Here is a 72,089-nt window from a genome sequence, read left to right as displayed (position 1 = left end):
GGCAACGTAATTGTTCTACCCAACAGATTTCCAAACTTCAGTTTGTAAATCTGTTACCCCAAGATCCTCAACGGCAGGCGGCCATCAATCTACATTGTAGGTCACTCGTCGGCCAAATAGTAAGCCATCAAGGTAATTTCCTCTTTGGGCGCACGATAGTTACCGCGTAGTGGTTGTGGCTCCCAGGCCGTTGAGGATAGCCAACTAGAGGACCATCGTTGTGTGCATGGTAGATAGGCCAGCATGAGCCCACAATAATTTCACGAATAAATGACAGTCGCCCGTTAGACGGGCCACCATAGGCCGATTCATTTCCTCTGCCTGTCTTATTTCGACCTGAATAAATTGGCCTTGGGCCTTTAGTCAGCCAATCTAGCCCAAGGACACCACGACGCGTAGCTGACAGGTGGAACACCTAGTGAATCCAGTAGGTCCCACGGCTACATGTGGGCCCAACGGGGTTGGGACCAGGGACCCACCAAGCTCTAACATACACGCCCCACAAGTTCTGACATATTGGGTCCACACTCTAGCATGTTGGGCCCACCAAGCTCGGGCATGCTGGGACTCTGGCGAGCCGGACCCACTAAAAGTGTCATACGTGGGTCCCACCTGGCTCTGACATGCGGCCCCCACAGATCTCTGGCATGCCGGACCCATCAAAACACCTTAGAGAGGGATCCCACCAGGCTCTGACATGCGGCCCCCACAGATCTCTGGCATGCCGTACCCACCAAAACTCTCGGAGAAGGGTCCCAGCAGGCTCTGAAATGCGGCCCCACAGATCTCTAGCATGCCGGACCCACCAAAACTCTCAAAGAAGGGTCCTAGCAAGCTCTAACTTGCGGGGCCATGCGTCCAGAATTGACGGCATGCAAACACTTGTGCTGGCACGTGCGCAATTTTTTTTTGGCATGGCAACTGACATGTGGAACCCATGTTGGTGGTACTGACAGTTCTGGTCCACTTCGCATGCTGGGAGGCTGTCGGAACAGGCGGCCCCACGCAGGTGGGTCGTGTCGGCACCGGACATGCGGGCCCGAGTGGTGCAGGCCAGGTACATGTGTGCAGACAGTGGTTGTCTCCCCTTACAAATATGGGTCCCAGTGTTGTAGGCCTTGGACTGTTGTGCGGGCAGATAGAAAAGTACATGGACAGAAGCGTGCAGAGTGTGGGTCAGGTGTGTCCACCGGCCCGAAGCCCAGTTGTTGTGACGCCCCCTGCTGACTCAGTAGTTCGGGCCACCAACAACCCGCGACGCTCATTTCTGCACAATCGCTGACGTTTAAATCTCGCCCGTCACTATTTTTTCGGGCCGAGCGGCCCAAATTGCCATCTGTGACGCGAAAACGCCCTATCGTCATAGAAAAGTCAATCACTGACGGATTTCTCAATCATCGGTATCATACCGTCATTGAAGACCCATATGTTACTAGTGTAAGCGATCGGCCCACTACTGCCCAACCAGTCCCGCCATCCGTCGGTTTTCTACCGGCCAATCGGTCAGCAGATGGCCGACTGAGTACAAAATTGAAAAAAACTTAAAAACGCGTCATAATCCTGGAAATAAATAAATAATTTGTATTATTAAAAATAATCCATCCTATTTTCTCTATTGTTTTCCATGCATGCAGACATGCAAGGCCAATGAATACGCAGCCGTTAAAGGCTCCTTTCCTGATTTCATGTTACTATCCACGCATCGCCCCATGCACGACCAATGGCACAACCTTAATTACCGCCGCTCTCAAGATTTTGTTGATCGATGCACGCGATTAGGATGGGCAGTTTTGGAAGAAACAAGGTAAACCATACCCCGCGCCTTAAGCTTTGGCGAAATTTTGAAAAACGTTATCCGCTCTGTTCAATGAAACGGTGAGAGAATAGGAGTAAGCCAAAGTTGAGCACCTTTTTCTTGAGATGGAGGGAGTAATATATATTACTATTACTCTCTCTATACCAGATTAATGGGCAAATATGCACTTTGGGAAATAAGTTTAACTACTAATTTGGTCAATAAAATATAAGATATATATTACAAAAATGTTTCCAATGGTATAATTTTTGTGACATATATCTCATATTTTGTTGACTAAATTTGTAGTCAAACTTGTTTCTTGAAGTGTGTAATTACCCACTAATCCGATATGGAGGGAGTACCATCTTTGAACGGATATGATTGTTTCAATTACTAAGGGTGTTTTCGGTTCTAGAATTGTGTGGAATGGAATGAAATGGTTCCGTTCGAGAGAAATGAAATAGTTCCATTCTCATGTTCGGTTTGGACAAAAAGAAAGAACGGAATGGTACTGTTTTTTTTTTGTTTGGTTGGGGGAATTGTAGAGTAGAACAGAATGAGGTTAAACTAATCTTTTGTCTCAAAATCATATAATGGCAAATGACCCTTTCAATCCCTAAATCATAATTAGCAACGCCTAATGGCTTTTTAATATTAAAATCATAATTAACAACATTTTTGTTCGTTGGGGGAATTCGAGATCAGAACGAAATGAGGTTAAACTTTAATCTTTTATCTCAAAACCGCAATTAACACACTACAACATAAAAGACATGTAGAGACGTTAAATTTAAGTCCTTAAAACGCTTTAAAGCATCATTACGTGCTTGTAGAGCCACACCGTCTCAAGATTTATAAAGACGCATTAGAAGCGTGTTTATATGGCATGAGACGTCCGAAAAGCGTCTCTATCCCTTAGAGACGTTGTGTTGATTTCCCCCACAAATCGTCTCTATCACTTTAGAGACGTTGTGTTGATTTCCCCCCACAAATCGTCTTTACATTACGTTTTTGCATCCTAAATAATCGTAATACACTTTTTACTTTTACTTAAATAATTATTTATACTTCACGGATTAGGGTACTATAATATATATGCTATCAGACACGGTAACACAAAATACAGTGCATTCTTTGAGGAAAAACTTTATTTATCAGGAACAACAGTACATTACAAGCGATCTGTACATATTCATGAAACAATGACAAACTCAACCAGGAAAAATCCTCTAAATCTCATACACTGTCGTCTACAGTAGTTGGAATATCTCTACAAGCTTCCCCCATGGAGCAATGGTACATCAGCTCTGGATCGCCACTACTCCTGGTTGTCTTGCAATACTCTGTGTTGCTTAAAAACCGTCACAAACCCTTTCAGTGTAGACAAAGTGAATCGAAACGTAAATAAATTATCTTGCAATAAATTTCAATAGCAAGTTCTACTTTTCACATGCACAAATGGAGCACGCGCCGTGGCTGTTTTACCATCAGAGCGGTATATCTGCAAAATGCAGCACCATCTTCACATTGGCTGCTGCAAGAAAAAGAATTACCAAATACTAAACAGCCATACAGAAAAATATAATGCTTACTTGTGTAGAAAACAAAACATAAGTGAAGACTAATTCTGTAGCGACTCGAGGATCGCCGCCTGCTCTGGGTGGGCGGGTGATAAGGGATTAACTTATCAATACCTACGTGTTGTAGACTAGGGTTTAGTTGGAAGTAGAGGGCAAGTAGATCTCGAAGGTTTCAGCCGGAAAAGTACTCGACTGCTATGAAAACTAAGGTTGCGTGAAACAATGAATCGATCCTTTCTTTGTCCCTCGGCTCCCCCTTATATAGGAGGCGGAGCCGAGGGTTTCGTGATGCACAAGTTACAGAGTCCGGGAGGATTTCTGAACCGTCCCGTAACAATTACAAGTTGATATTCCTAATACAATTCTATCTTTCCAAACTATGTAAAACGTCGGGTCGTGGGCCTCCAGTAAACCCCGGGTATCTTCTTCGGTAGGCCCATTGGGGATGCCTATGTCAGTAGCCCCCGAGATTTTGGTTGAATCGAAGAATCAGAGAAAATCTCCATCTTTACAATATGCACATGATTTCTTCAATTCGACAAAAAATATTTATAAGGAATAATATATTGTACAGGGATAACGGTAATTGGGGCTGGTTCATCTGACGGATCAGGTACCAGTTAACTGCTCTCGTAGCAATCCGCAAAAACCTACTTCAACATCACGTCCCTGGACATGATCTCGGGATACTGGCGTAATTTGACATGTGCCGCTTAAGGTCTTACCAGATGCCGAATTCCAATCATGTTTTATCGGGTACCTAACGCGTCCGTTAGGATTTTTCTTCGTATCTGTTGATACGGAAAAAGTAGCAAAGCGCCGTTAGAGGCGGTGCCAAGCCGCACAGGACGGATCCCGGGGACTTACCTTCGCAGAATTTTGCGGCATTCAGAGATTACTTTGCGACTGAGGCGCTCTGAGAATATATTGTCGAGTGCTTTTTCCGGCTGCTGGAGTAGCACATTTATTCGAGTCAATGGATGACTTATATTGTTTTTAACTTATCCTCCCGATGGGAGTATATGAAGAGTTATTTTGATAACTCGGAATATGCTCACCAGGACTTATTTAAATTTCATCGGGCACGCGAACATCGTTTCCGATGGGAGTAGCCCCGAGGCTACAGCCAAGCTTGTACTTGGCTGTAGGCTCATCTTTTTAGCATCTTTGCCACTATATTGTCATGTTTCATGCTTCCTTTCATATTTATCGGGTGCGCGAATAGCGCTCCCGATGGGAGTAGCCCCCGAGGCTACAGTCGAGTATTTATACTTGACTGTAGGCTCCACTTTGTCTTTGTCGCAATTTTCTTCTGAATCATCTCCTCCCAAAACTTCTTTATAAAGTAGCCCCCGAGTATTTGAACAAAAACTTGTATTTGCTCAAATGCTCCCGAGGTTATCAATATTCCTTCACTGTCGCCAATTTTCATAACACCACAACCGAGATTCTTCCATTGGTAAGGTGACATCAGTGCTGACGATAGCGACGACCACTATATCAGAAGACGCGAGTTCTATCCTTTCACTGACCTGTGGGCCCAAAGTCTGCGACATATTGACACGTTACGCAAGTGGGGGACACACGTCCTCCGCTTTTTCTGGCACGCGCGCTGTAGCGCCTGTCCAGTTCCATCATGGTAAAAATACCGTTTTACCCCTTGAACCACGTGTAAATCATCAGGTCCATTCTTATACCATCCAACGGTGCGACGTTCTGGATGAACCTGCTATAAATACCCGTCGTCGTCTTCGTCAATCCCCTTCGCCGCACCATTGCTCATATCTCCTCTGCTTCAATCCCCATTGCAACCACAAAAAGCTCCAGCGCTCACACCGTGCCCTACTCTCTCAACGTTAGTCGTTGATGCCATCGCGGCCAAGACTCACGAGGCACAACACTCCCGAAGCAACGATGGCGGCGCGAGATCTAGGAATCACGGAGTGGGAGAGATCCAAGATCTCCGCGCAGGACATCAACCTGCTGAAGAAGCTTGGCCTGAGCAAGAAGAAGGACGCTCTGCGCTTCCCCAGCGAGGAGAGCTACCCGACGCCTCCCATTGGATATCGGGTTAGCTTTGTTGACCACCTCATCCGCGGCCTTTCTGCGCCCATCCACGATTTTCTTCGTGGATTGCTGTTCGTGTATGGGCTACAGCTTCATCACCTTACCCCCAATTCCATCCTTCATGTCTCTATTTTTATTACCCTTTGCAAGTGCTTCCTTGGAGTCCATCCCAATTGGACTCTGTGGAAGCGCATCTTTATCCTCCGCCGCAATGGCTTCCACAACGTTGCCTACAATATAGGCGGTGTTGTTATTTGCGTCCGCCCTGATGTCGAGTATTTTGACGTCAAATTCCCCGACTCCGTTCAAGGGTGGCGCAAAAAATGGTTGTATATCCACGAGGAAAGCACCGACTCGCTGGAACACAACATTCCCCCTTTTAACGGCAACGACAAAAACCTTCGCCGCCGCTCCTGGGATGCAGAGGCTACCGACGAAGAAAAGTCGGCGACAGAGGCGCTGATGACACGCATCCACGAGCTCCAGAATACCCGTGGCCAAGAGTTGTCTGGTATCTAGATTACAACATATTTCCTTAGGATTAGGGTGCAGCCTCTGCAGGCTCGCAAAAACCCCCTCTGGATGTATGCCGGCGACAAAGATGTGGATCGCCTGTCGATAGATTTATCGGTCAAGGACTTAGAAAAACTTGTCCGAAAAATCTCTTCGCTCAACAAGAAAGACGTCGTCCCGACATCTTGCCGCGTGGTACTGATGTCTACGCACGCTTCTATTCCTGTAGACAGTGTTGGGCCTCCAAGAGCAGAGGTTTGTAGAACAGCAGCAAGTTTCCCTTAAGTGAATCACCCAAGGTTTATCGAACTCAGGGAGGAAGAGGTCAAAGATATCCCTCTCAAGCAACCCTGCAATCACGATACAAGAAGTCTCTTGTGTCCCCAACACACCTAATACAGTTGTCAGATGTATAGGTGCACTAGTTCGGCGAAGAGATAGTGAAATACAAGTAATATGGATGAATATGAGTGGTAATAGCAATCTGAAATAAAGATGGCAGCGAGTAAACATGCAACAGAACAGTAAATAAACGGAGTTTCAGTGCTTGGAAACAAGGCCTAGGGATCATACTTTCACTAGTGGACACTCTCAACATTGATCACATAACTGAATAAACAAATACTACTTTCTCTACACTCTCTTGTTGGATGACAAACACCATTCATTGTGTAGGGCTACAAGACCACCTAAATGCCGGAGTTAACAAGCTCCACAACATTCGATGTTCATATTTAAATAACCTTAGAGTGCATGATAGACCAACGCAATTATACCGAGTACTAACATAGCATGCACCTGTCAACATCAGCTATGAAAGGGGGAATAGATCACATCAATACTATCATAGTAATAGTTAACTTCATAATCTACAAGAGATCACAATCATAACTTACGCCAAGTACTACATGATGCACACATTGTCCACATTACATCATGAAGGAGGAATAGACTACTTTAATAACATCACTAGAGTAGCACATAGATGATATTCAACTAGATCACATGGGAGAGAGAGATGAACCACATAGCTACAGTAGAGCCCTCAGCCCCGGGGGAGAATTACTCCCTCCTCATCATGGAGACAGCGATGGCGGTGAAGATGGCGGTGGAGATGCCTTCTGGGGGCACTTCCCCGTCCCGGCAGGGTGCCGGAACAGAGACTTCTGTCCCCCGAATCTTGGCTTCGCGATGGCGGCGGCTCTGGAAGGTTTTCTGGTGTTTCGTCAATCCGTGTCGAAGATTTAGGTCAGGACGGCTTAAATAGGCGAAGAGGCGGAGTCGGAGGGGCCACGGGGGTCCCACACACTAGGGGGGCGCCCCCCTGGGCCGCGCCGCCACCACGTGTGGGGCCCCCAGGGCTCCCCTCTAGTCCCTCTCTGGCTCTCTGGAAGCTTCCGGGAAAAATAAGGTTATGGGCGTTGATTTCGTCCGATTCCGAGAATATTTCCTTTGTAGGATTTCTGAAACCAAAAACAGCAGAAAATAGCAACTGGCACTTCGGCATCTCGTTAATAGGTTAGTTCCGGAAAATGCATCAAAACGATATAAAGTATGGATAAAACACGTAGATATTGTCATAAAACTAGCATGGAACATAAGAAATTATAGATACGTTGGAAACGTATCAGGTAGCGTATAGCGGCACCAACGCCCTGCCCCAGGTAATCTATCTTTATCGTCTGCTTTGTTTGTTGTCAACTTCTTTTGACTGCTATTTCTTTGACTGCTGTTAATTGATACAATTTCTTGTCGGAACATTTCTATCTTGTATAGAACCACAAAATTGCGTCGTCTCTTCCTCCCCTTCCCGAAGGTGGAGACGTCGAAGAATGCGCAGTCATTACCGAGGACACCCAGGTTCCTTCTCATCCTGAGAGCAAAGTCGCGGTTTCTCACAAACCCACGGCTTCCTCTGAGAAAGAAGTTGAATTTGAAGCTTCGGAGTCCACGCAGTCCATCCCTTCCGTTGTTTCCCCGAAGAAACGGAAAAGTGGTGACGCAGAAGGCTCTGGCACCTCCAAGCTGAGTAGCTCTCCTGTCGAAGAAACTGCTCCCTTCAACGCCTATGAAGCTGCTCTTGTCAGCTCGTAAGTTGCCTTGTCGATCTTTTTAGTTATGACATGTCGAATAACCTTATTCTATATCAAACAATCTCATTCTATTTTTGTGCTCAGTGGCGACGAAGAAGAAGAAGAAGAACCCGCCGCCAATGTGACTGCTCCTATGAGCATGTCTCATACTTTAGCTTTGTCGGATACACACCGCACGGCGGAAGAAACCTCGACTCTTCATCCATATCTTCAGAGGTCGACTCCTGCCGCTAGCCCCCGAGCATCTTCGCCAAAAAGAGCGAGGATTGAGCTAGGCGAAGAATTCAACCTTGCCGGAGGTTCAGCGACTTCACCTTTGGACGATGTAAGTCTACTGTTTTTGTTTTTCTATATGCCGAGTTTTTCACTACTCTGAACCTTTCTTTTCCTTTCTTTTTCTGCAGCCTCTGATGAAGCCCTTCATCAACCTTGGCGCCCAATTTATTGGATACCGCAACACTGTTGATGGGTTGAAAGGTATATTGTCGGATGATCTATCTTTTCTATTCCTCAAAAACATCCTTTGTCCTTGTGCAATTTTAACTTCTGTCCGATGTTTTTTTAACAGTGGCTCTCCTTGCGGCGGACAAACGGGCTGAAGACCTTGCCAACAAACTCAGGGCAAGCGAAGAAGCTCGCGAGAAATCTGAAAAGGATGCCTCTTGCATTGCAGATCTTCGAAAGAGGCTTCACGAAGCAGAGACTGCTCTAAGTGACAAAATCACTCATCATGTCGCTCGTGAAGGAAACATCGCTTCCCGCCTTGAATCATTGAGTCGGCGTTTTGTCAGTAAGTTCGCTAATCCTGTCTTCGTTCTTTTCATTGGTTTTCCGCCCCTTCTTCTTTTTGAAAACCTGAACTTTTGTTTCAGCAGGTAAAATGAACCAGGATTTTGTGCTGGAAAAGCCTGAAAACGACCGTCTTCTCGACGCGTTGTCTCTTCTTGAGATTCATGCGGACCTGGTGCGTTGTAGCATCTTTGACGCCAAAGCTACGTTTTCGCGCTTGTTCCGTTATTTCTTCCCGAAGAAAAAGGAACCCGACACCTTTGCTGCCCTTGCCAAAAGCTTCGTCCCCCAAGAATATCTTGGGCTTGCTCTTCGCCAAGAAAACTTGAAGATTGGCGTGGAAGGCACTATAGCACTGGTTGCCGAGAGCCAGCAAAACGTTGACTGGAAAAAAGTTGGCGAAGCCACAAAGCTGAAGCAGGATAAATGGCCCTCTCTAATCAGGGTTGCAAAGCCCCACTCGAAGAGGATCCTGGCCTTCCTCGGGTACAAGCCAACGCCTTACTCCAGTTCCGCCAAACCGGATGTCAAGTAGATCGCCCTGCCTATCTTTTGTCTCTTTTTTCTTTCTTTTGACGCCTGTCGCCATAGATGTAGCTTGCGACAGCGTATGATTGGTTCACTAGGATCCAACCTTTTGTAAGAACCATGTAAATATATTGAAAATCAATGGAAGACTATTTTGCGTGATGATTGATGTCGAAATTTTCTTTCCAGTTGGTATTTGACAACTATACTCCAACTCCTCGTCCCTCCGATACTTTGTCTACTTCCTCTTACTCGAAGAAAATGTCAGTTGATGACGAATTTATTGAGGACTCTTCGGGTATGGATCCAGCACATGATTTGGAAGAACTTCGCCAACAACTTCAATCGATGAAGAAACAGGCACTCGTAATAATGGAGCAATCTCGAAGATCATCTGAGAGTGAGAAAATTGCACAACAGCAAGCTCAGGAAGCTATAGCTTCAAAAGAGGCTGCAGTCGCTGAAGCTACTCAGGCTACTTCCCGAGAGAATTTTATGCTTGAATTGATGACTGAGGCAAGCCTGGAAATGGCAGGTATACTTTTCAAGCTTAAACTTCCTCTGTTGTTTGTTTGTTTTCTGTCTCTAACTGGTGTGTTGTCATCAAAGAGGTCCCTTTTTGGATGTCGCTGCCGAAGATCAATGGGTTGACATAAGATCAAATTTCCTTGTTAACCTGGCACTGGACCATGGCTCACTTTTTTGGGCTACACCTGAGCGTACCCGACAAATCGTCAGGTTTCAAGATCGCGCGTGTCAAGTTCGTGAGTTCCTTGAATTTTGCACCAAAACATTGTCCATGGTCTACAACTCCATGTTTCCTCGGAATGTTCAGCCTAAGACCCTTCCTGAGCTGATGACCAAGTTTAAGGACTCGCACCAAATCCATGGTTTTGTAAGAGCTCAACTAGTAGCTGGTGCCAGATTTGCCCTTATTATGCTTTAGATCTGCCACTCAAAACTGGATATGACCAAGGTGGTTGAAACTGTCCATACCAAGTTGAGGCGACGGTGGAGGGGTGTCGACAAAATCGATGCGGTAGTTACACCAGTGGCTGAAGAAATAATTGATGACCTTCTTCGAATGGATGCCGACTTTTTTGCAGATGGCCATTATGCCGATTTTATGGGTGCCTCTGGCGAAGAAGACAGAATAAACATTGATGATATGTTAGGTCGCGACTAAATCTACTTCTTCAGTAGATAGCTTATCTTGCCGAAAGAATATGTAACTTGCTATATATATATATATATATATATATTGTAAGACAAATATATGTATTTTTCTTTTCCCTAGCCCCCGAGTGTCTCGGTGGCTAGTGTCTTTATTTTTATTGTGTTTGCGAGGTATTTTAAACCAAGACAAAGATCTTTGTAAATTTATATGTTGTATAAGTTGTTCTTGTGCAGAACGAAACTTTGTCGGGTAAGAAAATTCCGAGCCTATCGAATAAAAAGACGTATATCACCAATATCTTTATTATATTACAGCACCGCGAGCCCGCCTCATTAAAAACCTTCCAGCCCCACTCGGTGCCCTGAAAGGAAAAGAGTGCGTCTGAAAACTCGCGGGCTTTTCAGTACATTGTATGTTTACATATATATCTTGACTTAAGCGTAGAAACGCCTAAGTTGCGCCACGTTCCAGGGATTTGGCTCGGCAACCCCTATCTTCTTGTCCTTTATCCTGTATGTTCCTCCCTCGATTACTTCGGTGACGATGTAAGGGCCTAGCCATGGTGATTCGAGCTTTTCATGGCTGTTTTGCGTGAGCCGAAGAACTAAGTCACCAACCTGGAAAGATCTTGGCCGCAATCGTCGACTGTGGTAATTTTTCATATCTTGCTGATATTTGGCGACTCTTGACAATACTTCGTCTCGAGCTTCATCGAGTGCGTCCATATCATCTTCTAGTGCCTTTCTTGAGGTTTCTTCGTCAAATTCTGCCACTCTCGGAGAATTGTGTTCTATTTCTATCGGCAGCACCGCCTCAGCTCCATGAACTAGAAAAAACGGGGTTTCCTGTGTTGCTGTGTTGGGTGTTGTTCTTATGCTCCATAGCACGCTGGGTAACTCCTCTGGCCAAGTATGCCGAGCTTATTCCAATGGTCCTAACATGCGCTTCTTGATGCCGTTGCAGATGACGCCGTTTGCTTTCTCGACTTGACCATTGGTTTGCGGGTGCGCAACCGATGCAAAATGTAGTTTGATACCTACTTCTGCACAATAAGCCTTGAATTCCTTTGACGTGAAATTGCTACCATTGTCTGTGACGATGCTATGAGGAACTCCAAACCGGAAAACGATGCTCTTGATGAACTTGACCGTTGATGCTGCATCTGGCGAATTTATTGGTTTTGCTTCGACCCACTTGGTGAATTTGTCGACAGCCACAAGCATATACTCGTATCCTCCTGGCCACGCCGTGTGCAATTTGCCCACCATATCAAAACCCCACTGGGCAAAGGGCCACGACAAAGGTATTGGCATCAGTTCTTCTGCCGGAGAATGAGGTTTTGCGGCAAACCTTTGACACGCATCACAGGTACGCACTATGTCCTTTGCATCCTCAATGGCTGTTAGCCAATAAAACCCTGCTCTGAAACCTTGGCCGCAATAACTCGGCTGCTTGCATGGTGTCCGCATACTCCCTCGTGCACATCCTTTAAAAGCACCCGACCTTCCTCAGCTGTAACGCATCGCTGCAAGACTCCCGATATACTTTTCTTGTATAGTTCGCCCTTAACCACAGTAAAGGCTTTGGATCGTCGAATAACTAGCCTTACTTCCACTGGATCTTCGGGTATTTGCTGCCTTGAAATATATGCAATATAAGCTTGCATCCATGGTACTTGTACTACCATTACCTCGTGCGATTCTTTCTCATCTCCAGATGCGCTTGCCTCGAGGGCTGCTGAAGCCCCCGAGCCTTTCTCGACCGTTTCTCTTCTTTGGCTGTTTTCTTGCCTTGGTCGATCTTTCACTTATCTCTTCCCAAAATACTCCGGGTGGTATTGCTAGACATTGCGACCTGATATTTGCCAGGATGTCGGCTTCGTCATTACTGAGCCTGCTAACATGATTTACCTTGCACCCTTCGAAAAGCTTCTCGAGTTCATTGTATAACTCTTTATATGCTATCATGCTATCATTGACTGCGTCGCATTGATTCATCACTTGTTGAGCCACCAGCTGGGAGTCGCCGTATATTTTTAGTCGGCTCGCGCCACAGGCCTTCGCCATCTTCATCCCATGTATCAGCGCTTCGTACTCTGCCTCATTGTTAGATGCGTTGGAAAACGTCATTCGTAACACATACTTTAACTTGTCTCCTTGAGGTGAAACCAGTATCACGTCTTCTCCCGCTCCTTCTAATCTCTTGGACCCGTCGAAGTTCATGGTCCAGGTTCTCGATAAATCAGGAGGTCCCGTGTTTTGCAGCTCCATCCACTCTGCGACGAAGTCTGGTAAGACCTGCGACTTTATCGCTTTTCTTTTTTCATAAGTGATGTCCCGAGGGAAAAGCTCTATTCCCCAAAGGGAGACACGGCCCGTAGCTTCCGGGTTATTTAGTATATTTGACAATGGTGCCTCGTTGACCACTATTATCGGATGTGCCGAAAAATAGTGTCGTAACTTTCTTGCTGTTGTAAACACTCCGTATGCTAACTTCTGATAATGCGGGTACCTCTGTTTTGAAGGCGATAAAACTTCGCTAATGAAATATACCAGCCTTTGTACTCCATGTAGTTTCCCTTCTTCCTCTCGCTCAACCACAAGTGTCGGGCTGACCACCTGAGGTGTGGCCGCAATGTATAACAGGAGAGGTTCCTTTTCCTTGGGTGCCACTAGTATCGGTGGTGTTGAGATTGTGCGCTTGAGATCCTCGAAGGCTCTGTCCGCTTCTTCGTTCCACTCGAACTTTTCTCCTTGCTTGATCAAGGCGTAAAATGGCAACGCCCTTTCTCCCAGCCTGGCGACAAATCTGCTCAAAGTTGCGACTCGACCAGTTAGCTGTTGTATCTCCTTTAACTTTGTTGGTTTCCGCATTGTTACGATAGCCTGTATTTTCTCCGAGTTAGCCTTGATCCCTCTTGCTGACACAAGGAACCCGAGAAGTTCTCCTGTCGGGACGCCGAAAGAGCACTTTGTCGGGTTTAGCTTGAGATGAAACTTGTCGAGGTTGTCGAAAGTTTCTCTGAGATCATCGATCAATGTTGATCCTTCCTTTGTTGTTATGACGACATCGTTAATATATACTTGGACATTTTTTCCAATCTGCGTGGCTAAGCACTTCTGCATCATCCGCTGATATGTTGCTCCCGCATTTTTCAACCCGAAAGGCATTGTTCTATAGCAAAACACGCCATAAGGGGTGATAAAAGCTGTTTTGACTTCATCCTCTTCCTTCAGCCGAATTTGGTTGTAACCAGAATATGCGTCCAGGAAGGAAAGACGTTCACAACCTGCCGTGGAATCGATGATTTGATCGATCCTCGGGAGGGGAAAGTGATCCTTTGGACAATGTTTATTTAGACACGTGAAGTCGACGCACATGCGAAGGACCTCTGTGTTTTTCTTCGGGACCAGCACTGGATTTTCTACCCAGGTGGCTTCTGTGTGTATCTCTTTAATGAACCCAGCTTCTCTGAGTCGATTGATTTCTGACAGCATAGCTTTGCGGTTTGGTTTCGAAAAACGCCGCAAGAGTTGTCTGATTGGCCTAGCCAATGGATCCAAGTTTAAGGGGTGCTCGGTAAGTTCCCTGGGTACTCCTGGCATGTCAGCTGGACACCATGCGAAGATTTCCCAGCGCTCACGGAGGAACTCGACGAGCGCGCTTTCCTATGCGAGGTCCATGTTGGTGGAAATAGCTATCGTCTTCTTGGGATCTATCGGGTGTATATGCACTTCCTTCAAGTTCTTGGTAGTATCAAAGGTTGTTTCCTTAAGCGGCCTCCCGACGTCTGGCAGCACGTCGTAGTCTGTTGTCAGCTTTGATGCCATATACTCTGCTTGCATCCCGAAAGTTTCCGACAGACGATGGAAATCCTTGTCGCACTTATCTGCTAGCGCAAAACTACCTTTCACCGTAATTGGTCCCTTGGATCCAGGGAGCCTCCACAACAAGTACATGTAGTGGGGTACTGCCATGAATCTGGCATACGCGGGTCATCCCAACAAGGCATGGTACTGTGATGGGAAATCCACGACCTCGAACTCCAGCCTCTCGATTCTATAATTCTCTCGGGTTCCAAACTGAACGTCGAGATTAATCTTCCCCAATGGATAACTTAGCTTGTCTGGTGTGATACTATGGAAACGCGTATCCGTTGGTTTTAAGTGCGCCAAGGATATATTCATCTTCCTCAATGTATCTACGTACATAAGGTTTAGACTGCTGCCTCCATCTATGAATACTCGCGACACGTCGAATCCTGCAATTACCGCTGGTAAGATTAAAGCTGATTGCCCTGGTCGAGGAACTTTCTGCGGGTGATCCGCTATGGTGAAGCCAATGTCCTGTCCCGACCAATTTAGATAATCTATTGTTGGTGGAGGCATCTTCTCTGCCATAAAAAATTGTCGCGAAATCACTTTCTGAGCTCTGTTGGATGGCCTAGCCTTTTGAATCATCGAGACCGCACCGTTGGTGTCGATATATGGAGGTGGGTGTGGTGCTGCCGCTATTCTGAGTTGGTGCCGATTTTTGTCCGTAATTGCGGGAGGAGGCGAAAGGTGAACCTCGCTCCTTGGCCACTGAGCGTATATGTTTGCTGCTTGTGCGTTGGCATGCCCTGCAAATCTGTTCAACGCCTGAAAAGTTCGACAATCTTTCTGCAAGTGTCCGGACTGTCTCTTTCCATTGTTGTCGAGATAAAAGTGTATTTGGCACGGTCCGTTCATCATATCTTCGGGAGATATGTACGGCCTCTGGAACCTTAGACCGTTATTTTGCCTATTTGGGCGGGGACCATCCCGTTGCTCGCTGTTTTTTTGATAATCATCTCGATTGTTTCCTTCATTATTTCCGCGGAAGCCGGCCGATATTTGGCCGGGACCGTTGTGATCTAAGTACTGTCGAGGAAAACGCCGTCTATTTTGGAAGTTCCTGTTACGATCCTCCTCGGGCGACCTATGCCGCTTATTATTGACAGCATCCTCTCCATCTGTCCAGCGATTTGCTATCTCCATGAGTGCTGCTATTGTCTTTGGATTAGTCCTTCTGAGGTCCTCAATGAAATCCTTCCTGCGGATTCCCCCGACAAAAGCATCTATCGCTCTCTCGTCAGATACATTTTCTGCCGAGTTTTTGATAATATTCCACCTTTGTATGTACGCCCTCATCGACTCGTCATACTTCTGTCGATAGGCTCTCAACTCCTCTATTGATGCAGGTTTCTTGCACGTGGACAAGAAATTCTTTACGAACAGATCCTCGAAGGTTTCCCAACCGTCTATAGATCCAGGTGGTAGCTTCTTGATCCATGATCGAGCTGCGCCACTTAGATACACCTGGATGCTCTGCATAGTTGTCGCCTTAGTTCCACCCGTCAGCTTTACTGTCTCGAGGTAATCAACCAACCAATACTCAGGATCTTGCAATCCGTCGAATTTCTTATAACTATCAGGCAATTTGAAATCTGACGGTACTCGCGTTTTGCGGACTCGTCGAGTGAAACAGGGGAGTCCACATAGATCATCATCATCTACTTCAGGTGAGTGCCGACGTTCTCTCCTTTCTTGTCGCGCCCTGTCAACCCGTGTTTGCGCCACTGTGTCTCTAGCCGACGTTCTTGGGGGTGGTTGGACTGCCCCCGCAGGTCGTGGACTATTTTGCCTCGCGGCACCTTCGGGAGGTGTGCTTGTGCTTGCAAACGCTGTCCCCATGACTCCGACTCCTGCCAAAGCCATGTTATACAATGCCTCTCTTGGATCTCCCGCGGGTGGCCTGTTTGCCAGTATAAAGGCCTGTGTCGCCATATATCCTGCTTCCGGGGTTTTTGGGATAATGTTTCCTCTTGTGTCGATCGACATGAAAGACATGTCGAGGTTTTGAATTAAATTCTCCCTATCGGCCTCAGGTATATTTTGCAGCCGAGATCTTGCTCTATTTCGAGCTGCTCTGTGACTATCTCCCGAAGTACCTGATTGTCGGCTCAACTCCGCCCTTCGCCTGCTTGACTCGGCAGCTGCCTCCCTTCTTCTATTCAGATCAGCTGTCTGTTTTTCTAATTCTCGTCCAACACGGGCGAGTCTGTATTGGTACACTTGCAATTCTTCCGCCGTAGCAGTTGTGGTCAATGGTTCCGTACCATCCATGGCTCTTGCGGCTCTGTCCCACGCTGCTTGTGGGAGTTGAACCCTTAGACGCGGTGTGGGCCCGACATATTTCGTGCCTAAACCTCGCCTGAGATCAGCGCGATCGACATATGGGTTTCCCGCATCGTCGAAAGTCTCTGATGTTTCCGGCTCTGCTCGACTTGCCTCCTCAATGGAATATACTTGGTGATGTGTAGAGGCTTGATTGTCGTCGATATCGGTGACACCGTCATATAGATCGGCGAAAACCTCACGAATAGAAGTAGATCTGTCGACGAAATCGTAAGCGTCGACACTGTCGGAGTCGCTGCTTATATTTGAGTCCGCAGACGACCCTACGGATATGTTGCTGAAGATCTTGATGAGTTCGCCGCTTGATGCAAACTTGGTGGAGATTGCCGACGAAATCTCTTCATCGCCAGACTCGAACGATGAAACCGATCCCGATGAACCGGAGCCAGTTGCACCCGATCTCGCCGAATCCGATCTTGCGAGACGATGAGATCCTTCCTTCCCGACGCGGAAGTGGAACTTTCCGAACGCCATGTCCATGGGCTCCTCCAGATACGCATATGCATCCATACGGGAGGGTGGGTGAGGAACAAAATCAACTAGAGTGGTTTCGATCTGTTTACCTTGATCCATCACGTTGCTTGATACCGAAGATGTTGATGATGTCGAACGTGCCATCGAGATCAAAACCTTGTCGCCTCTAATTCCCACAGACGGCGCCACTTGATAAGGGATTAACTTATCAATGCCTACGAGTTGTAGACTAGGGTTTAGTTGGAAGTAGAGGGCAAGTAGATCTCGAAGGTTTCAGCCGGAAAAGTACTCGACTGCTATGAAAACTAGGGTTGCGTGAAACAATGAATCGATCATTTCTTTGTCCCTCGGCTCCCCCTTATATAGGAGGCGGAGCCGAGGGTTTCGTGATGCACAAGTTACAGAGTCCGGGAGGATTTCTGAACCGTCCCGTAACAATTACAAGTTGATATTCCTAATACAATTCTATCTTTCCAAACTATGTAAAACGTCGGGTCGTGGGCCTCCAGTAAACCCCGGGTATCTTCTTCGGCAGGCCCATTGGGGATGCCTATGTCAGCAGGGGCCTGCGGCGACTGCCCCGACTGCGCTGCATCCTCCGCCGCCTCTTCTTCCGCGGCTGCGACGTAGACCTCATCCCACGCCGCGAACCGTGGGTCTGCGTCCTCGTCGGTGCTGTTGTCGACGTCAGCCTGCGGCTCCGGCTCGGGCTCCGGCTACGGTGGCGGCGGAGGCAGCGCGCGGCCGTTGAGGCCAAGCATCGAGTAGGTGGTCTTGAGACGACGAGGCATTTTGATGTGGAGAGGAGAGAATGGAGCAGCGGTGGTGAAGAGGAGAGAATGGAGCGGTGGTGGACGGCGTACGAACTATATAACGGTGGCAACTACCCATATTTACGCCGATTGGATGCCGCGTGGCCAGTCGCTGCTCTCGTGGCTGCCTTGGTTTCCGCGCGGGAGGCCATTAAACGCCGACGACCAACCTTCCCGCGTCGCGGCCGATGCGAACCGTCGCGTCCTCTCGCCTTGCCCCCACCCGCGAAAACCATCGCCAGGCATCGGCGCGCCCGATTCGCGCCCTTGGCGAAGGGGCCGGTACGGGGATGCCGGCGATTCTACTGGGCTCGAAAAAAATGACGCTGGCCCCCAAATCGCTATCGGGGCCGCTGTCGGGACCGCCGGTGGAGATGCTCTTATGTCTAGCTCTTGCAGAAATTCAATAAAGAAATGTAACCAATGCATGAACATGTTTGTGTCGTCGTACATGTACAATCATGGCCTTGTATCTTCTGATCATATGCTGTGGAACTGCAAAGTCTTTATTATTAAATTGCAATAGGTGACTGTCTGGTGTCACAAACGGGCCAAAACGTGTTATTTGTAGGCCCAATATAATCTATACCGTAGGCCTGCTGATCTCCCGATCGAATATTTGCTCTCGCCCAGGTTCTGTCGATGAGGTTGTGTCCTGCTCAAATACTCCCTTCGTGTCGTATGGTACAAGGACCCAATCCTGTTGCAATCAACAGCTGACGGGTCGGCGCAGGACGCAGCAATGCCGACCAGTCTCCAAATCATCGGCTACCAGCGCGGCGCCGTTGAAGAACGCGGCCATGACGGACCTCAAGGTGCGGGCGTTCTGATCCCCAAAATTTTCGACCTTAACTTGCAACGCATCGGCCGCCGAACCCTGCCCCAGCCGCCGGCGCGGCACCATCTAAGAACGCGGCAATTACGGAGCTCAAATCGCGGCTGTTCTGCTTGCCAAACTTTTCGCAACATGTCGAGGAACCAAGTCGCTTCATCCGCTCGCTACCGTCACCCGACGTCGTGCCAGTTTCTAGGAACAACCGGACGCACGCATCGACGCCTTCTAGCAGCACAGTCTCGCGATCCTGGCCGCCTCCAACAATGTCAATGAATCAGCGCTTGAAGACAGCATGTCCCTCTCCTTCTCAATCGGCTGCCGAACGCGTGCGGGCAAAATGAATTGATGAATTAACACGGCCTCTGATACTATTTAATCTTGGGACAACCACGTAGCTACGCTTTGGGTTAAGTGAATTCCATTAGAGTTTTGCCCGATCAGTCAGTTTATGAGGAATAGTCGGTACAAGATCTTTGGCCTCTTTTGTCTGTTGGTGTCAGTGGCCAGCCAGAGCACTCATGGGGCGATGGAGCCTAGGCAGAGCCTATGTATAACGACGGAGACCTGTGTTTGCCCCGTGAAACATCAGCGCTAGCTGCTAATCCATCCCTGATTACTTCGAGCTGCTTATAATGACACAAGCAGCAAAGTCGCCAGTTTTGAAGCTTCCCTCAATCAGTTGACAAGTGAGCTCCGTGCTAGGGACGGCTATGGGGTGTGCCTACTGCTCTGCTCCAACTTGAGGATGTCGGAGTTTCTCTGAAGATGGCCCGGTTTGAATATTCAGACATTTGTTTTGTTGAGCTGAAATACTCAATGGAAAGCATGGCCTCGACATGTTCCTCTGGCTGGACACCACTGTTTTCCCTGGCCTGACCTTCAAACTACGACGTCCCGATGTACTTCTCGAATAGTAGAACCATTAAGCTGCGTGTGGTGCTTTTCGAAACGTAACTAACAACATGCTAACTAGGTAGTACAGGTTTGTAACAACCCAAGGTAACACAGAAATTAAATTCGGCTCCCAGATGCATATGCACCCTCTACCTAAAAAATATATTTCTAACTAACAATAAAATATGTATGTACATCTCGATAATCGATGTGCATTCATACAGTTTCGCCAAAAACTGATATCTCTAACGGGACTTTCTCCTGCTTCTGGTATCGTGCTTATATATGTGTTGTTGAGATGTACTATGGATTGGCTTGGTTCAACGAGATTCCCGACACTTGAGGAATTCATTTTGGAGGTAATCACGTGCCAGCATTATTGCAATGAGTAATATCTAGATTAAAAATTATGTCCATGTTTTTCAATGAGCACATCGAACAAGTGGAAATACCAAATAATAGGCAGGGAACATAATGTAGGAGTTTTTGTAATAAGCACATAATAGACTGTTGGTGTTTCTTTTGGATTTCAGTATTGGTTGCACATATGATACCGTGCAAATGTACATCCATAAACCTGTACATATACGTCTAGGATAAGCTTGGCGCTGGAGTGGCAGACTGCGAAAGTCTCGGGCAATCCAGAGTCACCACCTCGGCGCCGCCTGCGGCTCATCAGCGGCCAGCCGGGCCGCTAGCGATGAGGGTTTCTCTCTGCAAGCTAGAGCATACCTCGTGACACTATGCCGCTGGGAGCTCAGCAAGCTTTCGTGGTCCAATTGCTATTTATTCGTGTGAATGTGGAATTCAATGGACAACCTGGAGAATTCAAGTTCAACGCGGTAAGTCCTCATCCCTGTTTACTGCCTCAGTTTTGGTCAGCTTCCTATTGTTAGTCCAACAATATATGTTATGCAAAGTTTCAGGCTATTTTTTCATGTGCCCATTTTTTAAAAAGAAAACAAATCGGTCAGTACGTTTTATATTTAACTTGACGTCATTTGATTTTCACTATCATACGACTTAAAAGGTCATATCAATTTCAGTATTACAAATATACAATTTAATTACTTTGATATCCACTAACCATGACAGTTGGATTAGATTGATTACAAATTTAAACATATAAAATTTGTTCATTTGATTATTTTCTGGTAACGTTGTCCAATTATTCAATGTGGTGCCGTAGCAACGCACGGGTTCTTTGCTAGTTTTATATTAGGTGACTCATACAGACACTGGTGTTTATACCAAGAAGAAAAAAGTAGAGATCGTGCTCTTTACAAAATTGTCGCCTCGTACGGAGTATTATTTTTGTGGGAACTATGCGTGGACATTGAGTATGTAGCATGTGCCTCCTGAAAAGATGAAATCTCCTCTATAAAAAGATGAAATCTGTGGCGCTCATTACTCATGCACGGAAAACTTCATGTCCACAAATAGTTCCATCTAATTGAATGAAAGAAACTGTATGAGACAAAACACACCCGAAAACAATTCTATCGTCAGAATTCCCACAGTGACAGATAAACAATGTCCAAGCATACAAGTATACACCTATACAAGTTTTCGGAAGATCAGAGTGATCAAATATCACCTTGTTGGACAGTGGAACCACATAATCCATAAACAATATACACAAATTGTTCACTATAGAACACATCTGCAGTGACCTTCTGGGTAACCGTGTTTTGGAGCAGCCAATAGTTCAACCATGCCTAACTTAGTCAACTAGCCGGACCTGAATTGATTGGTAAACTGATGTAGCACCACAAGGCTGGTTCAGATCTGAGTCAGCGACGATCAAGACAGAGTCTCCAGGTTTCACTGAACCCTTGGACTTCATGAGCCTGATGGTATTGTTGAAGTTATCATCGATGCTATTCGACAGCGGTAGCTGAAGTGGGATTACTCCCCAGTAAAGGTTCATGCTCTTTCTTGAACTTGCATTATCAGTGAACGCGAAGATGGGAGGGTTTGGCCGGTTGCGAGATAGGAGCGACGCCATATGGCCATGCTTTGTATAAACGAAGATGGCATCCACGGCAAGGTTGTTTGCTGCATTGAGAGTAGCAACAGGTGAATATTGTCGGAACAATAAAAGGTTGGATACGGAGTTTACACAGGAGAACACATACCCATTTCCACAGCACTGGTGCAAATTTGCTCTGAAATCCGGTCAGGCAGACTTATTGCAAGCTGGTGTTGCGGAAGAAATCTTTGCATGTTTTCCTCACGGCTCCATGATTCCATCCTCTCGCTAGCAGCGCGAAGGACGGACAAAGCTTTCTCAGGAAATGCACCTACAGCGGACTCAGCTGATAGCATTATAGCATCTGCATATTGCCGAACTGCTTCAGAAACATCTGCGACCTAAATACAAGCAAGGACAGTTCATCAACTGGATGTGAGAAAAAGTCTAAAGTAGGTGAAGTATATTTAGATCTTGAGAAGTACTCCCTCCATCCCATGAAACTTTTCTTAACTTTGTCTAAATTTGAGTGTAGACATAAGTTAAGACAAGTTTCATAGAACGGAGGGAATAGAATTTATTATAGAACGAATCAGTTTACCTCCGCGCGTGTTGGCGTTGGGTATTCAACCATTGATTCAAGAAGCTGAGAAGCAACTATCACGGGCTTGTTCAGGTTTCTACATAGTTCAACAATTGCTTCTTGGATGGCTGGGATTTGTTCTAGAGGAACCTGCACTCCAAGATCACCACGTGCAACCATAACTCCATCAGATGCCTCTATGATTTCTTTCAGGTTCTTCAGAGCTTCCAGACTCTCAATCTTCGCAAATATTTTAATGTGTCTGTTATACAAGTAGATTGTATTACAATAGCAGAAAACCGGGAAAATAAAGTATGGACAGTAATGTAACAGCAAGTCCTAACGAATATATATGCACATCTTTTAATGGATATGATTGTTACAATTGCTAAGTTTGAAAGATTAAGGGTGAAATTATTTCAAGCAGAATCGCAGGCAGAAGTCCTGAAGTGGTGTTTGACCTGGATATTTAGGAATAATTGTTTTGATATGTTCTATAGAAAGCAATAAAAAAATCCATTGCAACACGTAATGGGCTTGGGCTGGCGGTATAGCCCGTTAGTCTTAGGGTTAATTAGAGATAAGGGTCGTTTGCTTAGGGGTCAAGTAAACCTCTCTATATAAGGAGAGGAGACGTATCAATCTAATGAAGCAAGAATTAAGAAGGAAATCTCTTCCCTCTTGCCACAGCGGCCGTGGGCAAAAGGCCCCCGGCCTTCTCGCAGCCCTCTCTCTCCCTCTCAAACCCTAGCAGCCACATAACACTTGGTATCAGCTTTCCTGGGTTCGATCATGTCCAGCCCTCCACCGAGTTCTTCCCACCCGCCGCCGCCGCACTCCGAAGTCCCCGCCGTTCTCTCCCCGGCGGAGATCACCGCAGCCCTCCGCGATCTCGCCACCGCGGTCCAGGAGATCCACCTCTACCTGGCCGGCCCCTACGGGCCGCCACCGGCCGCGCCACCAGCCGCCACCACCGGGGATCTGCTCCCGCCGTGGCAGCCGACGCACCAGGCGGCCTGCGTCGCGATCACCGGGCCGCTGCAGCAGTTGCTGCTGTCGTCGCCGCCACCCGACGCCGGGCTGCTGCAGTCCCCGCTGCCGCTGTCCACCATCTCCGGGCCAGGCCCTACCTCGGCGCCGGGGGTCCCTCTTCTCCAGCAGCCGGCCGCCTTCTTCCCCACCGGGACATTGCAGCAGCAACAGCAGCAGCTGCCGCCGCCACCAACACCGCCGCTGCAGCTGCTATCCTCACCGATGCTGTCCCTGTTGTTCGGTGGGCAGCAGCAACAGCAGCAGCAGCCGTCGCCACCAACACCGCAGCAACGGCTGCTGCCGCCACCGACGCCGTCCCTGCCTTTCTGCGGTGTGGGAGCGACCTTGGCCCCGGGCTCTACATCGACACCGCCCGGGATGCCCTTCCACCAGGTCCGTTTCCCTCCGTCGCCATCACTGCTTCCGGCTTGGATCGCTATCCCCCACGTGTCGGCGGCGGTGAGGCTGCAGGCTACTGCGCGCGGCCTCCTAGTGCGTCGACGTGTGCGGGAGATGCGTGATCTGCAGCTGCAGCTCCTCCAAGTTGTGCTTCATTGCGCAACGGACCTCGATCTCGTCTGCTATGTCGGGGATCTTGGGCGTGCGGTTTCCCCCACAAGCGGCGGACATGCTGTTTTTCCCACGGGCAGCGACCTCAAAGTCTGCGCCATCAACAGTCATCCGGCGGGGAGAAGGCATGGTGTCACCGACAGGAGCGCACCGCGTACCACCACCGCATTCCGCCGCCGGCCGCCGCGCGGGCTCCTTTTGCCCTGCTGGTTTCCTTGGGATCCAGGTGGCTGTACAGGTGCACGTCCGACGGGCGGATGGTGTCCACTTTATGTTCAGGGGTCAACAATAAAGCGTCCCAGTCCATTTCAGGTTGAGAGTAATAAAACAAGCCGAGATGTAAAAGGCTCGTTTTTAGGTGTTAGGTTTGTGTTGCGTCGAGTCATGGTTTGTTTAGGTTGCAGCTCGAGGACGAGCTGCATGTCCAGGTGGGGTGTAGTGTTAGAGTACGTAATGGGCTTGGGCTGGCGGTATAGCCCGTTAGTCTTAGGGTTAATTAGAGATAAGGGTCGTTTGCTTAGGGGTCAAGTAAACCTCTCTATATAAGGAGAGGAGACGTATCAATCTAATGAAGCAAGAATTAAGAAGGAAATCCCTTCCCTCTTGCCCGGGCCGTGGGCAAGGCCCCCGGCCGGCCCTCTCGCGCCATCCCTCTAGCAGCACCGTTTCCTGGTTAGTTAGATATAGAAATAGCATGCACTGAATAATAGAAAAGGAGCGCCTACTGGAAGCTGTAGGCTCAGACCCTGCTGCTGGTAATTTCTACAAGCAGAGTGCTAACTTGGAATATCCTAAAAATACAATGGCCTCTTTGACTCGCGGGACTCTAAAAGCGCAGGAAAGGGGAAAAAAAAAAAGGACGATAACGTCATGCTCATTCAAATACTACAGGATTTTGGTTTATTTGATTGCATCACAGGAAAAACAAAGGATTTTTGTTAAAAGGTTTGAGTGGATGCAAAAACATCCTGCAAAAACATTCTTAGGACTAACTCCTATAGGATATACAGTCCTACGGATAAAACAACCAACATAGGAAAAATTCCTAAAGATTCCAATCCTCCGAAAATCCCATGAAAATCCTTTGAATCAAAAAGGCCCAAGTATTACACTACAGCTACAACCTTTGTGCAACAAATGAGTGTATCACCATTGTAGAACAACAAGAACCAACTTAAGGAATTCAAGTTACTGTATTAGGAATTTAGGATGCAGTCCTACAAATAAAACAACAAGCATAGGAAAAAATCCTAAAGATTCCAATCCTCCGAAAATCCCATGAAAATCCTTTGAATCAAAAAGACCCAAGTAAGTGTATCACCATTGTAGAACAACAAGAACCAACTTAAGGAATTCAAGAAATTACTGTATTGCAGTTATGTGCTCACTCTAGTGATCTTCTGGAGAGGTAAGTCTTCAGGTCCTTAATATCATTAGCATCCTTTACAAATGAAAGAGCAATGCAATCAACCCCTTCAGTTATGCCGAATTCAATGTCAGCCCAATCCTACGGTGCAATATAAGAAATTAGCAGGCAAGAAGATACAAATTTCAGTAAGCTGTATAGGAATTCAATGTAGATAGTTATGATTTAAATAAAAATAGCCAGAAAATTTAACATGTTAGAAACATTTTGAACAATGAAATGCTATCGAACTGATAGATAGATAAATGACCAGACATATGGTTTGTCATCAATGAGTTCAAGAGGGGACTATAAAACCGATATAAGAGCATAAATAATAGCAAGTATTGCATTCTAAGTTAACCTTTGCCGATAAGGTAGGAAGCCCAAAGTTCCTTTCAATTAATTTTCGGTCCCTCCAGAATGACAACTTGGCTCGAGGAAGAAGCAAACCTGGGTCTGTGCACTTACAGCGTAGATCATTCCCGATCTTTTCTGTAACTTCAAATGTAGACATTCCACCATCTACGACAAGCTCGTCACCAACTAGAATGCCTGCAAATGTGAAAGAAATAAAATCGTGAACAAAAAACATCTAAAAGTCATATATGGACAAGAAACAAACAATTCATGTTCATCTTCAGACCTTCAGAAAACTTATCAAAGTTCACATGCATTGTAAATGGGTGAGCTTTGTCAGTTTTTTTACTTGTAAATAACCATTCAGAGAAATCCTGCAGTATAACATCAAAGAAAGAAATGATAAGAGGGTTTCCAGCTTCCATGAACAATAAGGCATAGAGGACCAAAATATATGTTAAGAAAATACTAAATAATCTTTCTTAAAATTCAAATTGATGCTTTGAAAAATAAATATAGTGTACCTACTAGTGAAAACTAAAGTGTAAATATAATTATATAGATGGAGGTGATGTCAAACCCTCAGACTGAACTATCATCTTGTTCAGTCCACTAGAGTCATCCCACATATTTGACATGCCAAGGTTGATGTTCCGGCAAAATTACATAGTAGTACAGTACTCTCACGGAAAATGCTTTCAGGGAAAGACAACAGAGAACAAGATGATCCTCATCCAATCTATTTGAGATGATACATATACTCTAGTGTAACTACATGAGAATCTCATAATTGAACACTTCTACTTCTAGTAAAACAAGCCAATCTAAGTCAGCGCAAAAACAGTGCATTATTCAATGTATGACTGGCACAGTCTCTTGATATAATGCATGCACCTAAAGGAGAACTATATTTCTTATAAGAAGGGAAACAATCAGAATCAAACCAGAAAGTTCTAGCAGAAAGTCATCACATTATTATACTGTACATGAAATAAGTGAATAGCAACAATAATCTAAGGCAATAATCTTATGTGTGCAACAATCAGTGAAGCTAACCAACCTACAAAAGGGGTCATTTTCTTTGCACAGAGACACCCAATTAATCGCATATAACTAAGTAGTTCATCCCCACTAACTATTTCTCTACACATGCAGCTATGCCACCTCAGCAATTCCGCCACGTCATCCAAGGCGTCCACGTCAGTCTATAAGGTAGTGTTGGGTCTTGATTCCTCATAGGAGTCCACGTCCACCTCAGCAATTCAGTCTAACGAATCACAGCATGCATCCACACAGGTTATCTTGTATCACCACTCCACTTCCCTTTTAAGTTAGGTTATTCAACTCACACGTACTTGCTTCTTCATACAGCATTTTCGAGATGATTACCCCTTGCTTTATCCAATGAGATTGATGAAATGACTGATCAGGTTAGTTACTAGATCTCTATACGAGGAGCTCGGTTTTGTCAACAACAAAAAAGACTCGGGGAGCTCTGTATGATCTAGAAGATTTCAGGTGTCTAGCCCCTTTTTCATATTACTCTAATAATATTTCAACTATCATTGGAACAAATTGGAAATGGAGTAAATAAACTGCAGTCATAAGCTATATTTTCATTTGAGAGCTTGAATTTGCATGGGATTTGGGACTTTGTCCATGTTTGTACTAATGCAGCTACAGGAAACCAAGTAACCGTAGTTGCTTAGGTTTTGGTTCACAGCCTGTTGTAGACCATCAAGGAGCACACTCTGCCATGCTGATCACTTCTACCGGCCTTCCAGATTGATCCGCACAATAGCCTTTTTTTATCTTACTTCTCTGAAAATGATATTCACTGCAGCTATCATTTTTGTGAAACGCGGTTCAGGGTGACTTCGCGGAGTGGTGGTCGCTGGTGGTGCGGACCACCCCTCGCCAATTGCGCAAAGGTACATCGTCACTCATCATGCTCACGGCATGGTGGATTTGGAAGCACGGGAACGCTGCGGTCTTTGACAACGCACGTCCTTCGGTGGCCTCCTTGCTTGGTGACATCAAGGCCAAGGCGCGACAGTGGGCGGACGCGGGCGCCCGAGGGCTTCGCCAACTCCTCCCCTAGATTAGGTCTTTTGGGTTGAGTTGTACGGCGTGGCGTTGGTCCTCTTTTGGACTTGTACATACAAACCTTCTTTTTCTATCAATGCATCGAAACGCAAGGCTTTTGCATTTTCGCGAAAAAATCATTTTTGTGAAACTGTTATTTTTGCATTTGGATAGTGATGTGGTACATTCAGTAGTCAGTACACCAGAATAGCTCATGTTCTGAAGCCTTTAATGTTACAAAATAACAGATTGCCCATGTAGAGATGACAGTAGAACATGGGATTTGTAAGGCACATTTGTACTGACAATTAATTTTGGGATAATGTTTTTCACGACATGGTATTCCTTTTTTGTGAAAGAATTATCATCTTTATTTTCCTGTGCAGCGAAGTTGGAATAGACGTTTGAACAGTACAAGAAAAATTATTCCATTTATACTTCTTAGCCATTTGGTCAATTCATCTTCATCTCAAAGGTCATCACGCCATGTATTTGTAAGTACCCCGCTACTTTCAGTGTTAGTTGATGTGAAGACAGTTTATTTTACATTTCTCCTCTGACCAAACAATTTCCTGGATTTATTTTTGACAGTAGCCATTCCTTGAAGTTATTCTGCAGAAGCAAGCAGACGTTGTGTGTTCTTCTCTTTTTGGACCATTCCCTGACGTTGGCTTCAACGTGTTGAATACTGTCCAATGGTGTGCGTTACTTCAGAAAGGGGTAAATCTCTCTTAGAATATGCAGATGGAAAGTTAAGTAAGAGGATAAAATCCACCAATTTCACAAACTGTATTGACAATTTTATGATTTATTCTCTCTCCTCGCAATCGATATTTGAATTTTGGATTTTTAAATTTTGTATATCCAATGATACTTCTCAGTGATGTTTATGCTGTGTTTTATACAAATTCCAATTGTGCCTATCAACTTCAAAAGCAAAACATCTCCTACTTCAGCTATTATTGGCAACCTCCGTTTCCTTCTTTTCCATCTTTTTCACTTTAAAAACTGTTCGGCATGCTGACATCCCGCAGCAAAGAGCAGGGTATCATCTACTCCCTCCGATCCATCATAAGTGGTGTTGTGGCTTTAGTTAAAGTTTAAGCGCATTCGAACTAAAACTACAACAGCTATTATGGATCAGAGGGAGTGATTTTCTTCAAAAGGCTCATACCCAACTAATGGCCATGCTATCCGAATGCTGCCAGTCTAATCTAACCATACAGAGTTGAACGAAATTGCAACAAACAACATGTCAAAAAGGAATACCTCGGCCTTGACTGATGCGGCGCCGCCGTGGTCCGCCACGAGGAGCTGGGAGCCCTCGGTGTCGACCATGAGGGATACGCAGAAGCCCTCCTCCTCGTTGAGCCTCCGCACCTCGGTCATCGCGGCGCGGTGCCAGTCGCGGCCGCCGTGGCAGAGGTTGACCCGCGCCACGCCCATCCCGCCGCGCGCCAGCGCCGGCAGCGCGTCCAGGCACGCGGGGCCCACGGTGCAGACGAGCTTGGTCTTCCGCATCCCCATGAACCCCTTCTCCCTCAGCTCCGCCTCCGACACCACGTCCATCGCCCCTTCCACCGACGTCGTCGACGCCCGGATCCGGTGGGCCCGGCGGCGGCGGGAGGCGGAGGGCGGGACGAGGTAGGAAGGCAAGGAGCCAGTGGCGGCGGAGGTGGCCATCGGGTCTAGGGATTTGGGGGTGGCTGGCTGGCGGCGGCGGCGGCGGCGGCGGACGAGGTGGTGGTGATGGTGGCGGGCGGACGGTGCGAGGGAGAGGACTTGTTCCTGCGGAGTAGTCTGTAGCTCTGCATATAGCGGACAATGACTGGTGGGTCCGGGAGCCGGCTGATTGGAGGAGTTTCGCACTGACATGTGGGACGGTGGGCCTAACCACAATTTGAGTTGTTTTTTCATTGCCTTCCCGCCTCTGGTTGGTACCCCGTTTTTTAAAATTATTCATTTACCTTTCACACTATTTTAAGCTTTATTTGCTGAAATACTTGGAAGATACTGCATCAGATGCACAACTATGGTGAAGGCGATAAACCAGAGCAGCAGCTTCAACATCCACGCCGACGCTAGGGCCACGCAGTGCCTACCCGAAGACGAGAAGCTCGTCGTCACCAACCACCAAAGCACTCAACTAGTCCCTCCGACCGGCGGAACATCCAAGGCGAGGACCCAACAGGAAAGTGACACAACAACATAGCATCACCCTCGCCCGATCCCAAGTGGGATCTGGGGTTTCCCCCGAAGAAATCCGGGTGGAGGAGAAGAACACCGCCACGATGATGCCTTCAAGAAGGATGTCGCACCCAAGGGCGTCGCCATCGTAGGAGCCGGTAGCATCCAGGTCAAGCCTTTCGCCCAACATAGAGTACAAAATTGTGCATCCTCCCCTGGAGGACCGGCTGAACCACCACCACCGACCCCGCACATAGACCGCTAGCCCACGTGCCCGACTGTTTGAGGCCACGAACGGAACTAGGTGATGGCGCGTGATGCACACGTCCGTTGGGAACCCCAAGAGGAAGGTGTGATGCGCACAGCAGTAAGTTTTCCCTCAGAAAGAAACCAAGGTTATCGAACCAGTAGGAGTCAAGGGCCACGTGAAGGTCGTTGGTGACGGAGTGTAGTGCGGCGCAACACCAGGGATTCCGGCGCCAACGTGGAACCTGCACAACACAATCAAAATACTTTGCCCCAACGTAACAGTGAGGTTGTCAATCTCACCGGCTTGCTGTAAATAAAGGATTAAATGTATGGTGTGGAAGATGATGTTTGTTTGCGAAGGACAGTAGAGAACAATGATTGCAGTAGATTGTATTCAGATGTAAAAGAATGGATCGGGGTCCACAGTTCACTAGTGGTGTCTCTCCCATAAGATAAATAGCATGTTGGGTGAACAAATTACAGTTGGGCAATTGACAAATAGAGATGCATACATATCATGATGATTACTATGAGATTTAATCAGGGCATTACGACAAAGTACATAGACCGCTATCCAGCATGCATCTATGCCTAAAAAGTCCACCTTCGGGTTAACATCCGCACCCCTTCCAGTATTAAGTTGCAAACAACAGACAATTGCATTAAGTATGGTGCGTAATGTAATCAACACAAATATCCTTAGACAAAGCATTGATGTTTTATCCCTAGTGGCAACAGCACATCCACAACCTTAGAACTTTTCTCACATCGTCCCCAGATTCAATGAAGGCATGAACCCACTATCTAGCATAAATACTCCCTCTTGGAGTTACAAGTATCAACTTGGCCAGAGCCTCTACTAGCAACGGAGAGCATGCAAGAACATAAACAACATATGTATGATAGATTGATAATCAACTTGACATAGTATTCAATATTCATCGGATCCCAACAAACACAACATGTAGCATTACAAATAGATGATCTTGATCATGATAGGCAGCTCACAAGATCTAACATGATAGCACAATGAGGAGAAGACAACCATCTAGCTACTGCTATGGACCCATAGTCCAAGGATGAACTACTCACACATCAATCCGGAGGCGGGCATGGTGATGTAGAGCCCTCCGGTGATGATTCCCCTCTCCTGCAGGGTGCCGGAGGCGATCTCCTGAATCCCCCGAGATGGGATTGGCGGCAGCGTCTCTGGAAGTATTTCCGTATCGTGGCTCTCGGTAATAGGGTTTTCGCGACGGAGAGTTTAAGTAGGCGGAAGGGCAGAGTCGGAGGGCTGACGAGGGCCCCACACCATAGGCCGGCGCAGGCCCCTCCCTGGCCGCGCCGCCCTATGGTCTGGCCACCTCGTGGCCCCACTTCGTATGCTCTTCGGTCTTCTGGAAGCTCCGTGGAAAAATAAGACCCTGAGCGTTGATTTCGTCCAATTCCGAGAATATTTCCTTTGTAGGATTTCTGAAACCAAAAACAGCAGAAAACAGCAACTGGCGCTTCGGCATCTCGTTAGTAGGTTAGTGCCGGAAAATGCATATAAATGATGTAAAGTATGTATAAAACATGTGAGTATTGTCATAAAAGTAGCATGGAACATAAGAAATTATAGATACGTTTGAGACGTATCACTAGGCACCGGTGCCTATATCCGCCTCTCGTAGATCCACGTCTTAGATTGACATCCGAGGTTGCCGCCCTGGCATCCGGGCATCACGTCGAAGTCAAAGTCCAACGGGCACCTGATACGTCCCAAACGTATCTATAATTTCTTATGTTCCATGCTACTTTTATGATGATACTCACATGTTTTATACACATTATATGTCATTATTATGCATTTTCCGGCACTAACCTATTGACGAGATGCCGAAGAGCCGCTTGTCGTTTTCTCATTGCTTTTGGTTTGTAAATCCTAGTAAGGAAATATTCTCGAATTGGACGAAATCAACGCCCATGGTTCTATTTTTCCACGAAGCTTCCGTAAGTCCGAAGAGGAAACGGCTGGGGCCATTTAGGTGGCCACACAACAGGGCGGCGCGGCCCAAGCCCTGGCCGCGCCGGCCTGTTGTGTGGGTCCCTCGTGACGCCCCTTGACCTGCCCTTCCGCCTACATATAGTCTTCGTCGCGAAACCCCCAGTACCGAGAGCCACGATACGGAAAACCTTACAGAGACGCCGCCGCCGCCAATCCCATCTCGGGGGATTCAGGAGATCGCCTCCGGCACCCTGCCGGAGAGGGGAATCATCTCCCGGAGGTCTCTTCATCGCCATGATCGCCTCCGGATCGATGTGTGAGTAGTCCACCCCTGGACTATGGGTCCATAGCAGTAGCTAGATGGTTGTCTTCTCCTCATTGTGCTAACATGTTAGATCTTGTGAGCTGCCTATCATGATCAAGATCGTCTATTTGTAATGCTACATGTTGTGTTTGTTGGGATCCGATGAATATTGAATACTATGTCAAGTTGATTATCAGTCTATCATATATGTTGTTTATGTTCTTTCATGCTCTCCGTTGCTAGTAGAGGCTCTGGCCAAGTTGATACTTGTGACTCCAAGAGGGAGTATTTATGCTCGATAGTGGGTTCATGCCTCCATTAAATCTGGGACAGTGACAGAAAGTTCTAAGGTTATGGATGTGTTGTTGCCACTAGGGATAAAACATCGATGCTTTGTCTAAGGATATTTGTGTTTATTACATTACGCACCATACTTAATGCAATTGTCTGTTGCTTGCAACTTAATACCGGAAGGGGTTCGGATGATAACCTGAAAGTGGACTTTTTAGGCATAGATGCATGCTGGATAGCGGTTTATGTACTTTGTCGTAATGCCCTGATTAAATCTCATAGTACTCATCATGATATATGTATGTGCATTGTTACGCCTTCTTTATTTGTCAATTGCCCAACTGTAATTTGTTCACCCAACATCTGTTTATCTTATGGGAAAGACACCACTAGTGAACTGTGGACCCCGGTCCTATTCTTTACATCTGAAATACAATCTACTGCAATTGTTCTTTACTGTTCTTCGCAAACAAACATCATCATCCACACTATACATCTAATCCTTTGTTTACAGCAAGCCGGTGAGATTGACAACCTCACTGTTACGTTGGGGCAAAGTACTGTGATTGTGTTGTGCAGGTTCCACGTTGGCGCCGGAATCTCTGGTGTTGCGCCGCACTACACTCCGCCACCAACAACCTTCAACGTGCTTCTTGGCTCCTACTGGTTCGATAAACCTTGGTTTCTTTCTGAGGGAAAACTTACTGCTGTGCACATCACACCTTCCTCTTGGGGTTCCCAACGGACGTGTGTCTCACGCATCAAGACTGTTTTCTGGCGCCGTTGCCGGGGAGATCAAGACACGCTGCAAGGGGAGTCTCCCACTTCCAATCTCTTTACTTTGTTTTTGTCTTGCTTTGCTTTATTTTATTTACTACTTTGTTTGCTGCACTAAAACAAAACACACAAAAAATAGTTGCTAGTTTTACTTTATTTACTGTCTTGTTCTCCATATTAAAAACACAAAAAAATTAGTTACTTGCATTTACTTTATCTAGTTTGCTTTATTTACTATTGCTAAAATGAATACTCCTGAAAACACTAAGTTGTGTGACTTCACAAACACTAATAATAATGATTTCCTATGCACACCTATTGCTCCACACCTTTACTACAGAATTCTTTGAAATTAAACTCGCTTTCTTGAATCTTGTTATGAGAGAGCAATTTTCTCGTGTTAGTTCGATGATGTCACTGCCCATCTTAATAATTTTGTTGAACTATGTGAAATGCAAAAGTATAAGGATGTAGATGGTGATATTATAAAATTGAAATTGTTTCCTTTCTCCTTAAGAGGAAAAGCTAAAGATTGGTTGCTATCTTTGCCTAAGAATAGTATTGATTCATGGACTAAATGTAAAGATGCTTTTATTGGTAGATACTATCCTCCCGCTAAAATTATAACTTTGAGAAGTAGCATAATGAATTTCAAGTAATTAGATAATGAACATGTTGCTCAAGCATGGGAGAGAATGAAATCTTTGGTAAAGAATTGCCCAACCCATGGACTAACTACTTGGATGATTATCCAAACCTTTTATGCAGGACTGAATTTTTCTTCGCGGAACCTATTGGATTCAGCTGCTGGAGGTACCTTTATGTCCATTACTTTGGGGGAGGCAACAAAGTTTCTTGATAATATGATGATAAATTACTCTGAATGGCACACGGAAAGAGCTCCACAAGGTAAGAAGGTAAATTCTGTTGAAGAAACCTCCTCCTTGAGTGATAAGATTGATGTGATTATGTCTATGCTTGTGAATGGTAGATCTAATGTTGATCCTAATAATGTTCCTTTAGCTTCATTGGTTGCTCAAGAAGAAAATGTTGATGTGAACTTCATTAAAAATAATAATTTCAACAACAATGCTTATAGGAATAATTTTGGTAACAACTATAGGCCATATCCTGCTGCTAATGGTAATGGTTATGGTAATTCTTATGGGAATTCTTACAACAATAATAGGAGTGTACCCCCTGGTCTTGAAGCCATGCTTAAAGAATTTATTAGTACACAAACTGCTTTTAACAAATCTGTTGAAGAAAAGCTTGATAAAATTGATATTCTTGCTTCTAAGGTTGATAGACTTGCTTCTGATGTTGATCTTTTAAAATTGAAAGTTATGCCTAATAAGGATAATGAAAATAAGATTGTTACTACAACAAATGCCATCCAAGTTAGAATTAATGAGAATATAAGATTGATGGCTGAATTGCATGCTAGGTGGGAAAGAGAAGAAAATGAAAAACTTGCTAAAGAGAATAATGTAGCTAAAGTTTGGACTATTACCACCACTAGTAATGATAATGCTTCACATGTTGCTACACCCCCTACTATCAATGGTAAAATAATTGGTGTTGGTAATGTTTCTACTCCTAGTGCAAAGCATGCAAAATTGCCCTAAATCACAAAGCGCTTGTGATAAAACTGCTGAAATTTTTCAAAACGTTGGGGACAATGATTCCATTGCTGTAGGTCATAATGATTTAGACTTTGATGATTGTCACATCTCTGAAGTTATAAAGTTCTCACAAAAACTTGCTAAAAGTCCCAATGCTAGTGCTATAAATTTGGCTTTTACAAAACATATTACAAATGCTCTCATAAAAGCTAGAGAAGATAAACTAAAACTTGAAACTTCTATTCCTAGGAAGCTAGAAGATGGTTGGGAGCCCATTATTAAGATGAGGGTCAATGATTTTGATTGTAATGCTTTATGTGATCTTGGTGCAAGTATTTCTGTTATGCCTAAGAAAATCTATGATATGCTTGACTTGCCACCATTGAAAAATTGTTATTTGGATGTTAATCTCGCTGATAATGCTATAAAGAAACCTTTGAGAGGATTGATAATGTTCGCATTATGGTTAACAATAACCTTGTCCCCGTTGATTTTGTTGTCTTGGATATTGAATGCAATGCATCTTGTCCCCATTATATTGGGAAGACCTTTTCTTCGAACTGTTGGTGCTACCATTGATATGAAGGAAGGTAATATTAAATATCAATTTCCTCTCAAGAAAGGTATGGAACACTTCCCTAGAAAGAAAATGAAGTTACCTTATGATTCTATTATTAGAACAAATTATGATGTTGATGCTTCATCTCTTGATAATACTTGATTCACACTTTCTGCGCCTAGCTGAAAGGCGTTAAAGAAAAGCGCTTATGGGAGATAACCCATTATTTTACTTCTGCACTTTGTTTTATATTTGAGTCTTGGAAGTTGTTACTACTGTAGCAACCTCTCCTTATCTTTATTTTATTGCATTGTTGTGCCAAGTAAAGTCTTTGATAGTAAAGTCAATACTAGATTGGGATTACTGCGCAGAAACAGATATCTTGCTGTCACGAATTTGGGTATGGTTCTCTGTAGGTAACTCAGAAAAATCTGCCAATTTACGTGCGTGATCCTCAGATATGTACGCAACTTTCATTCAATTTGGGCATTTTCATCTGAGCAAGTCTGGTGCCTAAAAAAAAATCGTCTTTACGGACTGTTCTGTTTTGACAGATTCTGTCTTTTATTTCGCATTGCCTGTTTTGCTATGTTTGATGGATTTCTTTGTTCCATTAACTTTCAGTAGCTTTGTGCAATGTCCAGAAGTGTTAAGAATGATTATGTCACCTCCGAATATATGAATTATGCACTGACCCTCTAATGAGTTTGTTTTAAGTTTGGTGTGGAGGAGTTTTCAAGGGTCAAGAGAGGAGGATGATACAATATGATCAAGAAGAGTGAAGAGTTTAAGCTTGGGGATGCCCCCGTGGTTCATCCCTGCATATTTTAAGAAGACCCAAGCGTCTAAGCTTGGGGATGCCCAAGGCATCCCTTCTTCATCGACAACTTATCAGGTCACCTCTAGTGAAACTATATTTTTATTCCGTCACATCTTATGTGCTTTACTTGGAGCGTCTGTTTGTTTTTATTTTTGTTTTGTTTGAATAAGATCGGATCCTAGCATTCTTTGTTTGGGAGAGAGACACGCTCCGCTGTTTCGTATGAACACATATGTTCTTAGCTTTATCTTTAATGTTCATTGCGAAAGTTAGACTATTTCATTCATTGTTATATGGTTGGAAATGGAAAATGCCGCATGTGGTAAATGGTATAATGTCTTGAATAATGTGATACTTGGCAATTGTTGTGCTCATATAGATCATGTTTAAGCTCTTGCATCATGTACCTTGTACCCATTAATGAAAAATTACATAGAGCTTGTTAAAATTTGGTTTGCATGATTGGTCTCTAGAGTCTAGATATTTTCTGGTTAAGGTGTTTGAACAACAAGGAGACAATGTAAAGTCTTATAATAGCTACAATATGTTCATATGTGAGCTTTGCTGCACCTTTTACACTTGAGTTTGCTTCAAACAACCTTGCTAGCCTAGCCTTGTATTGAGAGGGATTCTTCTCGTGCATCCAAATCCTTGAGCCAAATACTATGCCATTTGTGTCCACCATATCTAACTACCACATGGTATTTCTCCGCCATTCCAAAGTACATTACTTGAGTGCTACCTTTAAATTTCTATTCTTTGCCTTTACAATATATAGCTCATGGGAAAGTAGCCTTAAAAACTATTGTGGTGAAGAATATGTACTTATGTGTCTTATTTCTTAATAAGTTGCTTGTTGAGCGGTAACCATGTTTCTGGGGACGCCATCAACTCTTTTACCCTTTGTTGAATATCATGTGAGTTGCTATGCATGTTCGTCTTGTCTGAAGTAAGGGCGATTTTCATGATCAAATGGCTTGAGTATGCATACTGTTAGAGAAGAACATTGGGCCGCTAACTAAAGCCATGATTCATGGCGGAAGTTTCAGTTTGGACAATTAATCCTCAATCTCTTATGAGAAAATTAACTGTTGTTGAATTCTTATGCATTAAAGAGGAGTCCATTATCTGTTGTCTATGTTGTCCCGGTATGGATGTCTAAGTTGAGAATAATCAAAAGCGAGAAATCCAATGCGAGCTTTCTCCTTAGACCTTTGTACAGGCGGCATAGAGGTACCCCTTTGTGACACTTGGTTGAAACATATGTTATGCAATGATAATCCGTGTTAATCCAAGCTAATTAGGACAAGGTGCGGGCACTATTGGTAATCTATGCATGATGCTTGCAACTTATAGGATATCATATACATAACGCATATGCTTTATTACTACCGTTGACAGAATTGTTTCTATGTTTTCAAAATGAAAAGCTCTGGCACAAAAATAGTAACCAATGCTTCCCTCTGCGAAGGGCCATTCTTTTACTTTATGTTGAGTCAGTTTACCCACTTCTTTCTATCTTAGAAGCAAACACTTGTGTCAACTGTGTGCATTGATTCTTACATGTTTACTTATTGCACTTGTTATATTGCTTTATGTTGACAACTATCCATGAGATATACATGTTGAAGTTGAAAGCAACCGCTGAAACTTATATCTTCCTTTGTGTTGCTTCAATGCCTTTACTTTGAATTTATTGCTTTATGAGTAACTCTTATGCAAGTCTTATTGATGCTTGTCTTGAAAGTACTATTCATGAAAAGTCTTTGCTATATGATTTATTTATTTACTCATTATTTTCATCATTGCTTCGAATCGCTGCATTCATCTCATATGCTTTACAATAGTATTGATCAAGATTATGATAGCATGTCACTTCAGAAATTATCTTTGTTATCGTTTACCTACTCGAGGGCGAGTAGGAACTAAGCTTGGGGATGCTTGATACGTCCCAAACGTATCTATAATTTCTTATGTTCCATGCTACTTTTATGATGATACTCACATGTTTTATACACATTATATGTCATTATTATGCATTTTCCAAGACTAACCTATTGACGAGATGTCAAGAGCCGATTCTTTGTTTTCTGCTGTTTTTGGTTTCAGAAATCCTAGTAAGGAAATATTCTCGGAATTGGACGAAATCAACGCCCAGGGTCCTATTTTTCCACGAAGCTTCCAGAAGTCCGAAGAGGAAACGAAGTGGGGCCACGAGGTGGCCACACAACAGGGCGGTGCGGCCCAAGCCCTGGCCGCGCCGGCCTGTTGTGTGGGTCCCTCGTGACGCCCCCTGACCTGCCCTTCCGCCTACATATAGTCTTCGTCGCAAAACCCCCAGTACCGAGAGCCACGATACGGAAAACCATACAGAGACGCCGCCGCCGCCAATCCCATCTCGGGGGATTCAGGAGATCGCCTCCTGCAACCTGCCGGAGAGGGGAATCATCTCCCGGAGGTCTCTTCATCGCCATGATCGCCTCCGGATCGATGTGTGAGTAGTCCACCCCTGGACTATGGGTCCATAGCAGTAGCTAGATGGTTGTCTTCTCCTCATTGTGCTATCATGTTAGATCTTGTGAGCTGCCTATCATGATCAAGATCGTCTATTTGTAATGCTACATGTTGTGTTTGTTGGGATCCGATGAATATTGAATACTATGTCAAGTTGATTATCAATCTATCATATATGTTGTTTATGTTCTTGCATGCTCTCCGTTGCTAGTAGAGGCTCTGGCCAAGTTGATACTTGTGACTCCAAGAGGGAGTATTTATGCTCGATAGTGGGTTCATGCCTCCATTAAATGCAGGACGATGTGACGAAAGTTCTAAGGTTGTGGATGCGCTGTTGCCACTAGGGATAAAACATCGATGCTTTGTCTAAGGATATTTGTGTTGATTACATTACGCACCATACTTAATGCAATTGTCTGTTGCTTGCAACTTAATACCGGAAGGGGTTCGGATGATAACCTGAAAGTGGACTTTTTAGGCATAGATGCATGCTGGATAGCGGTCTATGTACTTTATCGTAATGCCCTGATTAAATCTCATAGTACTCATCATGATATATGTATGTGCATTGTTATGCCTTCTTTATTTGTCAATTGCCCAACTGTAATTTGTTCACCCAACATCTGTTTATCTTATGGGAGAGACACCACTAGTGAACTGTGGACCCCGGTCCTATTCTTTACATCTGAAATACAATCTACTGCAATTGTTCTTTACTATTCTTCGCAAACAAACATCATCATCCACACTATACATCTAATCCTTTGTTTACAGCAAGCCGGTGAGATTGGCAACCTCACTGTTACGTTGGGGCAAAGTACTGTGATTGTGTTGTGCAGGTTCCACGTTGGCGCCGGAATCCCTGGTGTTGCACCGCACTACACTCCGCCACCAACAACCTTCAACGTGCTTCTTGGCTCCTACTGGTTCGATAAACCTTGGTTTCTTTCTGAGGGAAAACTTACTGCTGTGCACATCACACCTTCCTCTTGGGGTTCCCAACGGACGTGTGTCTCACGCGCATCAGCACCCACAAAAGCTCAATCGGTGACTACCACGAAGAGATAGCAACATCCACCGGCGAAGCCACCGAACATAGGCATCTGGGACCCGGACCTAGGCTCCCCCATCACCACGACGAAGACGTCGTCCGAATCATCACCACTGCCCCCGAAGTAGTCGTTGAAACAACCAGAGCGAACCCGGGGACCAGCCATCGCACCCGAAACTGAAGACCACCACCTCCTTCCTCCACCTCTCGGTGGCAAGTTTTGGTTCTCCTTCTACTTTTTTGTCTATTTTTTTGATATGATGTGGAAGAGGGTCTCATCATCACCTTGTAACGGTTCAATCGTTGTGGTTTTATTTATAAAGTGGGGCGAATACCTGGTTCGAGGAGGAACTATGCACTTGGCTTATGTAGAATATGCAAGTGGAAAAATTACAAATTTAACTAGCTCTAATAGTTGCTATTGCGCGTGCCAAAATGGGACAGGGGCGGGGAAGGTCTGGCTTGACCCATTTAGACATCATATAGGGTGTGATAGGTTGCTCTCGGCCCTATTTCTCGTATCCAGCGGACCAAAAATCGACCGATTAGTTTCCCGACCCTTCTCAAAATCTCGGTCCACATGCTTCTTAAAGCACCTTTTTACCTGCATGTGGAGGCACGCTCGATTCTACCATTTCAAGTGAGCCAAGCTCGGATCGAGAGAAAACGGGGAAAAGTTGTGCCCTGCCCATGCAAGCTCGACGATGGCGGGAGCGCACGTGCATCCCACGAAAAGACAATGGGATAAATTTCGTCACCTCCCGCCAATTTGAACCATATATATCACCGTTGGGCTCACCGCCAAAATTCTTGCCTATGTTTCCCTCTATCGTCTTGAGTAGTTGCAGTGTATATCCTACATTTAGCATGTACTCTCTCAGTTAGCTAGTGCTGGAGTGTGTGGTTTGCTTGGATCGGGGTTAGATCCTGGAGTTGTTATCTGTAATCTTATGTTTGTTGTGACTGGCGCTCGAGGTGTATATCCTACATTTAGCATTATTAAGTTTATGCAGGTTGCGGACAAGGACGGAGCACACACCCTTCTGCATTGCAAAGGTGTCCGTGAGGTCTGGAGGTGGCTGCGGCTTGAGGAGATACGTGAGAACCTATTGAACTGCAGTGGCCCAAAGGATGTATCATATTATGAGACTGAAGAAGGACGATATGCTCACCTGTCCGCTGAGAGGTGCTGATCAGGAATACTCTCTGATGTGCCATGGATTACAAGGAACATTTAGTGCAAGATGAATAGAACTATTTAGTGCACAAAAGCTGAAGGACAAGAACAAACTTACCTTGGCTTGAACTTCTGCAGGTAATTTCAGCTTGCAAACATACTCTTGTGTGGAAAGCTTCCCATTATTACAAACGCCAATAATTGCCTGAGTGCAGATATATACAAATAGTCATTCTATTTTTGAAATATGCTCAAGAAACATAAGTGCTATTGGATATTTCCATACCAGAGCACATGTACCAGATAGTCATTCTATTCGTGAAATATGTTCAAGAAACATAAGTGCTATCAGATATTTCTATACCAGAGCACATGTAGCCAAGCCATATATCCAAAACAGGGGCAGAAAGATGCAGTGGCAGTAAAAACTTTTACAACGAGTGTGCATTATAAAGTAAATGGAGTACATAGACTGGACCAACTTTCAGTTAGAAACATGGCAGCAGAGATTCATAAGAAAATTCATCCGAATCTCAATTACAGAACAATACAAGAGGCTACAATGATGTACCAAATATGTCATTCCTTTTGTGAAATATGTTTAAGGAGTGCTATCGGATATTCCATACCAGATCCATTCATGCAGCGGACAAAGCACATGCACATCCTGCCAGTCAACATCCATCATCCATATCCCAACACTAAAAACTGCCACAACAAGTCTGCATTATGAAGGAAATGGACTGCAGAGATTAGGAGAAACTTTCAGTAAGAAATATAACAGCAGAGATTCATAAGAAGATTAATCTCAATTATAAACAATACTTGATCTACAAGACTACAATCACTTGTGCAATTTGAAGCAATCTCAAACTAAAAGCATAAATCGTAATGAATTTTGTAGGACAACAGCACAAAGCTATCGTATGTTTAAGGAACATGAATGCTATTGGATTCCATACCAGATTTATTCATGCAGCGGACAAAGCACAGGCGCACACATCCTGCCAGTCAACATCCATCATCCATATCTCAAACACTAAAAACTGCCGCAACAAGTCTGCATTATGAAGGAAATGGACTGCATAGACTGGAGCAACTTTCAGTAAGAAATATAACAGCAGAGATTCATAAGAAGATTAATCTCACTTATAAAGATCTACAACAATACAATCACTTGTGCAATTTGAAGCAATCTCAAACTCAATTTGAAGCTATCATATATCATCATACATCTTTCCGACATCCATCATCCATATATCTCCAGAAAAACAGAGGGGCAAAAAGATGCAGTGGCAGCAGAAAACTGTTACAACAACTCTGCATTGGGATACACTTTCAGTAGGAAACATAACTACATAGATTCATAAGAACGTTCATCTCAATCTCAAATACAGAACAACACAAGAGTCTACAATCACTTATGCAATTTTAAGCAATTTCAAACTGGAAACACAAATCCTAATCCTATTTTGTAGAAAATAACAGCAGAAAGCTGTCATTTATCGTATACTTCTGTCCAACACGAAGGTGGAACGGAGCAGGAAGCTGAAGTGCCTCTACGAGTTACGTCCCCTACAAAGTAGTTAGAGCACTAAGCCTATGCCTCCGGTGATTTAACAGTCCGCAACCTGCTGGAACGTCGGACTGGGGTCATCGCCTCGTCCTCCTTATTCTTCTGCAGGACAAATTCAGTGGTAAGTTAGACACAGAAATCATATATGACTGAACTGCACTGAAGATGGAGGTTAATTGCAGCTTACTTTCTTGGCATTGATCTTCTCAAAGGTAGTGAAACTACCATAGGATGATGTGGAATGTGCCGTCGATTCTCTCCTGGATGCTGGCTCAAGAGTGAGGTTCTCTTCCTCTATGGTCTTCCTCCTCCTGCCTTGGCCAGAAGACAAACTGCTGCTATACTGAGAAACAGAATCGCCAAATCTTTCAGTTTCTTCTACCATGGAACTCTGAAACTGTGAAGGCCTCACAACGTGGCCCTCGCTGCTCCCTGAAACAGACTGTGAAGGCTTGACAAGGTGGTGATCCTCAACAGATTGATGTTCAGCCTGCTCAGGTTCCCGAGCTGGTGCACTGGCAGGCTGCTCAGGTTCCTCAACTGCTGCACTGGAAGTTGATACAACCTGTGTTTGCTTCTTCCTCATAGAAAAGACAGCAATGCCAGCTGACAGAATGACAACAAGAAGAGCAACACCTGCTGCAGGCTTTGAGATTTTGTCCATGTAGCTTGGCCACATACTCGAATCCGGCTTCAGACCACGATACACCTCCTCACCCTCCTTGCCATTAGTGTGATCGTCCTGGGACTCATCAGTCTCAACATCTTGCTCTGGCTCTCCAGTAGGTTCAGAGGGGATGTCCGAATTCTGACTGAAGGATGCCATCTCTTCACCATAGTTATCAGGAGCTTCTTCTGACATTTCAAGATCAAGCTCCTCTGCTACTGCAGCATCAATTGATTCTTCGTCCATTACAGCATTACCCTCTGTCTGTGCACTCATCAAGTCAGCATCCTGGATGTTCAACTGCTCCTCCAAGAAACTGGCACCATTGCTACCTGGGGCTTCTTCTGATAATTCAACACCAAGCTCTTCTACTACCTCGTAGTATTCTGATGCATCAGCCTCTTCTTCAACTGCATCATCATCAAGTGATTCTTCTTCCAATACAACATCGCCCTCTGGCAGTAGTGCAGTCAAGTCACTTGCTGAAACACCATCCTGGATCTTCAACTGCTCTTCCAAGACACTGGCACCAATAGGTTCATCATCACTTGGCATCGCTTCAGCAAAGTTGTAGTAGAAATCAGCACCATGATCCGCATCTGCAGATGCAGCACTGAAATTGGCAGCAAAGTGCGGACCGAAATACTCTTGCTCTTGCGTAGTAGAAGTGAAAGCCTCCTCCCAGTAGGACGTGACCGAATCCAACGAACTGCTCGACCATTGCTTGAGCCAAGCAGCCAACTCCACAGGATGCAATTCTTGAACTGAAAGAAAGCTCGACACCTTCGACACGGCGGGGTTTGCCATGATCGGAGAATCTGGCGGCAACGACACGCTCGCGAAGGCAGCAGCCACGAACAGAATCAGAGCAAGGGGGAACATGAACCTCAGCATAGATCTCTTCTTCTTCTTCTCTGGCGTCAGCGCGGAGCTCACCCCAGGCTCCGGCTCTGGCGTCAGCGCACGAGCTGGCGGAGAGGTCGCACGAGGCTCCGTTGCCAGGACGCGAGCCGGCGGGGACGTGGCCGCCGCAGGCTCCAATGTCACAACAGCAGTTCGCGGAGGAGAAGCCCTGGGCTGCTCCGATGCCAAGACGCGAGCCGGTGGGGACATCATCACAGGCTCCGATGCAAGCGTCGGAGCACCCGGCGCTGGTTCCTGTGGGAGGACGCAGGACACGGCGGCAGGAACTGCAGCCGCCTCAGATGGAGCAGCTGCCAGAGCTGATTGCTCCTCCGGTACTTGCTGCTGCGCTTGCTCCTGTTCCTCCTCCGTGATGTCATCGTCCGTGGTGGTGGCGAGGGACTCCTCGCTACTCTCGGAGGAGGCCAAGCCCTCGTCGAGCCGCCTGGCGGCGCTGCCGCCGTGCCGGTACATGTCGATGCGGGGGTTGGGCCTGTAGTGCAGGAACCGGGGCCTCGGCGAGGTGTAGTTGGTCTTGGGGTCGTACAGCGCGGCGCGGGACGGCTCCGCCGCGTCCACCGAATCGGCCGCCGCAATCGCGTGGTGGTGGTTCTCCTTCTCCATCCCCGCGTCCTCTTCACCGAACGAGGCGGCGGCCGCGGGAGGCGCAGGTCCGTCGAAGGAGAGGCGGAGGCGGCGCGCGGAGCCCGGCTCGGGCGGTGGTGTTGCCTTGGGCTTGTGCGCGAGGTTGGCGGGGGAGAACGGGGCGAAGAGGTGCGCCTCCTCGTTGCGCTCCCCGAGCACCCTCTTCCTCGGCGAGGGGGAGGAGGCCGCCGCGACGGCCTTGGACGCGGCGGAGATGGTGGGCGACATGAAGTTCTTCGGGCCCGAGGCGCGCGCGGGCTTGGGGGTGGTCCTGGCGGCGGCGGCGTCCCGCTGCTGGTCGTTCTCCTTCTCCCCGAAGGACCTCCGCCGCGGCGAGGCGTGGCAGCCGCAGACGGCGCCGCCCTTGGAGATGGAGGCGGTCCTGTGCGGACAATCTGCAGATCGGAGAGAGGCGAGGGGGGTTAAGAGCAGTAGTAACCAAAATCTAGAGAGAAAGCGCGGAAGGAAAAGTGCGCCGCAACCCAGATGTAGCGGAAGGGGAAACTAATGGAAGAATCTCGGATCACGGCTGGAAGCAGGGAGGGAGATGAGATGGGTACCTGCGGGCTTGAAGGGGCTGGAGTCGGCGCTCCTCCTCATGGCGGAGCAGGGCCTCGCCTGGCCCGGGGACGGGGACCTCGCCGCCGCCGTCGCCATGTGGTAGAGCGATCGGAATCACAGGGCAGCCGAGGGGAAATCTCTGTGTCTGATTTGTTTTTCCTCTGAAATCTATGTGTCGTTTGTTCTCGGGAATGCGCGAATCGGAACGGGGGTAGTAGTAGATGAGGATGGAGTTAAGTTATGGGCGTAGATCTCGGGGAGGAGGAGATGGGGATTTCGTGTAACGGCTAGATTTCAGAATTTGGGGGAGAAGAATGGAGGCCCTTCCCTGGTTTTTATCGAGCTGCTGTACAGGAGGAAGATGCAGTGACCGTTGGGCTGGGGACTAGGACTAGGAGTACTAAATTGGTGGGACCTCGCCTTCCACAGGATTCTGCCCGTTACGTTCGGTTCAGTCGACCGTTACCGCCCGCGCATGGTGTGCCTTTCCCTTCAAATCGGAAATTCTGGTGAACACACATCCTTTTGCATAGAAAATTTTCTCATCCATGGCGAACACGCTGAGAGGTTCTGAAACTATGAACACTGTTGCTGCACTCTGAATTGAAGTAGTAGCACTTTGGTCGATGCCGCAGGTGGTAGAGGCAAATCCTATACACCGCATGTAGTGGCGCCGAACCTCCGCGCCACGTGCCCCTCCTAGTAGGTGTGAATGCGGTGCTGGGCCGGGCCTGTTATCGAGGGGTGAGGGTGCGGGTGGGGGTTGATGCCTTCCTCTCTTCCCCGCCACTCATCAAACAACTTAGGGGCACCGAGTTGGTACCGCCGCGGCAAGGAGCTGCGGCAGAGAAGAAGCCGACGAGGTTGGAGCAACGCGGCAGCCGAGCTCTAGAACTTAGGGGTGGGGATGCAGGGGTGCGACGAACTAGGGCTAGGGTTGACTTGCCAACGCAGGAGAAGAAGGAGAAGCGGATGGGGTTAGAGGGATGGTGGGAGTGTGTCACACCCTCTACATCGATGGTGGACATGACAAGGTCGCCAGGCTAAGATGGCGAGCTATTGGGGCCCAGTGTTAGTGGTTGATGTGAGTGCGTTGGAGCCACCCATGGTTACAAGGGGCAACTGTCAATTTCCAATCCCATTTCTGTTGCTCCTCCCACCTGAATTCTCCTCCCTCTACCGAAATCCATTGTCATGGTGTTCCCCAATCACAAGGAAAGGATATTGAACTCTCTGAATTGTTAGTAGAACAATTGCACAAATGGATACATGGCAATGAAGTTTGGGCCCTCGCTGTCAATGAAACTATACCTGATGATACTACTAATACTACATCTGCACTTGCTCCTGATTTGCAAACTTTGCTCCATGAGTATGCAGATGTCTTATTTGATTGTCAAACATTATCGCCACAAAGAACCTTGGATCATGCCATTTCACTAGAGGATGGTGCTACTCCAGTTAATTCTCGCCCTTACAGGTATTCACCGCTCGAGAAGGATGAGATAGAGTGTCAGGTTCAGGAAATGCTAGCGGCTGGAATGATTGTACATAGTATGAACATGTTTGCCTCATCGGTTCTGTTAGTCAAAAAGAAGGATGGTTCCTAGAGGTTCTGTGTTGATTATCGGCGTCTGAACGCACTGACTATCAAACAAATTTCCTTTAATTGTTGTGGATGAGCTTCTTCATGAACTGTGAGGCACACAATTCTTTCCAAAACTGACTTGCATGTTGGCTATCACCAAATCTGTATGAAACATGATGATGAAGGCAAGATAACTTTTTTTTTACATGATGATGAAGGCAAGACAACTTTTAAAACACATCATGGGCACTTCTAGTTTAGGCTAATGTCTTTCCGATTGACAAATGCTCTAGCAACATTCCAGTGCATTACGAATGCAGTATTTGCTCCGTTTCTCAGAAAGTTTTTCATTGTATTCCTAGATGATATTTTGTTTTACAGTCCCTCTTGGCAATTACATGTGCAGCACCTACAAATGGTCTTGGATAAATTTAGATAGGCCAAATTCTATGCAAAACACAGCAAGTGCAGCTTTGGACAACAAAGTATCCAATACCTAGGACATATTATTTCCTTTGAGGGAGTGACTACTGACCCAGAAAAAATTAGTGCAATGGAACAGTGACCTTTACCAACAAATATCACAGAACTCAGGAGTTTTCTAGAGTTGACATGGTACTATGAAATTCTCTGCAGCATTATGGCATCATCACAAAGCCCCTCACGGTTTTGTGTGGACTGATGAGGCTACTATTGGATTCAACAAGCTCAAGACAGCTATGATCTCTACTCCAGTCCTATCCCTACCAAATTTCAATTTACCATTCACTGTGAAACTGATGCATGTGTCAATGGTGTGGGAGCAGTTCTTATGCAGTAAAATCATCCTATTGCTTACACGAGTAAAGCTTTGGGTCAAAAGAATCAAAACGTTTCTATTTATGAGAAATAATATTTGGCATTCATCGTGGTAGTGGATAAATGGAGACATACTTGCAAAGGGGAGCATTTTTTATTCTTATTGATCACAATAATTTGGTTAATCTTAGTGATCAGATCCTTACATTAGAATTGCAGAAAAAGGCAATGGCCAAGTTAGTGAGATTAAAATTTGAAATCAAATACAGAAAAGGAAGTGGAGTTGTTGACTCTGTTTCTCTAGTTGACCATCTGATACATCTCAAATATATCTACTTTTTCAAGTACTTTGCTCGATGATTTGCTCTGGAATCTCACCATACTTGGGTAAAACTGCTGAATCTGGCGTTGTTTTTAGCAAAAGTCCTTTCTATCTGTTTTCGCAGGAAATAAAGTCGAGGAAAAATACCACAGAAATTTTTCACCAAAACAAGAGGTTTGGAGCTTTGGAATCACACGAGAGGGGACATGAAGCCCAAAAGAGGACAGGTGGCGCGCCCCCTCTACAGGGTGCGCCGCCCATGCCAATTTGGTCCAGGAGCATCACCTCGGCCTCTCCTTTTACGTACCACCTTATATACCCCAAAAGAGGCAAGACTCTGGGAGAACTAGGGCGACCTCGTCAACGGCCACATGCAACTAGGGAATGTGCCGCTCGGGAGGGAAGCAAGCAAGATGCTGCAGCGGTACTTGCTCGGTCCACCTCGGAAGTCAGACTCAAGCCAATACAGCTAATTATCCCAGGGATGGGATAGCACATTCTACATACTGGGGATTCAATTCTGCCTTTTTGCCCAAGAAGGGGTTCTGGCTTTGTACTGACATTGTAGGAGTTGTTGTCTCAATCATAATTTTTTTTAGACAAGTACATATGAACACACCAATTTGCAGAAAGATAAGATGCATAGATAATCACACCACAGAACATGCAGTTTGAGGATGATCAATACATAGCTCGTCAAGTATAGACTCAACCCACATTACCTCAACATTAGAATTTGCCAAGACCCAAGCACTTTATTTATGGGTGACTGAGACTTTCTTAATCAACTAAGACATAGCGAATTCGATAAAATACACTAGTTCTTTTCAGGAACTGATTATGTGTTTACGTGTTGTTCTACAGATTGAGTTATTTTTCATATATTCTTGGAAAAAAACGCACGTGCAAGAGAGGAGGGAGCTACAGATTGTGGAGCTAGCTTGCCATGGTTTATCCAAGGACCACCCGGAAACTCTGTTTCCAAGACCATTTTTTCTTCGATGAATCCCTTGCAAACGATGATGTATTGTTGCGAGCTTCTGAATCTATGGATATTGTTTCTGCACTCTGAACTGAAGTGGCGCATTAATTGGACGGTGTGCCACACGGGCTGCAATAATCTAAACGGCTAAGACAGGGGATGGTCTCAAGGGCAAATCCTATACACCGACCAGGTCGGCCGCTACCGCGCGCCGCACACCCCCCGCGCGCGGTATGGGCCGGCCTGGTCGGCCCAGTTCGCCTCTTTTTTCTGTTTCTGTTTCTTTTTTTTTCTTTTTTCTTTTTTCTTTTCTTTCCTTTTCCTTTTTTATTTTCTGTTCCTTTTTGTTTCTTTTTTTTTCATTTTTATTTTTGTTCAAATTTGAAAATAGTTCAAATTCAGAAAAATTTCAAGATCGAAAAACGTTCAAAATTTAAAAAATGTACAAATTTTAAAACAGTTCAAATACAAATGAAATCCGTTCAAATTTGAAAAATGTTCAAATACAAAAAATGTTCAAATTATAAAAGCGTTCAAATTTGAATCCGTTCAAATATATAAAGTGTTCAAATTTGGAAAAATGTTCAAATTCAAAAATGTTCATAACTAAGAATGTTAATTTTTGGAAAAAATAAATTTTACAAATTTTAAAAAATGTTCAAATTTAAATTATGTCCATATCCGAAAATGTTCAAATTTCGAAAAAAATTAAATAAAAATCTGAACATTTTCAAAATTTCCAAAATTTCGAATCTGAACAGATTTTGAAATTTTGTTCTCTGAAATATATTTTTAAAAGTTAGACATTGAAAATGAAAAATATTAATAGAAAAGAAACAGCAAAAAAACGAAAAAAACGTACCTACTATTAATGGGCCGCGGCCCAACCAACCGGCCTGGTCGGTGGGGTGTGCGGTGGCCCGTACACGCCGACCAGGTCGGTGTACAGCACTCCCCGCTAATAGGAATCGCCGTGAATTGAAGTGGCGTTTGGACAGTGCTGCAGTGAGGCCCGCAGGCTGCAGAGGTCGAGAGGAGGAATGGTCTCAGCCCGAGTTTCCAACAGGCGGCATAACAGCCCATGTTTGTAAGCGTCCATGTTAGGGCCGAACGAAGAGACTAAGAAGAGAGAAACATCTTCAACGTACATTCGTATTGCTCTGAAAAAAAAACGTACATTCGTATTTGCCGCTACAGAGTGGTCCATGCACCTCCCGGGGTCAGCAAATGGGCCAACTCATTTTAGTCTCTCTCTTTTTGGGAGTTCAGATTTTAATTTAGTGTCATACGAATATTACTCTGCAGCATTTTAAAGCGGAACAAGTGATTATAGTTAGTGTTAGAAATGTTACTACGTTTTTCGAGTATGGATTTTGTACACCCAGGTATGGGTATGGAAGTAATCTGTACCGTCCAGAATGGTGTTTGCTTTGAGATCCGGAAAAAAGTGGGGGAGGAGGTTTTCGTTCATGTGTCGCGTCGTTTGCTGCTGTCACCCGTCCTTCGATCCGATCGACACGGAGATTCTGTCCCGGACGGTAGGACCAGACAAGATCGACTGCCCCCCACGTCGTTCTCCATTTTCCCCTGTCCCCTCGAGATTTCTCGCTCCAAAAAATCCTCCGTCCTCGCCGCCGGCGTGCCTCCTCTGTGTCCCGCCTTCCCCCGCTTCGCACCCCTTGTTCTGGCCGGCGCGGCTGCTCCACCGGCGCGCCCTCTCCCCCCACCCATCCTCTCCGTCGGTCTGCTGGCCCCCGGCCGCTTGCAGGCAATGTCAGGCGGGGCAAGTCCATGGAGAGCGCCCCCCCAGTTCTTGGAGCTACTCCTCCCGGCCACTCTCCATCGGGCTGCTGCATCCGTCTCCTCGTGGACTGAGTTGGTCCTCCCGCTATGTCGCTGGCGCGTCTACTTTGTGGTGCAGCTACTCCACCCCGTCTTCTCCGTCGTACCTGTCCATTTGTCCTCTCTCCTCTCCGTTGACCTTGCTCGCTCGCGTAACGAGCTGCTCCACTGCCCATGTACAGATGTACTCCGCCTCCCGTCCTCTCCGTTGTGCCGCCTGGGCGGATGCTCTGCGGCGCTCAGGTTCAGTTTCAGTGGCATGTGCCAGCTCCGCCTTGAGCAGATTCTGCAGCGACCGAGCTCCAAGAAGGCATGAACAACACCTTGTGATTCCGCAGATGGGCGCGTCCTTCACCGCTAGGCGCCTCGCTTGATAATAGCTCCCAGGAATTACGGCCTAGGAGGGTCCATAGCTGGGTCAGACTTCAGAGCAGAGTGTTCCATTTTGGTCTTCTGTTTGATCACTTGATGGTTGATGCTCGTCAGCTACGGTGTGTTTTAGTTTTGTATGGATGTACGAGATGCCGTGTTAGTTTGAGAATTGAGATAATTCCATTTTTGAAATAAGTGTGATATATGTTCGAGCTAACTAATTGGCATCCCGATGTGTAATACTAGTCCAGAGTAATTCTGAATTCCTCCTTTCTTGGCGCGGTCGAGCTCCCCGTGCAGCTTCCGCACACGTGATCTGGTACGTCTTTAGCAGATGCCGCTGCTCCTCAGCGTGCGCGGAGAGGTGGCGTTGCCCACGGCCGCTGTGGCCCTGGCCTCGCCGGTGGTGTCCTTGAGGAACCTCCGCTTGGTGAGATACGCGACCACAGCGACATCCGCGGACTGAATCGCGCCTTGGCGTCGAAGGGGAACTGCGCGTAGGCCGCCGAGACGCCCGTGAACAGAGCAGAGAAGAGGGAGTCCGCGGCCACATCTGGCGAGACGAGTGGCACCACCCGGGACCTTTTTCTTCTCCGTGGCGTTCCGAAACAGAGCTTCGAGGGAGTATGCCGCGGCGAGGATCCTCGTCAGCTTGGGCTTGTTGAGCGATGGCCTGGTGGCAGCGGTGGGGGCGTCCATGGAGCTGTCGTAGTCGTCCCGGGCGACGGGCGCCTCCGTCTCCCTGGTCCCTGCCGTCGCAGAGTCGGAGCGCTTCCGGCGCAGCAGCTTGTTGAAGGTGCTCGCCAGGTTCATCGCCTTCTGCTGCTGGTGGTGTGTAGGACAGCGGGACTGTGGGAGGATGGAGGCTGCGCGACGGAGAGGACGGGTGGCGGAAAAAGCGCCGGCGGGAGCAGACGCGCCGCCCAGAAGAAACGCGAAGGAGATGGAGAAAGGAAAAGAGAAAGCAGTGGAGTGGAGGCGATGCAAGAGAGAGGGATGGCGTGTGCTTGCACGATGGCCAGGAATCTCGGGCACTCTGACTCCTTTATGTCTTGTCTCACGGGGTGCTGCTACTGCTGTAGTCCAAAGTGTGGTGCACAACTGAAACCCTCTTCCATTCATTTTCTCCGGATCTCAAAGCAACTCCCCACTCTGAACGGCAACGATTGCTTCCTCACCCATCCTTGCGTGTACAAAGTTATTTCCGTACGTTTTTCCCCATAAAGTTGGTAAAAATTTAAAAGGTTTGACTTAAGACAATAAAAGCTGAAAATACAGTTTACTCATGGAGGGAGGGATTATGTCACTTGAATAGTGTATCTAGTAATGTTGTGTCCATAGAATCCCAAATAACTTCTATGCACATTTTTCTCATTTTAACAATATCTAGTATACACCATCGAACCATATTTTTCAGGTCAATATACTCGAATACAATTTCAAATACACGCCAGAATGGTGGAAAAGAATCCATGGAAAAGACATGGTACTAGTTTTAGTTATCTGATATAGATATTCTTTGATATATCCACAAGCAATGCTAGAAACCTTTCACCACTCCCATTCATTTCAATATTTTATATTCAATATGGCCAAGTATTTTGGTTGGTTGGCATCAATTATACAGACCCGGGATAAATGAAGTATTCTTAGGATATTAGGCAACAAAGGAGCAACAGCATGTTGTGCTGGTTTTCAAAATGGTGAATTAAAACCTTGAAGTATTGGATTCTGGGGCGAGTATGCTCTTGTTAGCGACACATTTGCCATGTAAAACAGCCTCGCCTTCATAATTATAGAACAACGGCGAGAACCAACCTGAGGTTGGTTGGTTAGGAGGGTGGTTGTACCCCCAGCCCACCAGAGTTCAAATCCCAGATTTGACATCTGTGTGTCTCATAAAGGCGGAATATTCATTCAGTGGGAGGCGACGTTCCCGTCGACAGCGAGGCGCCTGTGGTGACTTCGTCAATTTCAAGATCCAATCCGCCGGCTCAATCTTCCGAAGATGCTCATAGGGGTAGGGTGTGCGTGTGTGCGTTCATAGGGGTGAGTGTATGCGCGTGTATGTGAGCGCCTGCGTTTGTACTGTGTTTCTCAAAAAAAAATTATAGAACAACGGCAATGTTTCCAATAATGTCATGTTTCATAGCTACTTGTACGTACCTACTATCCAAAAATATACAATCTAGTTAGACAACCAGAACTTTTAGTGTAATGAGATTCTGGGAGTCTAGGTCATGTTTCCTTTATACAGCACATACGGAGATTATACAAGGTCGGTTATGGATTACAACATCGGATCGCTAGCTAGAGATCCTAACTAGTGTGAGACTGATCCCTATCAATTGGAACGGTACAACTAAATCGTAGGTTACGTTGGTTAACATACGCCCTTAATCTCAACCACTCTACATAGGTTGAGATTGCGATAATGTCGTTCAAATATTTGCTTGGTGCCAAGTTTTGTAAACACATCTGTAATTTGATCTGATGAAGACACACACTGAACCTCTATGGCTCCAAGTGCTATCTTCTCCCTCACGAAGTGGAAGTCCTCCTCTGAGCTTAGTGCGCGCATGAAACACAGGGTTGACAAATACATCGCACTGAAATTGTCACATCAAAGAACTGCCAGTAGTGGCGGCTGGACTTGCAGCTTTCAGAACATAGACTGAACCCAGATTACTTAGAGCATGTACAATAGAGCTTAGTCAGCTGGCTCTAAGAAATTAAATATTATATTTTGGCTGAGTTGGATGAGAGAGAAGAGGAAAGAGAAGGGAGTGGGCTCTCATGCAAGAACCAGCTCTAACTTTTTTGATCGAATTTTTCAGCATTTCGAAAGTGTATTTAGAACTAAATTTAAAATTCAAAAGCATATGCTCCTAGGTGCCAAAACACCATAAATTAGAGCACTAGCTAGTTTGAATGCCCTATTATACAATTAAAGATACTCTCATGCATGTATGTTTTCAATAACGTCATGTCTCTTTGCTGCTTGTACCTACCTCCTATCCTAAAAATATCAATTGTGCGTACAATCTGAATGCTGGATGTTTCAATTCTTTATGGGTGTGTTTGGTTCTAGAATTAGGACGACGGTTTCGCATCTAGCATCCATTCATGTATTCAGTTGGGTAGAAAAAAATAGATCCAAACAGTTTCTCGGAATGGAATATACCACATACATGCGGAATGGACTTGTTCGACCAATTTGGCAGAATCTGGAGGAACGAGGCGTCTAACCACCGAGCGGATAAAAAAAAACCTCGTGATTAGCACGCGTGGTGGCGGCCCAACACGGCCAGCACACGCGGTGGCACACACCCGGGTGGCGGCCAAGCACTCTTGCAGGCGGCAATTTTGATTTGGATAAAAAAATCATATTTAGGCCTATGTTGATTTTGATTTAAACAAGAAAATCATGTTTACATTGTTCAGTTCTGCGATGCGATTCGATAACCAAACTGAAAACGAAACCGTTCCGTTCCTCAACTTTTTCTGAATCAAACACTCACATGATATCGGAAAGGAACCAATATGACAATACATGTCACCCACGACTTGTTCTCTCATGCAGATGCAGTGTACATGCATGATTGATGAGACTGGCTTTTCAGAACCTGGTGCATGTGAACCCACTTTTTTAAAAGTGCGTTTGTAATGTAAAAACATGTTTTAGAAATCGAAACACAAAATGAATGCAAAGGTAATCTCAAACATGTGCCCTGAACATGAGTTTCGTGACAAAAAAAACCTTTTATTTTACCTCGGCAAAAAAGTGAAATTTTGCAGGGCTATATAGCAGTATATATGTGACGTATTTTGTCTTTTTAGATTCTGAAATAAAAAAGTGGTTTCTCCGCGAAAACTTTCTACGCACACATGGAACATGCATACGTATCCCGTTATTTTTATTTTAGATTTTTTTAATATTTGAAAAATGCATTTCCCATCTGGATTCACATGCACCTAGGTTCAACTGGAACTTTTCCCATGATTTATCGCTTTCTTTCCTGCTAGAAGGGAAAAAAAAGGGATGCATTTGTAGCACGGCTCTGTTATACAATGATCGATCACGATGTTTCGGTCTACAGTTAATCTTAGTCATACATCTCGTGCCCTCCCTATGCGGGTATGCGTTGTCATGGTTATAAGAGCATCTCCATCGACGCCCCTGATAGCGATTTGGACGCCGGGAGTGAAAATAGGCTCGCACCAGTGCTTCAAACGGCGTTGGCCAATTTTCGAGTCCAATAGAATCACCGGCAATCCCGTGCCGGCCCCTTCACCGAGGGCGTGAATCGAGCGCGCCGGCGCCTCGCGAGGTTGAAAATTTTGGGCGTGGGAGCCGCCTATCAGCCACACATCCCAAAAGTCGACGCCAGCGGGGAGTGGTGGGGCCGACGCGTCAGCGGCTCATTCAATTTTAACCTAACCGTCGGAGTTATTGGGGCGCATCGACGGTGCAGTTTTCGCAGACGTGCAGCGAAGCGTCTCGTCACGTGTGCCTTGCTCTTCTTGCCGCCGTTAGTGAGTGTCACCGCTCCCCCGTGATACGTCCCAAACGTATCTATAATTTCTTATGTTCCATGCTACTTTTATGATGATACTCACATGTTTTATACACATTATATGTCATATTTATGCATTTTCCGGCACTAACCTATTGACGAGATGCCGAAGAGCCGATTCTTGTCAAGTTTCTGCTGTTTTTGGTTTCAAAAATCGTAGTAAGGAAATATTCTCGGAATTGGACGAAATCAACGCCCAGGGGCCTATTTTTCCACGAAGCTTCCAGAAGACCGGAGGAGATACGAAGTGGGGCCACGGGGCGCCGCCACACTAGGGCGGCGCGGCCTACAGGGGGCCCGCGTGGCCATAGCGTGTGGGGCCCCCGTGACGCCTCCTGACCTGCCCTTCCGCCTACTTAAAGCCTTCGTCGCGAATACCCCTGAAGGAGATATGCCCTAGAGGCAATAATAAAGTGGTTATTATTTATATCTTTATGTTTATGATAAATGTTTATATATCATGCTAGAATTGTATTAACCGAAACATTAGTACATGTGTGATATGTAGACAAACAAGAAGTCCCTAGTATGCCTCTTAAACTAGCTTGTTGATTAATGGATGATTAGTTTCATAATCATGAACATTGGATGTTATTAATAACAAGGTTATGTCATTGTATGAATGATGTAATGGACACACCCAATTAAGCGTAGCATAAGATCTCGTCATTAAGTTATTTGCTATAAGCTTTCAATACATAGTTACCTAGTCCTTATGACCATGAGATCATGTAAATCACTTATACCGGAAAGGTACTTTGATTACACCAAACACCACTGCGTAAATGGGTGGCTATAAAGGTGGGATTAAGTATCCGGAAAGTATGAGTTGAGGCATATGGATCAACAAAGGATTTGTCCATCCCGATGACGGATAGATATACTCTGGGCCCTCTCGGTGGAATGTCGTCTAATGTCTTGCAAGCATATGAATGAGTTCATAAGAGACCACATACCACGGTACGAGTAAAGAGTACTTGTCAGGAGACGAGGTTGAACAAGGTATAGAGTGATACCGAAGATCAAACCTCGGACAAGTAAAATATCGCGAGACAAAGGGAATTGGTAATGTATGTGAATGGTTCATTCGATCACTAAAGTCATCGTTGAATATGTGGGAACCATTATGGATCTCCAGATCCCGCTATTGGTTATTGGTCGGAGTGAGTACTCAACCATGTCCGCATAGTTCACGAACCGTAGGGTGACACACTTAAAGTTGGATGTTGAAATGGTAGTACTTGAATAAGGAATGGAGTTCGAATATTTGTTCGGAGTCCCGGATGAGATCCCGAACATCACGAGGAGTTCCGGAATGGTCCGGAGAATAAGATTCATATATAGGATGTCATTTTATGTGAATTAAAATGTCAGGAAGGTTCTATGGAAGGTTCTAGAAGGTTCTAGAAAAGTCCGGAAGAAACCACCAAGGAAGGTGGAGTCCACATGGGACTCCACCTCCATGGCCGGCCAACCCTAGTGGGGGAGGAGTCCCAAGTGGACTCCCCCTTAGGGGGCCGGCCAACCCCCCATATGGGAGGTGGAAACCCCACCTTTGGTGGGAGTCCTAGTTGGGCTAGGTTTCCCCCTCTTATGGAAGGTTTTTGGTTCGGGTCTTATTCGAAGACTTGGACACCAACACTTGGGGATCCACCTATATAATGAGGGGCCAAGGGAGGGGGCCGGCCACCCCAAGACCACAAGCTGGCCGCCCCCCTTGAAGTGGCCGGCCACCCCCTCCCAAACCCTAGCCGCCCCCCTCTCCTCCATATCTCCCGCGTAGCTTAGCGAAGCTCCGCCGGACTTCTTCACCGCCACCGACACCACGCCGTCGTGCTGTCGGATTCAAGAGGAGCTACTACTTCCGCTGCCCGCTGGAACGGGAGGTGGACGTCGTCTTCATCAACAACCGAACGTGTGACCGAGTACGGAGGTGCTGCCCGTTCGTGGCGCCGGAACCGATCGTGATCAAGATCTTCTACGCGCTTTTGCAAGCGGCAAGTGATCGTCTACCGCAGCAACAAGAGCCTCCTCTTGTAGGCTTTGGAATCTCTTCAAGGGTGAGACTCGATACCCCCTCGTTGCTACCGTCTTCTAGATTGCATCTTGGCTTGGATTGCGTGTTCGCGGTAGGAAATTTTTTTCTATGCAACGTTATCCTACAAAGTGGTATCGAGCCGAGTCTATGCATAGATGGTTGCACGAGTAGAACACAATGGTTTGTGGGCGTTGATGCTCTTGTTATCTTTAGTTTGAGTACTTTGCATCTTTGTGGCATAGTGGGATGAAGCGGCTCGGACTAACTTTACATGACCGCGTTCATGAGACTTGTTCCTCGTTCGACATGCAACTTGTATTGCATAAGAGGCTTTGCGGGTGTCTGTCTCTCCTACTATAGTGAAGATTCAATTTACTCTTCTATTGAAAACATTAGTATCAACGTTGTGGTTCATGTTCGTAGGTAGATTAGATCTCTCTCGAAAACCCTAAACCACGTAAAATATGCAAACCAAATTAGAGACGTCTAACTTGTTTTTGCAGGGTTTGGTGATGTGATATGGCCATAATGTGATGATGAATATGTATGAGATGATCATTATTGTATTGTGGCAACCGGCAGGAGCCTTATGGTTGTCTTTAAATTTCATGTTGAGTAGTATTTCGAAGTAGTTGTAATAGTTGCTACATGGAGGACAATCATGAAGACGGCGCCATTGACCTTGACGCTACGCCGACGATGATGGAGATCATGCCCGAAGATGATGGAGATCATGTCCGTGCTTTGGAGATGAAGATCAAAGGCGCAAAGACAAAAGGGCCATATCATATCACATATGAACTGCATGTGATGTTAATCCTTTTATGCATCTTATTTTGCTTAGATCGCAACGGTAGCATTATAAGATGATCCCTCACTAAAATCTCAAGATAATAAAGTATTCATCCTTAGTAGCACCGTTGCCAAGACTTGTCGTTTCGAAGCATCTCGTGATGATCGGGTGTGATAGAATCAACAAGTGCATACAACGGGTGCAAGACAGTTTTGCACATGCGGATACTAAGGTGGCCTTGACGAGCCTAACATGTACAGACATGGTCTCGGAACACGTGATACCGAAAGGTAGAGCATGAATCATATGGTTGATATGATGAACACTTTGAGTGTTCGCCATTGAAATCACACCTTGTCTCGTGATGATCGGACATAGGTGCGGTGGATTTGGTTCGTGTGATCACTAAGACAATGCGAGGGATATTGTTTTGAGTGGGAGTTCACCTAGATTTTTTAATTATGTTGAATTAAAATTTGAACTCAATTTGTCATAAACTTAGTCTAAACTTTTGCAAATATATGTTGTAGAGATGGCGTCCTCAATCAATTTTAATCAGTTCCTAGAGAAAGAGAAACTTAAGAGCAACGGTAGCAACTTCACCGACTGGTTCCGTCATGTGAGGATCTTCCTCTCTGGCGGAAATCTGCAATATGTGCTTGATGCACCGCTAGGTGACCCTCCTGCAGAAACTGAAACCGATGAAGTAAAAGCTGTTTACGAGACTCGGAAAACTCGGTACTCTCAAGTTCAGTGTGCCATCCAGTGCAGTCTGGAATCCGATCTTCAAAAACGTTTTGAGAACCATGATCCTCATGAGTTGATGAATGAGCTGAAAGCTATATTCGAGACTCATGCGGCCGTGGAATGCTATGAAGCATCGAAACAATTCTTCAGCTGCATGATGGAAGAAGGCAACTCCGTTAGTGAGCACATGCTCGCCATGACCGGGCATGCGAAGAAACTCAGTGACTTGGGAATAGTGATTCCTAACAGACTGGGGATTAATCGTGTCCTTCAATCACTGCCACCAAGTTACAAGAACTTTGTGATGAACTACAATATGCAAAACATGAACAAGGAGTTACCTAAACTCTTTGGCATGCTAAAAGCTGCTGAGATTGAGATCAAGAAAGAACACCAAGTGTTGATGGTCAACAAGACCACCAGTTTCAAGAAACAGGGCAAGTCTAAGGGAAAATTCAAGAAGGGTGGCAAGAAAGCTGCCACGCCTCCTATGAAACCTAAGAACGGCCCTAAGCCTGATGCTGAGTGCTATTACTGCAAGGAGAAGGGACACTGGAAGCGTAATTGCTCCAAGTATCTGGCTGATCCAAGAGCGGCCTTGTCAAGAAGAAGAAAGAAGGTATATCTCGATATACATGTTATAGATGTTTATCTCACCTGGTTCTCGTTCTAGTACTGGTATTTGATACTGGTTCGGTTGCTCATATCTGTAACTCGAAACAGGAACTAAAGAATAAACGAAGACTACTGAAAGATGAAGTGACGATGCGCGTTGGAAATGGATCCAAAGTCGATGTGATCGCTGTCGGCACACTTCCTCTACATCTACCTTCGGGATTAGTTTTAAGCCTCAATAATTGTTATTTTGTACCCGCGTTGAGCATGAACATTATATCTGGATCTTGTTTAATGCAAGACGGTTATTCATTTAAGTTTGAGAATAATGGTTGTTCTATTTTTATGAATAATATCTTTTATGGTCGAGCACCACAAAAGAGTGGCTTATTTCTGTTAGATCTCGATAGTAGTGATACGCATATACATAACATTGATGCTAAGCGAATTAAACTGAATGATAATTCTACTTATATGTGGCACTGTCGTCTTGGTCATATTGGAGTGAAGCGCATGAAGAAACTCCATACTGATGGATTACTTGAATCACTTGACTTTGAGTCACTTGATAGATGCGAAGCATGTCTAATGGGAAAAATGACAAAGACTCCATTTTCTGGTATGATGGAGCGAGCTACTGATTTATTGGAAATCATACATACCGATGTATGTGGACCAATGAGCGTAGCATCGCGCGGTGGTTATCGTTATGTTCTAACCTTCACAGATGATCTGAGTAGATATGGGTATATCTATTTCATGAAACATAAATCCGAAACTTTCGAGAAGTTTAAGGAATTTCAAAGTGAAGTAGAAAATCAACGTAACAAGAAGATCAAATTTCTACGATCTGATCGTGGAGGTGAATATCTGAGTTATGAGTTTGGCATGCATTTAAAGAAATGCGGAATACTTTCACAATTGACACCGCCGGGAACACCTCAACGTAACGGTGTGTCCGAACGTCGTAATCGAACTCTCTTAGATATGGTTCGTAGTATGATGTCTCTCTTACTGATTTGCTTAGTTATCATTTTGGAGTTATGCATTAGAGACAGCCGCATTCACTTTAAATAGAGCACCATCAAAATCCGTAGAAACGACACCGTATGAATTATGGTTTAATAAGAAACCTAAGTCATCGTTCGAAAGTTTGGGGTTGCGAAGCCTATGTAAAGAAGTTACAACCGGACAAGCTAGAACCCAAAGCGGAGAAATGCATCTTCATAGGATACCCTAAGGAAACTATAGGGTACACTTTCTATCACAGATCCGAAGGCAAAATCTTTGTTGCTAAGAACGGAACCTTTCTTGAGAAAGAATTTCTCACTAAAGAAGTGACTGGAAGAAAAGTAGAACTCGATGAGATTGATGAATCTATACTCGTTGATCGTAGTAGCGCAAGATCGGAAGTTGTACCTGCATCGCCTACACCGGCAACAAGAGGAAGCTAATGATAATGATCATGAAACTTCGAACGAGGAAACTATCAAATCGCAGACGACAAGGAACGTGCCACTCCTGATTGGTATGATCCTTGTCTAAATGTCATGATTGTGGATAACAATGATGAGGACCCTGCGACGTATGAAGAAGCGATGATGAGCCCAGATTCCAACAAATGGCAAGAAGCCATGAAATCCGAACTGGGATCCATGTATGATAACAAAGTATGGACGTTGGTAGACTTACCTGATAGCCGACTGGCTGTCGAAAATAAATGGATCTTCAAGAGAAAAACAGATGCCGATGGTAATATTATCGTCTATAAAGCTCGACTTGTCGCAAAGGGTTTCCGACAAATTCAAGGAGTTGACTACGATGAGACTTTCTCACCTGTAGCGAAGCTAAAATCTGTGAGGATTTTGTTAGCAATAGCTGCATTTTTCGATTATGAGATTTGGCAGATGGATGTCAAAACGGCGTTGCTTAATGGAGACATTGAGGAAGAGTTGTATATGGTACAACCCAAAGGTTTTGTCGATCCTAAAAATGCTGACAAAGTATGCAAACTTCAGCGTTCAATCTATGGACTGAAGCAAGCATCAAGAAGTTGGAACCGACGCTTTGATAAAGTGATCAAAGACTTCGGGTTTATACAGTGTCATGGAGAGGCCTGTATTTACAAGAAAGTGAGTGGGAGCTCTGTAGCATTCCTGATATTAAATGTAGATGACATATTATTGATCGGGAATGATATAGAACTATTAAGCAGTGTTAAAGGTTATTTGAATAATAGTTTTTCAATGAAAGACCTTGGTGAAGCATCATATATATTAGGCATCAAGATTTATAGAGATAGATCAAGACGCCTAATAGGGCTATCACAGAGTACATATCTGGACAAGATTCTAAAGAAGTTTAGAATGGACGAAAGTAAGAAAGGGTTCTTACCTATGTTACTAGGCAAGGTATTGAGTAAGACTCAAGGACCGGCTACGGCAGAAGAAAGAGAAAGGATGAATAATATCCCCTATGCCTCGGCAGTAGGATCTATCATGTATGCCATGCTATGTACTAGACCGGATATAGCACATGTTGTTAGTTTGACTAGCAGATATCAAAGTGATCCAGGGATGGAGCACTGGACAGCGGTCAAGAATATCCTGAAGTACTTGAAAAGAACTAAGGATATGTTTCTTTGTTGTGGAGGTGACCAAGAGCTCGTTGTAAACGGTTACACCGACGCAAGTTGGAACACTGATCCTGATGACTCTAAGTCCCAATCTGGGTACGTGTTTATATTGAATGGTGCTGCAGTAAGCTGGGCAAGCTCGAAGCAGTGCACGGTGGCGAAGTCTTCAACAGAATCAGAGTACATAGCGGCTTCAGAGGCTTCATCAGAAGCGGTATGGATGAAGAGGTTCATTGTAGAGCTCGGTGTGGTTCCTAGTGCATTGGACCCATTAATCATTTACTGTGATAACATGGGTGCCATCGCCAATGCACAAGAGCCAAGGTCACACAAGAGGCTAAAGCATATCAAGCTGCGTTACCACTCGATTCGCGAGTACATCGAAGATGGAGAAGTAAAGATTTGCAAAGTACACACTGATCTGAATGTAGCAGATCCGTTGACTAAAGCTCTCCCTAGGGCAAAACATGACCAACACCAGAATGCCATGGGTGTTAGGTATATTACAATGTAATCTAGATTATTGACTCTAGTGCAAGTGGGAGACTGAAGGAGATATGCCCTAGAGGCAATAATAAAGTGGTTATTATTTATATCTTTATGTTTATGATAAATGTTTATATATCATGCTAGAATTGTATTAACCGAAACATTAGTACATGTGTGATATGTAGACAAACAAGAAGTCCCTAGTATGCCTCTTAAACTAGCTTGTTGATTAATGGATGATTAGTTTCATAATCATGAACATTGGATGTTATTAATAACAAGGTTATGTCATTGTATGAATGATGTAATGGACACACCCAATTAAGCGTAGCATAAGATCTCGTCATTAAGTTATTTGCTATAAGCTTTCAATACATAGTTACCTAGTCCTTATTACCATGAGATCATGTAAATCACTTATACCGGAAAGGTACTTTGATTACACCAAACACCACTGCGTAAATGGGTGGCTATAAAGGTGGGATTAAGTATCCGGAAAGTATGAGTTGAGGCATATGGATCAACAGTGGGATTTGTCCATCCCGATGACGGATAGATATACTCTGGGCCCTCTCGGTGGAATGTCGTCTAATGTCTTGCAAGCATATGAATGAGTTCATAAGAGACCACATACCACGGTACGAGTAAAGAGTACTTGTCAGGAGACGAGGTTGAACAAGGTATAGAGTGATACCGAAGATCAAACCTCGGACAAGTAAAATATCGCGAGACAAAGGGAATTGGTAATGTATGTGAATGGTTCATTCGATCACTAAAGTCATCGTTGAATATGTGGGAACCATTATGGATCTCCAGATCCCGCTATTGGTTATTGGTCGGAGTGAGTACTCAACCATGTCCACATAGTTCACGAACCGTAGGGTGACACACTTAAAGTTGGATGTTGAAATGGTAGTACTTGAATAAGGAATGGAGTTCGAATATTTGTTCGGAGTCCCGGATGAGATCCCGGACATCACGAGGAGTTCCGGAATGGTCCGGAGAATAAGATTCATATATAGGATGTCATTTTATGTGAATTAAAATGTCGCGGAAGGTTCTATGGAAGGTTCTAGAAGGTTCTAGAAAAGTCCGGAAGAAACCACCAAGGAAGGTGGAGTCCACATGGGACTCCACCTCCATGGCCGACCAACCCTAGTGGGGGAGGAGTCCCAAGTGGACTCCCCCTTAGGGGGCCGGCCACCCCCCCATATGGGAGGTGGAAACCCCCCCTTTGGTGGGAGTCCTAGTTGGGCTAGGTTTCCCCCTCTTATGGAAGGTTTTTGGTTCGGGTCTTATTCGAAGATTGGACACCAACACTTGGGGATCCACCTATATAATGAGGGGCCAAGGGAGGGGGCCGGCCACCCCAAGACCACAAGCTGGCCGCCCCCCTTGAAGTGGCCGGCCACCCCCTCCCAAACCCTAGCCGCCCCCCTCTCCTCCATATCTCCCGCGTAGCTTAGCGAAGCTCTGCCGGACTTCTTCACCGCCACCGACACCATGCCGTCGTGCTGTCGGATTCAAGAGGAGCTACTACTTCCGCTGCCCGCTGGAACGGGAGGTGGACGTCGTCTTCATCAACAACCGAACGTGTGACCGAGTACGGAGGTGCTGCCCGTTCGTGGCGCCGGAACCGATCGTGATCAAGATCTTCTACGCGCTTTTGCAAGCGGCAAGTGATCGTCTACCGCAGCAACAAGAGCCTCCTCTTGTAGGCTTTGGAATCTCTTCAAGGGTGAGACTCGATACCCCCTCGTTGCTACCGTCTTCTAGATTGCATCTTGGCTTGGATTGCGTGTTCGCGGTAGGAAAATTTTTGTTTTCTATGCAACGTTATCCTACAACCCCAGTACCGAGAGCTACGATACGGAAAACCTTCCAGAGACGCCGCCGCCACCAATCCCATCTCGGGGGATTCAGGAGATCGCCTCTGGCACCCTGCCGGAGAGGGGAATCATCTCCCGGAGGTCTCTTCATCGCCATGATCGCCTCCGAATCGATGTGTGAGTAGTCCACCCCTGGACTATGGGTCCATAGCAGTAGCTAGATGGTTGTCTTCTCCTCATTGTGCTATCATGTTAGATCTTGTGAGCTGGCTATCATGATCAAGATCATCTATTTGTAATGCTACATGTTGTGTTTGTTGGGATCCGATGAATATTGAATACTATGTCAAGTTGATTATCAATCTATCATATATGTTGTTTATGTTCTTGCATGCTCTCCGTTGCTAGTAGAGGCTCTGGCCAAGTTGATACTTGTAACTCCAAGAGGAAGTATTTATGCTCGATAGTGGGTTCATGCCTCCATTAAATCTGGGACAGTGACAGAAAGTTCTAAGGTTGTGGATGTGTTGTTGCCACTAGGGATAAAACATCGATGCTATGTCTAAGGATATTTGTGTTGATTACATTACGCACCATACTTAATGCAATTGTCTGTTGTTTGCAACTTAATACTCGAAGGGGTTCGGATGATAACCTGAAGGTGGATGATGACCCACAAGTATAGGGGGTGTATCGCAGTATCTTCGATAAGTAAGAATGTCGATCCCAACGAGGAGCAGAAGGTGTTGACAAGCAGTTTCGATGAAGGATTCACTGTAAATGCTCACAGACAAGTATTCAGGGGGTTTTGATGTAACAGATGAATAAAGTACGAGTAAATAAAGTGCGAGAGTAATAATTGCAGCGAGTGGCCCAATCCTTTTTAGCACAAAGGACAAGCCGGTTTGTTTACTTATAATGACCAAACGTTCTCGAGGACACACGGGATTTTAGTCTAGTGCTTTCGCTACATACGGCTAATTAATCTTCATTGTTTTGATAAGTGTTGTGTGGGTGAACCTATGCTAATGTACCGCCCTTCCTAGGACTAATACATACTTGTGATTATACCCATTGCAAGCATCCGCAACTACAAGAAAGTAATTAAGATAAATCTAACCACAGCCTTAAACTCTGAGATCCTGCTATCCCTCCTGCATCGATATACCAACGGGGGCTCAGGTTTCTGTCACTCCGGTAACCCCGCAATTGGCAAACGAGTACAAGATGCATTCCCCTAGGCCCATAAAGGTGAAGTGTCGTGTAGTCAACGTTCACACGACACCACTAGAAGAATAACACCACAACTTAAATATCATAACATTGAATATTACTCAACCATACTTCACTACTATCATTTAGACCTCAAGAACTAAACGAACTACTCACGAGACATCATATGGAACATGATCAGAGGTGATATGATAATGAATAACAATCTGAACATAAACCTTGGTTCAACGGTTTCACTCAATAGCATCAATAACAAGTAGAAATCAACACCGGGAGAGTTTCCCCTATCAAACAATCAAGATCAAACCCAAATTGTTACAGCGGTGACAGTGTGCAGCGGTGGAGACGGCGGTGATGATGATGAAGATGATGGTGATGATGATGGAGATGATGTCCAGCTCGATGACGGTGACGATGGCGTCGATTTCCCCCTCCGGGAGGGAATTTCCCAGGCAGATCCCAGCCTGCCGGAGAGCTCTTTTCTCTCTGGTGTTCTCCGCCCCGCAGAGGCGGCTGTGGCTCTTTTCGACGTACCCCTGGAGCTTAGGTTTTCGGGACGAAGGCGTGCGCGAAGAAAAGGAGGCGAGAGGGGGCTGTGGGCCCCCTCCTCACAGGGCGGCGCGGCCAGGGCAGGGCCCGCGCCGGCCTGTGAGGGGGGGCCCATGGCGGCCCTCCTCAGCTCCCCCTTCTGGCTCCCTTCGTCATCTGGAAAAATAGGAATTTTCGTATAATTTCCGTCAACTGTTGATCTTCCGAAATATTGCATTCTGATGGTGCTTTTTCCAGCAGAATCCTGGCTCCGGTGCGCGATCCTCCAATAATTATGAAACATGCAAAATAGATGAAATAGCATAAGTATTATCTCCAAATATGAAATATATCAATGAATAACAGCAAATTATGATATAAAATAGTGATGCAAATTGGACGTATCAACTCCCCCCAAGCTTAGACTTCGCTTGTCCCCAAGCGAAACTGAACTCGGTAAACAGGACCACATGTTTATGGAGTGAAGAGTCGATAAATAAAATACGGACAAGAAGCATCATATTCATTCACACAAGACATTCTAGTGAACAACTTCCTCATATAATTCAACTTGAAACAAGTATAAGGTAATCACAAATAAAGGTGCATAAGAAATCATAGTTGGTGATGGCAAACTTCGTTCTTGGTCAGAGAACAGTTAACAAATTATACTTATCTATTGAGCAGCGCTCTCATGTTAAAGCTTATGTGGTTCATCCTGCATACTCAATCATAATGATCATTGATAACTTTCAAAGCTATATTCATTCAGATAAAACTTGTACTAAACAAGGAAGAGTAAAGACATGATGAAGCAAATCACAATATAATGGTTTGATCACAACAACTCAAATGCTTGCTTGAGATGGAGGGAAATAGGTTTACTGACTCAACATAAGGTAAAAGACAGGCCCTTCGCAGAGGGAAGCAGGGATTAAATCATGTGCTAGAGCTTTTTCAGTTTTGAAATCATATAAAGAGAATAAAAGTAAAGTTTTGAGAGGTGTTTGTTGTTGTCAACGACTGGTAGCGGGTACTCTAACCCCCTTGCCAAACAGACCTCCAAAGAGCGGCTCCCATGAAGGACGTCATCTCTACCAGCAAGGTAGATCATCCCTCTTCTCTTTTATTTACACATGTACTTTAGTTTATTTAAGGATGACACTCCCCCCAACCTTTGCTTACACAAGCCATGGCTAACCGAATCCTCGGGTGCCTTCCAACAATCTCATACCATGGAGGAGTGTCTATTGCAAAATTAAGTTGCTTACTGATGAATCAGGGCAAAACATGTGAAGAGAATTATTAATGAAAGTTGATTAATTGGGGCTGGGAACCCCGTTGCCAGCTCTTTTCGCAAAATTATAGGATAAGTGGATGAAGCCACTAGTCCATTAGTGGAAGCTGCCTAACAAGACTGAAAGATAAAACACCACATACTTCCTCATGAGCTATAAAACATTGACACAAATAAGAAGTAATAAATTTTGAATTGTTTAAAGGTAGCACATGAAGTATTTACTTGGAATGGCAGAAAATACCATGCAGTAGGTAGATATGGTGGACACAAATGGCATAGGTTTGGGTTCAGGTTTGGATGCACGAGAAGCATTCCCTCTCAAGATGAGGTCTTTGGCTAGCAAGGTTAATTAGCAAGCATAAGAGTTGAGGGAAACAAACAAATATACATGTGATAGACATAATCATGCATCTTTCTTGCAAGCACAAACAATTTTAACTTCAGAATAATAAGCTATGAGCTAACAAGAAAGGAAGACAATGAAACAACTATATGTATATCTCTTTTCTACTTAAACCTCAAGGTGTTGTTGCTATTGACCAATGCTAAGTTTGCCAAAACCAAATAGATTTACTCAATGCTCCCAAAGTGGTACCAATACTAAAATCAAGATCAATCATATAATAGAAATTGCAAACTAAAATAAGGTGTGAAATATGTAAATAATAAGACTTCTCATTAATATTTCATAACGATAACTCACACCAAGGGATACATAGACAACCAACTAAAGGAGAGATACTTCCATACTGCAACCCATCTTATATGATAACTTCCCTACTCATGATATGACACTATTTGATAGTAAAAAGTAAAAGGTAGTGATGATGTGATACCGCGGCACTCCCCCAAGCTTGGAACAAACCAAGGGGATGCCAATACCAATGATGAATTACTTCTTTGGCGATGGTGGTGATGAATTCCTCCCGCGCTTCTTACAGATCTCCTTCAGCTTCAGTTTCTCAGCTTGGCAATTCTGCACTAAGACTCGAAGAGATTCATTGTTATCTGAAGTTGGCGGTGGCGACCTTGTGATGGGTATCGAGTAATATTCCAGCATTCTACGGAGTCGGTAATTCTCCTCCTGGAGTATCTCCACTTCTCTTCTTAGAGCCCGATATTGACCACAAAACTCATCGGTAGTCCGTAGAGCTTCTTCCAACACAGGGAAAGAGTCGAGGCCAAGAGCAGGTGGTAAGGGTCCCCTTTTCACTTCTTCCTTCGAAGGCCCTTTGCCCTTGTTGTCGGAGGCCATGATGCTCCTAGATTGAAAATAGATCCTGATAGAAACAGCTCGAAACAAAACACGTCGAGAAAACAATATACGGACCTCCAGGGGTCCGGGGGATTATATAGCAGGAATTTTTATGTCATAAGGAAAGTACCAGGTCGAACCGGAGTCGGAAAGGGGCAATGAGGCGGTGTCCTCATAGGGCGGCGCGGCCAGGCTGGGGCCCGCGCCGGCCTATGGGGGCACGCCCTCGTGCGTCTCCTCCACTCCGTTTCGATCTCGTAATTTTTTATATTTTCCAAAAACAGCAAAAACATTGTTCGGAAAGTAAAACGCGGACTTTTTATTACCAGTACTGTTACCTATTCAAAGTCGAGTTCTGGCGGACTGTCAATTTGACCTTTGATGAAAGCCTCCGGTGTTTCCACTCGAATAACATCAACATCTACATTATAAGAATCACCTGAGATATAATGCTTGAGCCTTTGTCCATTCACCACTTGCGTGGCATTGCCTTGGAGAGAACTAATTTTAATTGCTCCTGAACGATACACCTCCTCAACAATATATGGTCCTTCCCATTTTGAGAGTAATTTCCCTGCAAAGAATCTGAGACGAGACCGATACAATAGGACTTTATCCCCAATATTAAACTCTCTTTTGATAATCCTTCTATCATGCCATTTCTTAACTTTCTCTTTAAAGAGTTTAGCATTTTCATAAGCTTCACTTCTCCGTTCATCTAGAGAACTTAATTGCAGCAACCTCTTATTACCGGCTAGTTTAGGATCTTTATTTAGTTCTCTAACAACCCAATAAGCTTTGTGCTCTAGTTCTAAAGGTAAATGACAAGCTTTTCCATAAACCATTTTATAAGGTGACATTCCCATGGGGTTTTTATAAGCAGTTCTATAAGCCCATAGTGCTTCCTTCAATTTACTAGCCCAATTCTTTTTAGTTTTATTAACAGTCTTTTGCAAGATAGATTTAATTTCTCTATTTGATAGTTCTACTTGCCCACTAGTTTGAGGATGATAAGCGGAAGCAATTCTATGATTAATACCGTATTTAGCAAGAGTTTTTCTAAAACCACCATGAATAAAATGAGAACCTCCATCTGTCATAATATATCTAGGAACTCCAAATCTAGGAAAAATAATGTCTAAAAGCATTTTTAAAGAGGTCTCACCATCAGCACTTTTTGTAGGTATGGCTTCTACCCATTTAGTAACATAATCAACAGCAACAAGTATATGAGTGTTACCTTCTGAAGAGGGAAAAGGTCCCATGAAGTCAAATCCCCAACAATCAAACGGTTCAATAACAAGAGTATAATTCATAGGCATTTCATTGCGTCTGGAGATATTACCAACCCTTTGACATTCATCACAAGATAAAATAAACTTCCTTGCATCTTTGAAGAGAGTTGGCCAATAAAAACCTGATTGTAGAACCTTTTGCGCGGTTCTATCTCCGGCGTGATGTCCTCCATAAGCACTACCATGACATTTACTCAATATCTCTTGTTGTTCATATTCGGGAACACACCTTCGCAGAATACCATCCACTCCTTCTTTATATAAGTGTGGGTCATCCCAAAAATAATGCCTCAAGTCATAAAAGAATTTCCTCCTTTGCTGAGCTGAAAAGGTTGGAGGCAAGTACTTGGAAACAATAAAGTTAGCATAATCGGCATACCAAGGACTGTCTCGCGAGCTCACCTTTATTACAGCCAATTGTTCATTTGGAAAACTATCATTAACAGGAACAGGATCATAAGCAATATTTTCCAATCTAGACAAATTATCAGCAACAGGATTATCAGCACCTTTCCTATCTACAATATGTAAATCAAATTCTTGCAAAAGAAGTACCCATCTAATAAGCCTTGGCTTAGCATCTTTTTTTGTCATAAGATATCTAATTGCAGCATGATCAGTATGAATTGTAACTTTTGAATCAACAATATAAGATCTAAACTTATCACAAGCAAAGACTACAGCTAACAGTTCTTTTTCAGTTGTAGCATAATTTCTTTGAGCAGCATCAAGAGTTTTGCTAGCATAATGAATAACATTCAGTTTTTTATCTACTCGCTGTCCAAGAACAGCGCCTACAAAGAAAATCACTAGCATCGCACATAATTTCAAATGGTAAGTTCCAATCAGGAGGTTCAACTATAGGAGCAGTTGTTAAGGCTTTCTTTAGAGTTTCAAAAGCTTCCTTACAATCATCATCAAAAACAAAAGGTACATCTTTTTGAAGAAGATTAGTAAGAGGCTTTGAAATCTTGGAGAAGTCTTTAATAAATCTCCTATAAAACCCAGCATGACCAAGAACACTACGAATACCTTTAACATCCCTAGGATAGGGCATCTTCTCAATTGCTTCAACCTTAGCCCTATCAACTTCAATACCTCTCTCGGAAATTTTATGTCCCAATACAATTCCTTCATTAACAATAAAGTGGCATTTCTCCCAATTAAGAACAA

General features: G+C 45.1%; 2 protein-coding genes across 2 annotated transcripts; both read right to left on the bottom strand.

Moving 5' to 3' along the window:
• Positions 1–21,250: 21,250 nt before the first annotated feature.
• On the bottom strand, positions 21,251–29,577 carry LOC127293515 (plastidial pyruvate kinase 1, chloroplastic). The gene is made up of 7 exons (XM_051323151.2): positions 29,055–29,577; positions 25,987–26,074; positions 25,705–25,895; positions 25,324–25,442; positions 22,352–22,595; positions 21,917–22,151; positions 21,251–21,836 (listed from the first exon to the last, which is right to left on the bottom strand). Exons 1-7 carry the CDS (start codon positions 29,466–29,468, stop codon positions 21,502–21,504), a joined length of 1,626 nt encoding a protein of 541 aa, XP_051179111.1. The 5' UTR covers positions 29,469–29,577; the 3' UTR covers positions 21,251–21,501.
• Positions 29,578–42,662: 13,085 nt separating this feature from the next.
• LOC127293514 (uncharacterized) lies at positions 42,663–46,000 on the bottom strand. Its single transcript, XM_051323150.2, has 3 exons — positions 45,678–46,000; positions 43,090–45,512; positions 42,663–43,004 (listed from the first exon to the last, which is right to left on the bottom strand). The coding sequence occupies exons 1-3, from the start codon at positions 45,772–45,774 to the stop codon at positions 42,927–42,929; spliced, it is 2,598 nt and encodes an 865-aa protein (XP_051179110.1). The 5' UTR covers positions 45,775–46,000; the 3' UTR covers positions 42,663–42,926.
• Positions 46,001–72,089: the final 26,089 nt, after the last annotated feature.

This window comes from Lolium perenne, chromosome 4 (assembly GCF_019359855.2).
Source record: "Lolium perenne isolate Kyuss_39 chromosome 4, Kyuss_2.0, whole genome shotgun sequence".
Classification (NCBI taxonomy): Eukaryota; Viridiplantae; Streptophyta; class Magnoliopsida; order Poales; family Poaceae; genus Lolium; species Lolium perenne.
The sequence above is the reverse complement of the archived record's forward strand: the minus strand, read 5'-3'. Positions and strand labels throughout refer to the sequence as shown.

What these genes read in the sequence shown, in the direction of transcription:
- LOC127293514 (XM_051323150.2), bottom strand. Translation starts at nt 45,774, where the DNA reads ATGGCGACGGCGGCGGCGAGGTCCCCGTCCCCGGGCCAGGCGAGGCCC. An exon ending in CAGCCCCTTCAAGCCCGCAG is followed by an intron (nt 45,513 to 45,677) that starts GTACCCATCTCA and finishes TCCGATCTGCAG; the next exon opens with ATTGTCCGCACAGGACCGCC. An exon ending in AGAAGATCAATGCCAAGAAA is followed by an intron (nt 43,005 to 43,089) that starts GTAAGCTGCAAT and finishes TTTGTCCTGCAG; the next exon opens with AAGAATAAGGAGGACGAGGC.
- LOC127293515 (XM_051323151.2), bottom strand. Translation starts at nt 29,468, where the DNA reads ATGGCCACCTCCGCCGCCACTGGCTCCTTGCCTTCCTACCTCGTCCCG. An exon ending in CTTTGATAAGTTTTCTGAAG is followed by an intron (nt 25,896 to 25,986) that starts GTCTGAAGATGA and finishes TCACATTTGCAG; the next exon opens with GCATTCTAGTTGGTGACGAG. An exon ending in CACCAGTGCTGTGGAAATGG is followed by an intron (nt 21,837 to 21,916) that starts GTATGTGTTCTC and finishes CTCTCAATGCAG; the next exon opens with CAAACAACCTTGCCGTGGAT.